Source organism: Quercus lobata, chromosome 8, assembly GCF_001633185.2.
Source record: "Quercus lobata isolate SW786 chromosome 8, ValleyOak3.0 Primary Assembly, whole genome shotgun sequence".
NCBI classification, from domain to species: Eukaryota; Viridiplantae; Streptophyta; class Magnoliopsida; order Fagales; family Fagaceae; genus Quercus; species Quercus lobata.
Window position 1 is genome coordinate 6,737,668 of NC_044911.1, and position 67,206 is coordinate 6,804,873.

Genomic DNA, 67,206 nt, shown 5'->3' on the forward strand with positions numbered 1-67,206 from the left:
TGTTCCTTCCTAACTGCTTCCCAGAAATCCAAACAGCTCTCTCACAGTAATGATAATGGAGAGAATCAGGTTTGGTATAATGCCTCTCAAGGATTTGACAATGGAGAGGAAGAGAGTTGAGGAATTTGAAGAGACTCTAATGTATAGATTGTGGGTGAATCAATCTTGTTTTTCTTTAGGGTTTCTCTCTCAAAATTCTCTCTGGAAACTCTCTTACAATCGTGGGTAAAAGGGGTATTTATACTGGAGTGGGAGAGGAATGTGAAACGTCAGGTTTTACAAAACAGGGGTGGCTCGCGGCTTGACCTCGCGGCTTGACTAAGTCGCGAGATAACCGTATGGCCAGTTGTCATGTTTTGTCCTGTAGTGCTCCAGCTTGCATGACTGTTCACCTTCCAGCATGCTTGGCACGTGTGCTGCGTCTGGCGGCTTGAAGTCGCGAGTCACCCGCGAGGCCAGCCGCGAGTCTCTGTTTTCTTGGACACTCTTGAGCAATCTTCACTCTATCTCACTCACTACCCTTACATCAAACCCACCTAAATACAGGGTTACTAAATGCTGAATTACAAGCAAATTTGGCACGGAATAAAGCCAATTAGATGGTTGAATAAATTCAACCTTACAACTAGGTTTTCAAAACTAACCAATTTGGTCTACAAAATTAATTTTTAGTCCCTAAAACAGTTGAAAAAAATAACTATATGTTTAGAGACTAAGTTGGATTTGAAGACCAAATTGGTTAGTTTTGAAAAATCTTAGACCTGGTTAGCATTAGCCCAAACCTTAGAGATGTGAATGAAATTTACCTTAATAATAATAATAATAAATACAGCAAAAGTTTTTTTTTTTGGTTATGTGAGATGACAAAGATTAAATAGCAACGGCATATCCTAATTCTCAAGTCAGGGCCATACTAATTAAAACTTGAACACCATCACAATGTTTATGTCACGACAATACTTTCTACTTTCAGGTGAAATAGCACCATTCTGCTATAAAATGGCACTATCTTCAGCCTTAAATTCATTATTCTCTAAATAAGATCATAATAGACAATACCGACAAAAGTTTATGCCATTCAGTCCACCATAGGACATGTCGCGTCCGCCTATCTACCCTTTCATTCTCCTTTTTTGCTTCCTCCACCTTCCCTCTGGAATCCAATCCAATGATGTCACGCCCCAAACCCAAAAGGGTCCACGGCATGAGAAATCATCTCAAAGGTACCTGTAGATTCTCCTTTTTATTTTTGACAATTCAAACTGTAAGAGATCTCTCTTTAAGCTCCTTTCTTTTTCCACAGGATAAGAATATACAACCATACTAAAATCTCCACGTTACAAGTCAGAACTCTATAACACATTTACGAACAATAATTAAAAATTTTGTGTCTCCACATGATACATAAATATATTACAAAAACTCCAAATGATTTAAACAGAAAGTCCCAATGTTCTCTAAAATATGCAATCCCAACAAAATTCTTGGGCTAACAAACCTCAAGAGCCCAACTTCTAATAAATTAACTACTACTAGCTCCCTTAAAAACAACTAGATCGAATCACCAACCATTAGTAATGTATGTCTCCCAATTTAGCATAAAATTCCAATCACTATCGACAAGGCAAGCTCCATTCCCATGATATAGCTAATTAATCTATAAGATTGTAAAAGATTGGGATGAGCTAAAGCCCAGTAAGTAGCATAATTAATAGGGACGGGGGAAATGCATGTTTCATTCTCAATAATAATAATATGATAAGAATGATTTAATAATGAAACACAAAGTTTCTCAAAGTAAATACCTTGAAACTATATACTATAATCTGTGAGCACCAACAATATAATTTCCAAAGCCATAATAACTAACATAAGGTAAATTATCACAAATATACCACACTACCACATAAACCGGTCAAGGGATCCACCCATTCACAATTGGCATGATATTGTCCTCTCTGGTATGCAGACTCTTAGCCCCATGGACAGTAGCCTCACCTATACCCTCAAGGTTTTTCTCTCCCCCCCATGGGCAGCAAAGAGAGCACGTCAAATAGGACCTCTCTTGCATGTGGTCTCTTGGCCCCATGGGCAGCAGCCTCACCTACACACAATCAAGGAACCTCTTCCCCCCATAGACAGTAGGGAAGAACGCGTCATCCAAAGTGAAAGGGGGTTGACTTGGATTTGATTCCATTGTCACAAAGACTACGGAGACCAAATCGGGTGATTACCGAGAAATCACACATGGCATGGTGTTAAAACAACTCACAGGTTACATTACTTTGAAACACATAGTTTATATCCAGGTAGTTTCAGAAAAACCTTAAATAATTTAACTTCCACAAAGTTTGTAAGGTTTTCAACTTCATTCTTGTCAAAAGATTTTCTATCAATTTCCCACATAACAAAACAAGATAAGCATCTTTAAATTTTTCAATATACCATAAAATCAATGATTTTCTTATCAAAGATTAAGTAAAAGATGCTCATTTTTCCATATCAACAATTCATACATTTCCCCAAATGCAGTACCAAATATGATGTACTTTTCATATATAATAATATATAATAAGGTTACAACACAATACTTTTAAGAAAACATTATCCACATATAATTTACCCACAATATTTATAAAAGTTATTTTCCAAAAATCCCATTAAAAAGCTACTTACCTTACAACTTGCAAAAAGCCTAACTCCCCAAGCTCCAAGGGAGATTGGCTAGAACCTAAACAATATCAAGCAAACCCACCACAATGAGCACAACGCTTGAAATTTTATCTAACTACAAATTACGAATTGCCGAGTAAGAACTTAATTAGGCAAGTCTAGTATTCAACCTCACATGTAATGTATTCCACTTCCAAAATTTCTCAAAACAATTTAATTTGCAAGGCATAGACTCCCATTTATACTCATAAATCGTTCAAGGTGTCATATCTAACATCAAAACCTCCACACTTTATAAGTACTTCCCACAAGATTTATATAACATCATCAAGTGACACATGACACCAAAATCATAATTTTCTCCAAGACAAACAATTTAAATCTTTATCTAGCTCCAACTAATCAATAAAAATTATATTCACCATCTATCACATGTTATAACTCAAAACCTCTAAATTTTCACCATAACAAGCCTTAGATAGCCATCATTGTAAAAATCATGAACTTACTCATCAAATACATCCACCAAGACCAAAACCCATACATATAAACACATGAATATCATTTCCAAAGCTCTTAAATCACATGAAAATCATTATTAAAGCTTGGGTAAAATAACCTCAAACAAGAACATAATACCCATCAAAAGAGATTAGAACTTTTACCTCAAATAACTTATGTGAAGGTGTGATGTTCTTGAGGATTTTCCAGTGATTTTGCCGGAAAAAATGGTAGAGGTGATGCTGAGGAATGTACCGGTGGGAGAGTGAGGGAAAGGAGTGTGTGTTTGTGTGTTGTGTTGACTGAAAAAGAAAAAGAAAAGGAGAACAAGAATGAGAGTGACCGGCCAAAGAGAGAAAAGATAAGTGAAAATGAGTGGTGGGAATGGGTAGGGTAGGTAGGGTAGTTGGGAGGCATGTGTGGTCCCAAAAAATCTGACTTCTTTTTTTTTTTTTCAAAAAGCTGGGACGTTACATTCTTCCCCTCTTATAAAAATTTCGTCCTCAAAATTTTATGTACCTTGATCCTAAAAAGGTTTGGGTATCTTGACAACATAACATCCTCATGCTCCCAAGATGTCTCTTTCACTGAATGATTCTTCCAAAGCACCTTTACCCAAGATATTGTTCTATTGCATGGCACTTGCTCCTTATGATCCAAAATCTCTACCAGAACTTCTTCATATGACAAATCATCTTAATCTGAAGAGGCTCATAGCTTAATACATGTGAAGGGTCAGCTATGTATTTCCTTAACATAGACTCCTAGAAAACATTATGAATTCTTGATAGGGCCGGTGGTAGGGCAATTCTATATGCAACATCATCCACTCTCTCCAAGACCTCAAAAGGCCCTACAAACCTAGGGTTTAACTTACCCTTCTTGCCAAATCTCATTACTCCTTTCATTGGTGCAACCCGTAGGAAAACTTTATCTCCAATTTCAAGTTCCAAAGCCTTCCTTTTAATGTCAAAATAGCTCTTTTGTCTACTTTGGGCTGCTCATAGTTGATTACAAATCATATTTACCTTTTTACAAGTCCTCTGAATAATCTCTGGCCCCAAGATTTTTCGTTCTCCCACCTCATCCCAACAAATTGGGGATCTACACTTTCTCCCATACAAAGCCTCATAAGGTGCTGCTTTAATACTTGAATGGTAACTATTATTGTAAGCAAACTCCACCAAAGGTAAGTGACTAGCCCAACTCCCTTTAAATCCAAAACACATGCTCTCAATATATCTTCTATATTTTGAATAGTCCTTTCAAACTATCCATTTGTCTAAGGGTGGAAAGTTGTGCTAAAATCAAATCTAGTACCCAAGGCCTTTTGCACACCACCCCAAAAATGAGAAGTAAACCTTGGATCTCTATCTGAAACAATAGAAGCAGGTATTCTATGAAGTCTCACAATCTCATCAACATAGAGCTGAGCTAACTGATCAAGGGGGTAGTTCATCCGAATGGGGAGAAAATGAGCTGATTTTGTCATTCTAACAACAATCACTCAAATAGCATTGTGACCCTTAGGAGATCTCGGCAATCCTAAAAAAAAATCCATAATAATTTATTCCCACTTCCATTGGGGAATAGGAAGTGGTCGCAACAAACTTGAGGGTCGTTGGTACAACACCTTAACTTGCTAACAAGTCAATCATTGCTCTACAAATTGGGCAACCTCTCTTTTCATAGTATTCCACCGAAATTTTTCACGAAGATCATGATACATCTTTGTACTACCCAGAGGTACTGTATATGGTGAATAGTGAGCCTCCTCTAGAATCTCCTTTTTAATCAACGGATCATTTGGCACACTAAGTCTACTCCCAAATCTCAAAGCACCATCCTTAGAAATAGAAAATTCAGGTTTCTTTCCATTACGCATCTCATCCATGATTTTCTTTAAATGTGAGTCATTGGCCTGTGACAATATAATTCTTTCTGCTAAAGTTGGTTGAATACTCCAACTAGCCAAGTAGACCTCATAATGGCCCATAACAACCTCTATCTCCATCCTTTCAAGATCAAAAATAATTTTCTTTTTAGTGGTAAGCAAAGCAGTTGAAAAACTTGAAGGCTTTCTGCTAAGAGCATCAACCACAACATTAGCCTTACTAGGATGATAATTAATAGTGCAATTATAATTCTTAGTCAATTCTAGCCATCTCCGTTGCCTCACATTTAACTCCTTCTGAGTAAAAAGATACTTTAAACTTTTATGATCAGTGAAAATCTCGCATCTTTCCCCCATACAAAAATGTCTCCAAATTTTCAAAGCAAAAACAACTGCAGCCAACTCCAAGTCATGAGTGGGGTAATTTTTCTCCTAATTTTTTCAACTGACGAGAGGCATAAGCCATAACCTTCCCATTTTGCATCAACACACAACCAAGTCCCTTATGAGAAGCATCACTATAAATGACAAAACCTCATGTACCTAAAAGGATAGTTGACACTAGAGTTGTGACCAATCTCAGCTTTAGCTCTTGGAAGCTTTTTTCACATTCTTCCTTCCATTCGAATTTAACGTTCTTCCGAGTTAATTAGGTCAAAGGAGCTACAATGCGGGAAAATCCCTCTACAAATCTTTTATGGTAACGAACAAGGCCCAAGAAACTTCTAACCTCACTTACATTTGTAGTCCTATTCCAAATAACCACCGCTTCTATCTTATTAGGATCCATCGTAATGACATCTTTAGATGTCACATGACCCAAGATTACTACTTGATTCAACCAAAATTCACACTTCTTTAGTTTAGCAAACAACTTCCCTTCTCTTAGAATCTACAAAATAATCCTCAAGTGTTCTTCATGCTACTCTTGACTCTTAGAATAAATCAAAATATCATCAATGAACACAATGATTGGCTAGTAAATAGTGGTGAGATGGTTATTTATGCCTTTCTCAATAAGTTCAAGTCCAACAATCAAAAACATGTGCCTGCAAGATTAAGATCATGTGATCAAACACTATAAACATCTTCCCACACAACATGAACTACAAGGCTCAAACTAGTAAAGTACAATAAATAAGCTCATCCAAGCTAAACAAAGTACATAAACATGTTATGTAAAAATAAATTGGCCAACCTTGATTTTAAATCCAAGAAAAATAATGCAAAACACATTTTGCTTCCTTTTTTTTTTTTTTTTTTTTTTTTTTTTTTTTAAATAACAAAACAACCTAGAATGGAATGCATGAATGTTATGCAATGCAAATCCTAGAGACAAAGAAAACAAAAACCAACAAAAAAAAAACAAAGGTCACAAAGAGTAGAGTAAAGAAGCACAAGGACCATGCCAGAAAGACTCAATTAGATTGAGCCTTTTGCATCCAAAACTTTTTAGATGCACCTCGAGCATTGGAGTTCTTATTCACATTAGAATTCTGAGCAACTCCAGGATTGGAATAAAGGTTTAAAGCCTTTACCAACTCACCAATGAGTACCATAGGATCTTATGCTTGAGGCACAGGTACTTTTGGTTTATTTGCTCGCTTAGCAGCTTGCAACTTGAAACAGTTTGGATGAATGTGCCTAGAGTTTCCACAAAAATGACAAACCCATGCAGGCTTATCATGCAACTTGCCCTTAGGGGGGTTATGAGCCTTAGGTTTAGACTCTTGAAAATCAACTCTAATCTTCCTAGAAGGTGTAACTTCTACATATTTAGCAGCCTCACTCATAGAGGGTTTGACAACCTCATTCACAAGGGGTCGGAAGAAGAAGAAGGAACAAAGTTTATGGAATGGGGTGCAGGCATAGAGATGCTTTCTACAAAACCTAAACCAGTTTTGTTATAGGGAGACTTTTGAACACTCAGCATGTGATCAAGTTTGGAGCTTGCAGACCTATTAGTTTATTCTCTAGCAATAGATAATTCAAGTTCCAAATTCTTAACTTTATCAAGCAAAAGCATGTTCTCAGTCTTTACATTATTCAACAATTCATTAGCATTAAATAGTTTCACAAGCAAATTTTTCTTTTCAAGTTCAAGAGATGCAATTTTCTTTAAGTCTAAATCAACACTCATAGCATCCTTTGCAGCAACTTTGCAAAGTTTATTGTAGACTTCTTGTAAATCTACATCCTCAGAGAGTTTCCCATCAAAAGGGTTCTCCTCAACAGCAACACTTTCATCAACTACAGCAGTAGCAGTGAAAGCAATGAAGTTTCCATCCTTATCACTATCAAACTCATTGTCAAAAACTTCATCATCACTAAGGATTACAGCCATAGCCTTACCCTTAGACCTCAAGAATGTTGGACATTCAGATTTCACATGACTATACCCTTGACACCCAAACCATTGTTGACCCATAGTGTTATTAGAAGGTTGACCTACTTTCTCTTTAGGTTTTTCAGTGTTATTAACCTTAGTGGGATCATTCCTCCTAAAATTTATTTGTTCAATAGTGTTCTTACCTCTTACCCTTCTGTTATTGTTCCTAAGAAAATTTCTAAAGTTCTTAGCAAGGTAAGCAATCTTTGTAGCAGAGAGCTCATCATCAAATCCACTCACATTAACATCATCAACAAACTTGAGAGCCATTGATTTGGATTTGCTAGTCTTAGGTAGGTCTAACTCATAGGACTAAAGAGATCCTACAAGTTCATCAATAAGGATGGAGTCTACATCCCTACTTTTAGTGATGGCTGTCACTTTGGGTCTAAAATCCTCAGTCAAAGATCTAAGAATGTTCCTAAAAGTTTTAGGTTGATCATAGATTTCACCCAAATTATATGCAGAATTAACAGTATCATTAAACTTAGCACAGAATTCATCAAAAGATTCATCATCAGACATCCTAATGCTTTCAAATCTAGTTGTTAATTGCTGCAACTTATTAATTTTAACAGCTTTTGTGCCTTCATGCATAGTCTGGAGGACATTCCAAGCAGTATGAGCAACCTCAACATTAGAGATTCTCCTAAATTCCTCCATAGAAACAGCATTAAAAATGGCATTCATAACTTTGCTATTGAACACAGCTGCTTTTTTTTTTTTTTGAGAAGTTTGCCACTCACTAACAAGAGTAGTGGGCTTCTCCCATCCGTATTCAATGGTGTTCCAGACTCTCTCATCAATAGATTTCAGGAATGCTTTCATCCTTACTTTCCAACAAGCATAGTTATTTCCATCAAAGTGAAGTGGAATAATAAGAGAGTGTCCGTGTTCCATGACAACTGGGGTCAAGGATCAGTTCAGAGATCAAAAGATCAACAACAAGAGAGTTACCTGCTCTAATACCACTTATGCTTTTTTAGACCCCTTAAAATACAACCAGATTAACCTAGTTATTTAGCCAAGTGATTAACTTAGATAAATTATGCAGTCTAGGTTAACACAAATATCATATTATTGTAAAGTACGGAAAATAAAGAACACAACAATATAATAACCCAGGAAAACCAAATCGATAAAAACCTGGGGAGGATTTAACCTAGCTATCCTTAAGGTAAAACTGAATCCATTATGAAAGAATTGAATTACACAATAGCGACTTAGACCACTAACATCTTATTGCTACCTCGAGTAGGAAACTTACTACCATAACCACATGACAGCTCTAAGTCCATGGACTACTTCTTTCTTGAATTCACTGCAAGTACAAGAACCTCCGCTTGTGTATCTTTAAGCTCTTAATGCAGCAACTGAATTGATCACTAAGTTCTTGACATAATCTTGAATCTTGGAAACCTTAAGTATGTGTGAAGGTAAACACCTCTTAATCTCACAAAAGATTCACACACACAGCATAAGGAGCAACCTCAAAACGTGGCTAGGGTTTTCCCTTTTATACTTAAGACAAAGTATAAAACCCTACACATCAAACGGGCTTGGGCTGAGTTGGAAATTTTGCAAAAAAAACAATCTGCATGACTTTCAATCGATCGAGTCTAATTCTCGATCGATCGAGCCAGGCAAATTTACATAATAAATCCTACAGCTACTCGATTCCAACTTTATATACAACCACGTACTTTGAGCAAGTCTAAACAAGACTAAAACGTTTTGATCATGGTTTGCCAACATTACAAATTGAAATTCTAATACATTTAAACCTAAAGTCTTAGAACCCAACAAATTTAAATAATTATTTGTCAAATTAGTGATTGCCTGATTGGACTCTATTTGTGATAACCGGTTCCAAAGGAGAAAAAAAAAGTGACAATTTAGTAATTTTGATACTAGGGTTAGTTAACATTATAAGTTTTTTTTTTTTTTTTAGTTAATATTCTAGGTTAAAAATCCTAAGTGTGCCTAGGAGGGACAGAATCGAGACTTGAAAGTTAGGGGGCAGTTTTGTTATTAGTTATGTACGATGGCTCTAGCTTCCGACTCTGTTACTTAACAATTACTGGCTTTTTCTTTATTTATTTGTATATTTTTATGTGTGCGTCTAAGTATGGACGAAATTATTTTGATTAAAATTTGTTAAAAGGTCAAGTTATTTGTTTTAGGTAAAATTAGTTGATTAAACTTAATTATTTTTAACTTTACTATAAATAAATTTTATTTTTGAGTAATTTTTTGTGGAGAAAGAAGAAAAAAGTTTTGCAAAGACCTGGCTACGAAACTGGATTGAGACGATTTGAATTGCCAGATCTGTAAAAGTGTAGTCAAGTCATTCGATATTTGTTTCTGACGATATACATTATTGCATGACGACGATGCTTTGGGGGCTAATTCTTAGGAGCTGTGAGTCAAGTTATTATTATTATTATTATTATTATTATTGTTATCATCATTATTATTATTATATTTTAGTTCAATAAATTTTTTTTGGGCTTTTATTCTTTTTGCTTGAAATACCCTAATATATTATTAACTGTATCAAATTATGGACCAAAGTTTAATTTCATTGGGTATAAAAAAAAAAAAATTTAGGGTGGTCACAAATTTTTTTTAAGGGTATATATGAAGACAAATATAAAATTTTAAATTATATATATATATATATATATGTATATAATTGAGGTGAGAGTGGTCATGTGACCACCCTGGCCTCAACGTGCCACCGGCCCTAATGTATATGCACTTGTTTTATTTATTTATTTTTAAATTGCTTCTCAAAGTACGCTTGGAATGCAATATCCTTGTTCCTAGTAAAGACACAACATATATCTTATAATTTTATTTTATTTTTCGTCGAGAATCCATATATCTTATACTCAGTAGTGGGGATTTAGCTCTTTTGTAGTTATGAAAGCGTATAAATTCAATGAAACGGAAAAACGTGCCTACTCTAATTCACTGTGTCAGCAAGAGTTTTTATTTTTTATTTTTTTATTACTATCAACGTTAATTTCATGAGTGAATGAGGACCACTTGATTTAGACAAGCATCACTAGTTATGAATTGCCAAAAAACTTGTGTGCCAACTTTCTTCCCAGAAAACACGCAAGTTACACTGTTATTAGTCTTAGAGACTTCAGTTTAGAGTCAAGTCAAGCCTCTGAAATTAAGAGGCCAATTTTCTTTATTTTGGGACCCCTGATTCCGTTGTTAAAAGGAGTCAAGTCATGGTAATAAGTAGCTCATTTTCTCTATGTTGGGACCCCTGAAGAAAAAAAATCCACTAACTTGTCCAAAAGTTAGTTACAGAGTCAAGTCTTCGTAATATTTTTTACGAAAACTCACATCTTCGGCCAATTTCTGGGTTTTCATGTCAATTTGATCATTTTCAATTTTCATTTTAGGTAATGCATGCGCTCTCTTTTCATTTTCTACTAAATAATCCCAAAATGTAATTGATCATTTGAATCAATTCAAGGTTGCCTAAGTTTGTTGAAAATTAGTCTAAAAATGGTGTCTTCAAAATACTTCTCACTTTATGTCTGTCATGCAACTCCTAATAATTATACTTCTTGACAGTTGACAGAACCTACTTAATTTTTCATGGTTCTCTGTTTACTAGTAGTATGAATTCCGTTTCGACCTTTGCTTGAATTTAAATAATTATTTGTCAAATTAGTGATTGCCTGATTGGACTCTATTTGTGATAGCCCGTTCCAAAGGAGAAAAAAAAAAAAAAAGTGACAATTTAGTAATTTTGATAATAGGGTTAGTTAACGTCATAAGTTTTTTTTTTTTTTTTTTTTTTTTTTTTTTTTTTTTTGGGTTAATATTCTAGGTTAAAAATCCTAAGTGTGCCTAGCAGGGACAGAATCAAGACTTGAAAGTTAGGGGGCAGTTTTATTATACTGGTCAAACTTAGAAGCTTGGACATATTCTTTAACAGTGGAAGAACCCTCACTCTTAATGACTCTAGAGAGCCTTTTGTGCTCCCGGTAATTGAGGATTCTGACCTAGACCTGTCTGATCTTGGCCTAGAAGAGGTGTTCATGACAAATAATGAACCAAAAGAGGAAGAGGAAGATAATGTTCTTCGCCCAACCCACTGCCCCCCCCCCCCAACCATTTATCCTAGAATACCAAACAAGGTTGGCTTATTTGCCAACTACAGATTCAAAACATTTGTTTACCCTCGATAATGCTCCTCCTTCCAGATGGCATGATGAGATCTTTAGCATGTATTCCTAGTGTATTGCTGAACTGCAAGCCCTGAATGCCACTGTGCCCCAGATAATTGCTAAATTTGTGGCAAAAATTACAGGAAGGCTAAGAGAGTAGTGGATCAATCTAGGAGAATACAGACAAAGACAAGCAGCCCAGTGCAACGCATTGGAAGATTTTTTCACAATTGTCCGTAATGAATTTCTTGGCTCCGTAACTCATTACACGGAAGTAGCACGAGAAGAATTCCTTTTGATGAAATGTTGCTCATTTGAAAGAAAAGATTTGGAAAAGCATTTTGACAGAATGTCAAGGAGATATTATTCTTTTAATGGTATGGATGATGTTAATGCCAAGCATACTTTTCTCAACTCCCTTCCAGAACCATTGGGAGATGAAACTCTTTGCATGATGAATCTCCAAGAAATAACTTTACAACAAGCTTCCTTGGGAGAAATTTATCAACATGTGCTTATTGCTTTGGAAAAGCTCTGCAATTAGAGGAAATTTCTTTCCAAAATTGATAAGGTCCATAGCAAACTCAAAAACAATTGCAGGAGAAAAGATTTGCAGATAAAGTGCTATGAGAAAAATTGTGCCTGTCCACAGAAAAAAAGAAATCATTTCAAAAAATATTTTGGAAAGAAAAGACATTATGCGGGAAAAAAGAAAAACACTTTCAGAAAGAAGAAATGGAAGTTTCTTAGGAGGAAGCAGTTTAAAGGAAAAACTTCGAAAGCTTGCTTTGTATGCAGGAGACCAGGCCATTTTGCTAAAAATTGCCCGAAAAAGGAAAAGGCAGCAAAGCTCCTTGAACAAGCCCAGATTCATGCAAAAGATATTCCTTTCTCGGACATAGAGTCACTCTTTTCCTTGGATGATGAATACTCTCCTCAAGCCTTGGCAGTTGTGGCTTATTCTACCTCGGAAGAAGTCTCAGAACCAGACAGCGAATATGATTGAGACCCAGAAATCCAAACCATCTACACATCCCAGCCAATAATAGCTCCCTTGACCAACCCAACTCCTATAGCCCAAGTGCACCTTCTCCTTGATACATACTCTAGACCTATTCCGGTGATAGCCTTATTTGATATAGGAGCAGCAGCAACAATCCTTCACCCCAGAATTTTACCTCAGGAATTTTGGCTACCCCATCACTAGATGTTTAGAGTAGCCAATGGAGAAACATTCCTTATAACCCTAAAAAGTAAGCCTATCCTCATCAGAATCTTTCCAACCTTAACTATTAAACACCAAGTCCTTGGATCCCCTCTTACAGGCAGAGACCTTCTCATCGGATTTGATCTCCTTCATCAAATACCAAGACTTAGATGCTCTTCAAAAGGGCTCATGCACAAACAACACCTTCTTACTTGGACCCAAGTACCCCACTTGTTCACCGTGGACCCCTTTGACTCCTTAAAACTCCAGATTATCAGTGACTGTTATGCAAACAGCCATTCTGAATTCCTCCTTAGAAATCCAAATCCTCTATGGAAAAACCCAAAATTTTTCATACACCTTCCATTCAAGAAAAATGAAGATGTCAACCCCACAAGAGCCAGTCACAGAGGGATGAATCCAGAACATTTAGCCCTGGCCACTCAGGAACTATCTACTCTCCTAGCTGAAGGCCTTATTGAACCCACAACTTCTCCTTGGGCATGTGAAGCTTTCTATGTCAATAAGCATGCTGAGCAAGTTCGAGGCAAACTTAGACTGGTAATCAATTACCAAGATCTTAATCACTTTCTGGCAAATGACAAATTCCCTTTGCCAAACAAGAGTGCCCTTTTCCAGCATCTTTCAAATGCAAAAGTATTCTCAAAGTTTGATCTTAAAGCTGGATTTTGGCAGCTGGGCATCCATCCAGGAGAAAGATACAAGACGGGTTTTTGCATCCCAGACCACCATTACCAATGGACTGTTATGCCTTTTGGTCTTAAAAATGCTCCATCCCAATTCCAGAAAGCAATGGTGACGTTGTTCCAGCCACTCTTAGCCAATGCATTAATCTATGTGGATGATATCCTTTTGTTCTCAAAAGATGAAGAATCTCATGCCAAGTTGCTCACTGAATTTTATAATTTGGTGAAATCCCAAGGAATAATGCTTTCAGAAAAGAAAATGTTCATAGGACAGTCTTCTATAGACTTTTTGGGAGTAAATATTTCATATGGAAAGTATACTCTGAAGCCTCACATAGCGTCCTCTTTGGGTGAATTTTCAGACAAGCTCACAAACACTAAGCAAATACAACAATTCCTTGGAATTAGAAATTACATGTCGGACTTCATTCCAAAAGTCTCCAGATACAGGAATTGTTTGGCTCAATTATTGAAGAAATCTCCCCCAAAATGGAACTCTACTCACACAGAAACGGTTCAACAGTTGAAAAAATTATCAGAAAAACTTCCTCCCTTACAGATTCTAGGACCAGGTAAGCGGATCTTGCAGACAGATGCGAGTGATGAATATTGGGCAGCAGCTCTTTTTGAAGAAATTGATGGCAAAAGGAATATTTGCGGTTACAAAAGTGGTGCATTCAAGCCCTCAGAACTTCATCACCATTCTACTTTCAAAGAAATTTTTGCAGTCAAGCATGGAATTGAAAAATTCCAGTTCCATCTTCTTGGACATAATTTCTTAGTAGAAATGGACATGTCTTCCTTTCCCAAGATGCTCCAGTTCAAAAGGAAAATGCTCCCACATCCTCAGTTACTCAGATGGTCAAATTGGTTTTCACAATGGTCTTTTCAAGTCAAGCACATTAAAGGTAAGGATAACCTTATCATTGATTACCTTTCCAGGAAACCTCCAGCCCTTAATACCACAATTATCCCTCTACCTTTGTGTGTATATCCTATTACAGACCCATCCTGATCCTCAAGCCCTTCCTCTGCATACCTAATGATATCCTTAATATGATAGAAAACATTCCCTCAGAAATAAAAGACCAAATCAAAACCTTGACCCTTGAAGCCAGAACTAAAAGAATTGTTAAAACCTTCCATGATTACCTTAAAAAACACCAATGCCATTTCCTTACTATTTTCCCTGATATAGACCAACCATGGAAAACCCCTTTTGCATTTTGGATAACCAATTGGACGGTTGCACATTACCTCTATATGTGGTACGTACTCAATGAATAATACTTGTGTCTTCATTTCGAACCAGAGTTTTACAACTATATTTTCCCTCAGGGAAATAAATATTTTCATAAATTCTGGTATGAAATTTTGAAAAATGATGCTCATAATGGTGAATGGATAAGGTATCCTAAAACAGAACACCCCAAATTTGGCCACAAAGTCACTTTAGCATGTTTGGTTGCCAAACTTCATTCTAAAAATAACATTCGAGCACAAGGAATTTTCCACCCTGCTGAGATGTATTGGGTCACCAATTCAAACGGAAGTCTCCACACACATTTGGATGTCTCTTGGGTATCTTGTTATCATGCTCTTACCATGGCAGAATCCCTTAATAAGGGTATTTTCCATGAAATAATTCCAACTGGCCCGGATGTTTGTAAACAACAATGGCCACATGAAGATCATTGGGAAATGCCAAATCCTCTTATTGGATATGATGACCCACAATATCATAATCATGATCCTGATGAAGATGTTGATGAAGAATGGTTCCAAGGAAGAGATGGATGAGACTAGATACCTTTAACAAAAAAAAAAAAAAAAAAAGACAGTCAAAAGTCCTAGAAACGTCTTCAGACGTAATCCTCCCAACAACTCCCAACAGTACCATATCTCCTCCCTATCAGAGAGATGCTTGAATAAGATCACCAATGCAGATATGCCCCTACCTCACTTGACACCTGTTCGCCAGCCCAGCACTCAAGGTCTCTATTATTGTTCTTATCCCATGGCAAGCTTATCCGGAGGAAGATGAAAATCAAGCCAGGCCACTATGCTTTGGACACTTGTAAATACATAAGGACATCCCCTACTTGTCCTGATATGAATATTGTACATTATCTGCAAGCTCTAAGGTCTATAAATAGGACTCTTGTAATTCTAAAGAGGTAGGAGAGAGTGAAGGAAAAGAAAAGAAAGCTCTTGTTGTAAAATGTATTCCAGTGTTTCTTATGTCTAATGTAAAAAAGTTGTGTACGATGGCTCTAGTTTCCGACTCTATTGCTTAACAATTACTAGCTTTTTCTTTATTTATTTGTATTTTTTTTATGTGTGTTATTTTGTTTAAAATTTGTTAAAAGTTCAAGTTATTTGTTTTTGGTAAAATTAGTTGATTAAGCTTAATTATTTTTAGTTTTACTATAAATAATTTTTATTTTTGAGTAATTTTTTGTGGAGAAAGAAAAAAAAAAGTTTATCAAAAACCTGGTTGCGAAACTGGACTGAGACGATTTGAATTGCCAGATCTGTAGAAGCGCAGTCAAGTCATTCGATATTTGTTTCTGACGATATACATTATTGCATGACGATGCTTTTGGGGCTAATTCTTTGGAGCAGTGAGTCAAGTCATTGGTTTAGTTACAGTTTGAAGTCCTACACTCTTTCTCTTTAATCACAAGGCCCCTTTTCACAATTTTATTTTTGGGGGCCCATTTTGGTATGTCGTGAGTCTCTGGACTCCTAAACTATAAGGGACTTGAGTCCAAAGAGTCAATCATGTAAGTTTTTCAATGGAAATGGTGAAACGGGGCCATGATGTGATTAGGAAGACTTGAATCTATAATAACTTGCTTTTGGACAAGTTGTTAGATTTCTTTTCTTTATAAAAATAGAAAAGGAGAATGTATTTAGAAAGGCTTGGCATGAGTAACTTGCATTTTACTCTTTACTATTCCTATATTAAACTAATTAGGGGTCCCAAAATGAAGAAAATCGGCCATGTGAATTCAGAGACTTGGCTTCCTCTTTTCTAGGAAGAAAGTTGCACAAAAGGTTTTTGATGCTCTTGAGTCTTGCCTAAATCAAGTAGTCCCAATTCACTCATGAAATTCACCTTGATATTAATAATAATAATAATAATCATTAGAGACTTATTATTTTTTTTGTAAAAACTTAAAAATAATCCTGTTGTAGGAATTCGAGAAGGTGTGTTTTTGGCTTAAAAAATATTGTCTACGGTTAATTAATTTAATTACCCAAGTTTATTAATTATGCCAAATTTCATGCAAATCGTGGAGGCACCAACAAATCACCGAATAATTAATATACAACATATTTTATTGTTATAACACATTTCATTTGTAAGGTAAGTTTTCCTCCAATCTAACTTCACTGGCGAGGTTCCAGCATCATTATTAAATCTACATGATATCACTTTTATTGACCTCAATTACAACAGTTTTCAAGGTAAATCTAATTGGCTTCTCTCTTTCCATATCATTGATAAATTTATCAATGGTTAGTGTCAGAAATCATGTGTACAAACAAAGAATAAGTATTGAGGAAACAAAACTGAAAAGGAAAAAAAAAAAAAAAAGGATGATGGATTTCAACTCGAGTCTGGGTAATTGCATGGCCCATTTTTCCAAGGAAAAACACCCATTTTTTTCCCTCAAAAAATAGTTACAGTATCCAACAAAAAAATAAAATATAGGAAACATTAACGGATAAGCGTACAGGTATTTAAAAAAATATCTATTTCACACATTTAAACGATATTTTTATCTATTTTACCATCTTATTTTACAATTTAACCAACATTTCAGTTCTTATTTTTTAAGTGTATTCATTTGTTTGTTCATTTCTCTCTCTTCCTCCCCACTCTTCCTCTTTTCCACTCCTTTTGTATCTCATCCTTTAAAACAAACAAAATAAAATAAAATATTTTTGTTTTACAACCATGCTACAGTAGTTTGTATATATACAAAGTACAAACTCACTGCTTATAATTGCTAGAAAGTTTTAGCAATAACAATTAGATAAAGCATGTTTTGGACCTCTAAGAATGTAAAATAGCATCTGGAGGGTTTTACACCCCCAATGCTAATGCTCTAAGAGAACTTGTATATGTGCTTGTCTTATATATATATATATATATATATATATCATATTTTAGCCAATTAAACTAAAAATTTATCAACATCAAATCATGTGAAATTGGGTAAAAATACATAATTGCTATAGTAATTATATAAACTAGTCGAGAACCCACGCAATGCGCAGACAATCCTGCCATATGAGAAGGTTATGTAGAATGTATAAGATATGTTAAAATAATAACATTAAGTAACACCTTTCTCTCAATTCATAAAAATAAATTCAGTAAAATTTACCAAAATTTCTCATGATCTAGAGTCAGAGTCGAGGTTTTTTTAGACCTAAGGCTATAATGATTTTTTTTTTTTTTGTGATATTTTATTGAGAGTTTTCTTTGTTACATTTTATTTATTACTGGTTTAAAATTTAAACAAACAAGTAATGGCAAATTTGCTTAAAATATAATTCATAGTGGATTTTTTAACATCATTAGCATGTTACACTGTTAGAGTCAAGTCTTTTGTGCATTACTTTCCCAGAAAAGATGCAAGTTACATTGTTGGAGTCAAGTCTCCAAAATCACATGGTGGATTTTCTTATTTTGGGACCCTTAATTGATTCTTTTGTTAAAGGAGTAAGGGTAAAACGCAAGTAACTTGTGTCAAGTCTTGGTAACTCGATTTTCCTTTTCCACTTTTTCAAAGAAAATAAATCTACCAACTTGTCCAAAAGCAGCAAGTTACAAATTCAAGTCTCCATAATCTTTTCTTTTTTCTTAGAATCAAGTCTTCCTAATTACATGGCCCTGTTTACGGTTTTCATTGGAAAACTTATATGTTTGGCCTTGCATTTTTTTTCACCGAAACTCACATTCTCGACAAGTTTTTGCATTTTCGTATGAATTTGATCATTTTCAATTTTCATTTACAGTAATACATGCTCTCTTTTCATTTTCTAGAAAATAATCTAAGCCTATTAGAATCTCAAAATCTAATTGATCATTTGATATCAATTCGATCAGTCACATAAGTTGGTTGAAAATTTTAATATTTGGAATTTATTGCAAATTATATTTTATTTTTTAATTAATCTGAAATAAAATTTTTAAGTAAATGATATTTATCTTATGAATAATTTATTTATTTAACTTGTATATATGCTTGATCATGCTAGTTCAAATTGGTTGTCTGCTTCTTCTCTAAAAAAGAAAAAAAAAAAAAAAAAATTGGTCACTTGCTTAGTTGGGGAGCTCATCCCTTATTTCTCTATTTTAGATTTTGAGTAGTTGGTTTTTCGTTGAGGTGGTTTGGGTAAGGAGAGTATTACGATTTAAATTAATAAATGTTTTTTTTTTTTTTGAGCTTGCATTAATAAATGTCTTCTTTTTTTTTTTTTAAATAATTTTTGTGATACAAGCTAGAAATTCTACTCTAACCTAGACGACCTTAATCTAACCTATTCTAAGTGTATATGTGTGTGGAACTCCCTTTTGCAGACTTGAACTCTGACTCTTGCCCTCCACACCCCACAAGTACTTATACTTGTGGAGTGTGAGTGTCCGCCACACCAAGAGTGCACAGTGGTGCATTAATAAATGTTAGAGAACTAGTGTTTAGTGATTATTGGATTGTTTAAAATTTGAATTTTCTACCCGTTTTGATTTTCTAAGAAATTTACATTTTTTGTTGTTGTGATGTGGATGTGAAAATGCTTTCCTTAATGGAGAGCTCATAGGGAAAGTTTATATGCAGCTGCCACTAAGGTTCTCATTTTCGGGATTGTCTCACAAAGTGTGTCGACTATGCTGGTTACTCAATGGACTTAAGAAAGCACCATGAGCTTGATTTTAACAAATTTTCATATCAGTTGCGGGGGGAAAATTTTCTTTGAAAATCAGCGTAATCAGTGTTAAAAATCAAGCACCGCCTCTCTCTCTTGCTCTTTTTTCTAGAATTCTATAGTTCTCATATTTTCTCTAGAAGCTTCCTTGCACTAGTGAATTTCAGCCACAAGTTTAAGGTGTCTAGAAGCTTAGTAAAATATAGTATTTAAAAAGATAAAGCTAGAAGCTTCAAAGTCAGTTCTCTTTACCGAAATAAGACTAGTATAAATAGGATGTCATGTGCCTAGGTGTGTGGTGTACCCGGCATATATGCAGGTTACAACATATAATTTTCGGTGTGAGACGTGTGGAATAAGGTGAAGGGTCAATGAAGAGAAATACTTGTATGAAGTGAGGTGAAGCCGTGTGAAGTGAGGTGAAGCCATAAAGCTCCGAGTGTTGTAGAGTGGGAAGTAAAGCTATGAAGTAAAAATGCTGTGTGTGGACTGATGTGATAACAGTTGTAAAGTATTGTAATTAAAAGAGTCCAGTTTTCAAATAAAAGCTCTTTGTTCTGTCTTTTGTTCAACCATTAGGACTCTCTTCCATGAAAATCATAACTCCTTTTAATACCTACAAAAAAGAAAAAGAAAAAATAGCTTTAATATATATAGAGTTCGGTTAATAAGTGCTTTGTTAATGAACCATTTTAAGAATTTTTATACTACTTTTAGGGAAAATATTAAAAGTTGACTAAAACCTTTTTTTTCTTTTAAAATAAAAAGTTCTTAAAAATATTTTCTAAACTAATGTTTTTAGAGCATTGGTTAACTTTCCCCTTAAAGGGTCTGGTTAACAAGTGCTTTTCGGGCATTTGTTTAATGTACCACAGCACATATGCTATTTTACATACCCAAAAAGAAATTATCCAACTTGGATGTCCCCATGTCAGTTGCTTTTTGGAGTATATAAAACTGTGTAAAGTAGATTGTGTGTAATTAACACTAATAAAAAATCAAGTAATTGAAAAAAGTAGCCTTTAAAGCATTCTTATCAGGTGAGCCAAATGCCAAATATTTGGCATTTGGCACACCAAACACCAAAAACAGAGCATCATCAGGTGTGCTAAATGTCTCAAAATTTTGAGACATGCTACAGTACGCTCTTAAATATGAGAGCGTACGGACAGAAATGCCATTTTGGTTTAATATTTTTTTATTCTCTTTTCTCTTTTCTCTCTCATTACTTTATTCTTTTCTCTTCTCTCTCTGTCACTCTTTATCTCTTCTCTCTCAGTCCTCCCTGCTCAAGATCTCTCTCATCTTTGCTTAAGATCTCTCGTCGCCTCACCTCGCTGCCGACCTCCATAGCCCTCGCCTTCGACCTTTAGATCTCTTAATCGGGTCGTGGGTGTGAAATTTGGGATGGGTTTCGATGTGTGGGTTTTGGGTCATTGATTGATCGGTTGGGTTGGGATTTTGGGCTGGTGGTGATGTCGTGGTTTTGGTAGTGGTTGGTTGAGTTTTTGGCCGGCGATGTTTGTGGCTGTAGTGGGCAGTGGTGTTTGTGGTTGTAGTGGGTTTCGATGTGTGGGTTTTGGGTCATTGATTGATCAGTTGGGTTGGCATTTTGGGCCGGTGGTTGTGGCGGTGGTTGGTTGAGTTTTGGGCTGGCGATGTTTGTGGCTGTAGTGGGCAGCGGTGTTTGTGGCTGTAGTGGGCCGACAGTGTTTGTTGAAGATTTTGAGTTACTTTTTCTTTTTCTTTTTCTTTTTCTTTTCTCTTTTGTTGAGGTTTTTGGATTTGGAATTTGTTGGAGATCTAGTGATTGTGATTGTAGCTTGTGAAGGTTAATTTGCCGTTGCCGTTGGTGGTTTGTGGAGGTTGATTGTGATTGTAGTTTAATGTGTTGGATATATTATTTTAATGTATAGAATTGAAAAATAGAAGATGTGATAAATGGTGAATTGTAAAATGGTGTGCTAAAATGATAAAGTATGTTTTTGATGTGTTAAAATAACATTTTTTATGAAAGAGCTGATGAGAATGCTCTTATATGCAAGAAAGTAGGGTGTTAGCCGTGATAAAAAGCCAATATGCTTCGGGAAAATTGTTCACAAATGTGCGAGATCTTTTTTGTGCTTGATCTTTTTTGTGCTTATGGCCATATCATAAATGCAGTGAAGATGGAAAAAAAATAATAATAATAAATTCTGTTCACAATTCCTAATGTTTGGGATAAAGTTAAACAGGTCCAAGACATTTTAAAACTAATCAATTTGGTCTCCAGAGCCAATTTAGTCCCTAAAACAGTTGATAAAAAATAACTAAATATTTAAAGACTAAGTTGACTTTAAGGACCAAATTGACTAGTTTTGAAAAATCTTGAACCTAGTTGACATTAGCCCAAATCTCAAGAGTGTGGATGAAATTTACCCTAATCTATATATATATATAAAACCGAAGCTTTTAAAGCTCCCACAATTTTCCACGTCAGCACAATATTTAAATTAAATTAAATTTTCCACCTCATCACTGTTTTCCTTTTCCAATGCAAATTAGACTTCTAGCCAAATAAGGACACTCTCCCACCGCCTCTACTCTCTCCTATTTAAGAATTGCTTGCGTAGAAAACCTAAGCCCCAAAAACTTATTTTTGCTGCAACACAATTTTCTCCTTAAAACTTATTTTTCTTCAAGATTTTTTTTTAGGGCGACTCATGCTTCACAATTTACATATTCCACTTATGTATTGGATTCCTCTCCTTCTTCGGTCAATGCATCAAGGTTAGGGTTATTTAATTTGTTCAATAAAAATTATAGATTTGTTGCTTTTTCTTATAAGTTTGTCAATTGTTGTTTTGTTTATTTAATTGCTGGGCTTGAATCTTTTAATTAAATCTTCAAATTTTTATTGAACAAATCAAATAACCCTAACCTTGATGCATTGACCGAAGAAGGAGAGGAGTCCAATACATAAGTGGAAAAGCTATAATCATGGATTCCCTTCTTTCTATTGTATTTCTCTATTGCGTAATTATATATATATATATATATATATATTGTTTTATTTCAATACTTTTGAAACTTTGAATCTTCTGATTTTTTAAATTTTTTTTTTTTTTTGGCCTTTTGGAAGTTTTAACATCATAACTTTTGGGTTTTATTTTTTCTATTATCAGAAATTATCTAGAAGATTTCAATGAATATCCATGGATTATTCTTTTTATCTTATATTTCTATTCCTAACTTTTTTTCCTATATTTTTTCTTTAATTGTCCGTGTTTACGTCTCTTTTGTTTTTCTTATTTTTTCTTTAATTGTCCGTGTTTATGTCTCTTTTTGTGTGAATATGTGTCATCGTATCTGGGTACTTAGGCAAAATCTATAAAGACTAAAGATGCTTTTTTTTTTTGTAATGAATCCTGTGTTTTTCATGACTTTAGTGAGTCATATTCTTAATGATCGAAATGGTTTTGTTTGACGTGGATTTTGTTCATATTGGTTTCAAAGTTTATTTCTTGGCTTATATTATAGATTGTAATATATTTATTCATCAAACTGTTTAGTTGAGTTTGTTTTCGAAATTGTTTTCAGTGTTGGACATTTTCTTGAAGCATGTTGGTATCATATATTAAAATACTGTTAAGTTGATAATAATAATAATAATAATAATAATATAGTTTAATAAATGTCTGAAACGTATAGCTGTTAACAAATGTTTTAGCTATATGATTTTATTTTACAAATTCAATTTTGGTGTTGTAGTAAAATAAACAAAGATTAAATTATATATTGTACTCAATACATTTCCCGTGCATCGCACGGGTTAGCGACTAGTAATATTAATAAAGATTAAAAAGCAATGGCATATCCCAGTCCTCAAGTCACGGCCATACTAAACTTGAACAGTCACAATGTTTATGTCACTATACATTCTACTTTCAAGTGAAATAGCGTGACTTCCCACCATTCTGCTATAAAATGGCACTATCTTCAGCCTTAAATTCATTATTCTCTAAATAAGATCATAATAGATAATACCGACAAAAGTTTACGCCATTCAGTCCACCATAGGACATGTCGCGTCCGCCTATCTACCCTTTCATTCTCCTTTTTTGCTTCCTCCACTTTCACTCTGGAATCCAATCCAATGACCTTCAAATTCTCATGAAACTAAAATCCGCGCTTCAAACATCAAACACCAATGTCTTCAGTTCTTGGGAATCCGGAAATTCCATATGCAACTTCACTGGAATCTCCTGCACTTCTGACGATTCCATTACAGAAATCGAACTTTCATACCAAAATTTAACCGGGGTTCTTCCTCTTGATTCCATATGCCAGCTCCAATCACTAGAAAAGCTCTCATTCGGGTTCAACCACTTGCACGGTCCAATTATGGACGACTTGAAAAATTGTGTCAAATTGCAATACTTGGATTTGAGCCACAATTTGTTCACAGGATGGTCGGTTCCAGAAATATCCTCTCTAAGCCAATTACGGTATCTACATCTGAATTTAAGCGGATTTTCCGGGACTTTCCCGTGGAAATCACTCCAAAACATGACCGGTCTTGTTTCGCTGAGCCTCGGAGACAATCCTTTTAATCCTTCTCCATTTCCAAACGAGGTGTTGCTGCTTACTAACTTGACTTGGCTTTACCTATCAAACTGCAGCATCCAAGGTACAATTCCAGCAGAGATTGGAAACCTTAAAGAGCTAATCAACTTGGAGCTTGCCGACAATAACATGACGGTGAAAATCCCAGTTGAGATTGGGAACCTAGTCAACCTGTGGCAGCTTGAGCTCTACAACAATTCATTCGCAGGAAAACTTCCTATCGGTCTAAGAAACCTCACAAAGCTTGAAATGTTTGATTTTTCAAATAACTATCTTGAAGGCGATCTATCTGAGTTGAGGTTCTTGAATAACCTGGTTTCTCTGCAACTGTATCAAAACGAGCTATCTGGCCAGGTACCGGCCGAGTTTGGCAATTTCACGAAGCTTGTGAACCTTTCTCTGTATAGAAACAGCTTCACTGGTCCGCTGCCTCATAACCTTCTCTCCTGGGCTAAAACTAATTTTATCGAAGTAGTCTTAGTAATCTTTTCAAGTCTCTGTAATCTTTTCTTTTTTTCTTAGAATCAAGTAGTCTTAGTAATTACATGGCCTTGTTTACAGTTTTCATTAGAAAACTTATATTTTTGGCCCTGCATTTTTTTTCACCAAAACTCACATTCTCAACAAATTTCTGCATTTTCATATGAATTTGATCATTTTCAATTTTCATTTACAGTAATACATGCTCTCTTTTCATTTTCTAGAAAATAATCTAAGCCTATTAGAATCTCAAAATCTAATTGATCATTTGACATCAATTCGATCAGTCACATAAGTTGGCTGAAATTTTTAATATTTGGAATTTATTGCAAATTATATTTTATTTTTCTAATTAATCTGAAATAAAATTTTTAAGTATATGATATTTATCTTATGAATAATTTATTTATTTTACTTGTATATATGCTTGATCATGCTAGTTCAGACTGGTTGACTACTTCTTCTCTAAAAAAGAAAAAAAAAATGGTTACTTGCTTAGTTAGGGAGCTCATCCCTTATTACTCTATTTTAGATTTTGAGGAGTAGTTGGTTTTTCGTTGAGGTGGTTTGGGTAAGAAGACTATTATGATTTGCATTAATAAATTTTTTTTTTTTTTTTTTTTTTTTTTTTTTTTGTGATACAAGTTAGAAATTCTACTCTAGTCTATTCTAAGTGTATATGTGTGTGAAACTCTATTTTGGAGACTTGAACCTTGACCCTTGCTCTTCACACTCTACAAATACTTATAGTTGTGGAGTGACTACCACGCTAAGGGTATGCGGTGATGCATTAATAAATGTTAGAATCTAGTGTTTAGTGATTATTGGATTGTTTAAAATTTGAATTTTTCTAACCGTTTTGCTTTTCTAAGAAATTTACTTTTTTGTTGTTGTTGTGATGTGGATGGGAAAATGCATTCTTTAATGGAGAGCTCACAGGGAAAGTTTATATGCAGCTGCCTCTGAGGTTCTCTATTTCGGGATTGTCTCACAAATTGTGTCGACTGTGCTGGTTACTCAATGGACTTAAGAAAGCACCACAAGCTTGATTTTCACCCAAAAATCTGGCCCATTCGCCCTCCAAATATACCCTACAAAACAATTTTAACAAATTTTCAAATCAGTTGCGGGGGAAAATTTTTCTTTGTAAATCAGCGTAATCAGTGTTAAAAATCAAGCACGCCTCTCTCTCTTTCCGGACATTTCTCTCTTGCTCTCTTTCCAAAATTCTATAGTTCTCATATTTTCTCTACAAACTTCCCTGCACTAGTGAATTTCAGCCACAAGTTTAAGGTGGCTAGAGGCTTGGTAAAATATAGTACTTAAAAAGATAAAGCTAGAAGCTTCAAAGTCAGCTCTCTTAACCGACATAAGACTAGTATTTGTGCGTTTGGATCCACATTTGCATGTTTGCGCTTTTTTATGTGCGCATTTTTTTTTTCAGCTGCAGTTGTTGACCGGATCCAACAGTGCGCATCAGTGGTACTGTTTATATATTATTTGTGCACTGTTTATATACTGTTTATCAGAAAAAAAATATTAAAAATAAATCTCACGGTACTATTCATATATTTAAAAATTATTTTATTATAATATTTTTAATTTTTAATTTTAATTTTAGTAAAAATAAATGGTATAAAACGGACCCTATAAATAAGATGTCCTGTGCGTGTGAGACGTGTGGAATAAGGTGAAGTGTCGGTGAAAAGAAATACTTGTGTGAAGTGAGGTAAAGCCGTGTGAATTGAAGTGTGTGGTGTGCCATAAAGCTCTGAGTGTTGTAGAGTGTGAAGTAAGGCAAAGTCAAAATAAGTGTCCTAGTGTCCGTAAGTGTTCGGTGTGCATATGTGTACGTGCATTTAAGTATATTGTATGTCTTTCTCAAAAAAAAAAAAAAAAAAAAAAGTATATTGTATGTGAATGTAAAAGTGCCGTGTGTGCACTGGTGTAATAACAGTGGTACTTGAGTGTTGTAATTTAAAGAATTTAGTTTTTAAATAAAGGCTTTTTGTTTAGTCTTTTATTTAGCAATAAAGACTCTCTTCCATGAAGATCAGAACTCCTTTTAATATCCACAAAAAAGAAAAAGGAAAAAACAGCTTTAATATATATAGAGTTCGGTTAACAAGTGTTTTGTTAAAGAACCATTTTAAGAATTTTTATACTACTTTTATAAAAAATATAAAAAATTGACAAAAGCCTAGTTATTTTTTTCTTTTAATATAAAAAGTTCTTAAAAATATTTACTAAAGTAATGTTCTTAGAGCATCAGTTAAATATTCTCTTAAAGGGTCTAGTTAACAAGTGCTTTTCAGGCATTTGTTTAATGTACCATAGCACATAAACTATTTTACATACCTAAAAAGAAATTATCCAACTTGGAAGTCACCATGTAAGTTGCTTTTTGGAGTGTGTATAAAACTGTATAAAATAATTAGTGTGTAATTAACTCTATTAAAAAATCAAGTACCTGAAAAAAGTAGCCTTTATATGCAAGAAAGTAGGGTGTTAGCCGCGATAAAAAGCTAGTATGCTTCGGGAAAATTGTTCACAAATGTGCAAGATCTTTTTTGTCCTTACGATGCAGGGAAGATGGGAAAATAATAATAATAAATTTCATTCAATTATAATGTTAACTAGGTTCAAGACTTTTCAAAATTAATCAATTTGGTCTTCAAAGTCAATTTAATCCATAAAATAGTTGAGGAAAAATAACTAAATATTTAGGAACTAAGTTGGTTTTAAGGACTAAATTGGATATTTTTTAAAAATCTTGGACCTGATTAACATTAACCCAATCCTAGAGGGTGTGGATAAAATTTACCCTAATAATAATAATAAAAAATACAGCGAATTTTTTGTTGGTGGTTATGTAAGATGACAAAGATTAAAAAGCTACGGCATATCCCAGTTCTCATGTCACGAATTGACTTTCTACTTTCAGATGAAATAGCATGACTTCCCACCATTCTGCTATAAAATGGCACTATCTTCAGCCTTAAATTCATTATTCTCTAAATAAGATCATAATAGATAATACCGACAAAAGTTTACGCCATTCAGTCCACCATAGGACATGTCGCGTCCGCCTATCTACCCTTTCATCCTCCTTTTTTGCTTCTTCCTCCTTCCCTCTGGAATCCAATCCAATGACCTTCAAATTCTCATGAACCTAAAATCCGCGCTTCAAACATCAAACACCAATGTCTTCAGTTCTTGGGAATCCGGAAATTCCATATGCAACTTCACTGGAATCTCCTGCACTTCTGACGATTCCATTACAGAAATCGAACTTTCATACCAAAATTTAACCGGGGTTCTTCCTCTTGATTCCGTATGCCAGCTCCAATCACTAGAAAAGCTCTCATTCGGGTTCAACTACTTGCACGGTCCAATTATGGACGACTTGAAAAATTTTGTCAAACTGCAATACTTGGATTTGGGCAACAATTTGTTCACAGGATGGTCGGTTCCAGAAATATCCTCTCTAAACCAATTACGGTATCTACATCTGAATGCAAGCGGATTTTCCGGGACTTTCCCATGGAAATCACTCCAAAACATGACCGGTCTTGTTTGGCTGAGCCTTGGAGACAATCCTTTTAATCCTTCTCCATTTCCAAACGAGGTGTTGCTGCTTACTAACTTGACTTGGCTTCACCTATCAAACTGCGGCATCCAAGGCACAATTCCAGCAGAGATTGGAAACCTTAAAGAGCTAATCAACTTGGAGCTTTCCGTCAATAACATGAAATCCCAGTTGAGATCGGGAACCTAGTCAACCTGTGGCAGCTTGAGCTCTACAACAATTCATTCACAGGAAAACTTCCTATCGGTCTAAGAAACCTCACAAAGCTTGAAATGTTTGATTTTTCAAATAACTATCTTGAAGGCGATCTATCTGAGTTGAGGTTCTTGAATAACCTGGTTTCTCTGCAACTATATCAAAACGAGCTATCTGGCCAGGTACCGGCCGAGTTCGGCAACTTCACGAAGCTTGTGGACCTTTCTCTGTATAGAAACAACTTCACTGGTCCGCTGCCTCATAACCTTCTCTCCTGGGCTAAAACTAATTTCATCGACGTCTCTCTGAATTTCTTTACCGGTCCAATTCCACCAGATATGTGCAAGCAAGGTACTTTGAGGGGCCTTTTATTATTGCAAAACAATCTTACCGGTGAAATTCCAGCAAGCTATGCCAATTGTTCCACTTTACTTCGTTTTAGGGTCAACAATAACTCACTCTCGGGTAAAGTTCCTATTGGAATCTGGGGATTGCCGAAGGTGAACATAATTGATATCTCGTTGAATGATATTGAAGGCCCAATTACATCTGATATCAAAAACGCCAAGTCTCTTACATACTTATTTGCAGGAAAAAATCGCTTATCTGCTGAATTACCCGCAGCGATTTGCAACGTAAGTTTTCTTGAAATTTTGGATATCTCTAATAATAGTTTGAAAGGCAAGATTCCACAATGTTTAGGTAACTTTAGCTATTATCTTAGGGTGATGAATTTGCGAATGAATAATTTCCAGGGTACCATACCTGATACATTTGCAAAGGGTAGTAAGTTGAGAACTATTGTCTTCAATGACAATAATTTAAAAGGGCTATTACCAAAATCTTTTATCAACTGTACAAATCTGGAAGTTCTTGACCTCGGAGACAACAAGATTAATGATTTATTTCCTTATTGGTCTGAAGCTCTTACCAATCTGCAGGTTCTTGTCTTGAAATCCAACAAATTCCATGGACCTATAGGAAATCATAAAACTAGTGGGGTGTTTTTCTTTAAGCTAAGAATTCTTGACTTGTCTCACAATGAGTTTACAGGTTTTTTACCAAGAAATTATTTTGAAAATTTCAATGCCATGATGATGATTAATGATGAAGGCAGACTTGAACCGCATTATTTGGGTGAAAGTAGTCGATATCAAGATTCGGTGGTGGTGACAGTGAAAGGGTTGGAAATTAATCTACAGAGAATCCTAACCATCTTCACAACAATTGATTTATCAAGCAACAAATTCGAAGGAGTGATTCCAGAAGAACTTGGAAAGCTTACAGTCCTTCGACTACTCAACCTTTCCCATAATAGCCTAACTGGCCATATCCCATCATCATTGGCAAAATTGTCAGCACTTGAATCCTTAGACCTTTCTTCAAATAGCCTCATTGGAGAAATTCCTTTGCAACTAACAGATCTAACATTTTTGGCCATGTTAAATCTTTCACAAAACCAGCTTATTGGACCCATACCTCAAGGCAAACAATTTGCTACATTTGAAAACAACTCCTATGATAGAAACCTAGGATTGTGTGGATTTCCATTGTCATGTAAATGTGGCACTAATGAGCTGACACAACCAGCACCACCATCAACATTCCAAGAAGACAATGATTCTTTGTTTGCAAGCGGATTTGGTTGGAAGGCTGTGTTAATCGGCTATGGATGTGGCTTGTTGTTTGGATTAGCTATGGGATATGTTGTGTTTAAAATAAGAAAACCTAAATGGCTAGTAAGGTTCATTGAAGGAAAACAAAAGGACAAGAAGAGAAGGCCTAATAATCAAAGACCTGGACAAAGAAGAAATTAATGCATTAAAAAGGGGTGCTCCGTTTGACTAGCCTCTCTTTTGATGGTATTTTGTGTATTTGTTTGTTTATTTTGAGATTGAATGGCATGTTTGGCTTAATTCCGGGGCTAGCTTTGTGCTCACTTGTACTTCTATTTTATGTATTTTATATTTGAGAGTATTTCTGTATGTATGTGTGTATGTGTTTTTTTTTTTTTTTTGAGACAATGTGGCATGTTGGACTTAGTTCAAAGGATGGCCTTGTGTTCAGTTGTACTTTTAATATTTTATTTTCCTCAATAAAAAATGATAGATGAATTATTTATAATGGCAAAAGTTACTGAAGAATTCTGAATTTGAGAAAGAAAACTACACTCCATAGATTCTACTTTCTACTAAGTAATCTTTTTCTTTTCTTTTCTTTTGGTTGCTAAATTACTTTCTACTAAGTAATCGTAAGAAGGGGAATAGGGATTGGATATATAGTGGAAATGGCCAGTAATACACTCCCAACCCCACCTTGAAAGAAACGTTTTTCCTCATCCATTCACTCTCGTTGATTATAGAGGACTTACCCCCGTGTTTTTTTGCGTTCAGAAAAAAAGATTTGATATTTCTTTAATAGTTTCACCAAATAATTTGGGTCCAAATCCATTTTAGATAATGTCGGGAATGCTTCGATTATCAGGATGAAAAAAAATTGGTATGGTTCTGAACATTCTAGAATCTTTCCCGTCAATATAAAATTAATAATCACACTAATGAAGAGAGAGAAGCACAATTAGTGTCGGGCATTTTCCTATATTGTATGAACCAAGCTCACTAAAAGAATTGTAGCCACCCTTTAAATTTGACTGAAATTTATTTCAATTTTCTAACTTTACTTTTATTTAATTGAGTCTTTTAAACTTCAAATTTATTTAATTTAGGACTTCTATCCAATTTTGAATTTTGTTAAAAAAATTTCATTAAAAAAATATTATTTTCACATGAAAAAAAAATCTATAAAATTATTAAAAAATTTTCAAGATTTTTTATGTGATAAATTTTTTTAATTAATTAATAGCATACTTAACGGCAAATTTTTAACAAAATTGGGCAAAATACTTGAATTGAATAAATTTGAGTCTTAGAGGACTCAGTTGCACAAAAGTTAAGTTAGAGGACTAAAATGAATTTCAATCAAAATGTAATTTGCATTTTAGCTTTAGATTATCTTATGAAATTTGATGATGCCGAAAATAATACCACCAGTGAGTCACACGTTCCTCGTACGATCGCAAATGGCACCTGCACAACGAAAAGGAATAACCTAGCAGAGAGTACCGGTGTGGTACCGGCCAAACACCCTCCGAAGGTCAAGTTAGAACTATTCTCACTGCTCTAGAGTGCTAGAGAGGGTAAATTATGCGTACCTTGGGTTGCGAGGGTGCATAGGTTTTTATAGTAGCGAGGGTTACCCTTCTTTTCCTTGGAGTAGAAGTCTTTTCCTTATAGGAGTCCTTTTGAGCGTATTTTTCGGGATCTTTTCCTTATAGGGATCCCTTGAATATTATCTAGCGTGGGAAGCAAGACAATTCCTTATACGTAGCGTGGGTAGCAAGTAAACTTATGCTCGGTCCGTCAACCTCAATTCACTTCCTTCAGCTTTTTGGGCGTCGATCTAGTAATGCCGTCACTCTTGGAGCCAGCTGATCCTATGACCGTCAGCTATAACACCGTCTGCTATGTCCGAAGGATTGCACTAAACCGTCAGTTTTATGTTCCGTGTGGCTAGGCTCTCCTTTTATCCTTATCAGTTGCCCCCTACTCTACATGCTCGACGCTTAAAACCGTCAGCATGTGGAGTTATGACTTGACCATCTTTTTGTTCCAAGAGACGAAAAAGAGAACGAATTATGAATGACTCCTCGAGCCACGAGCTATTAAATGCAAGGTCACGTGGCGCGCAGTCGTTGGCCTCGTTTCTGGGCACGGGCGTCGCCTCGCCTTCCGTGCGTTTTCCCTCTTATATAAATACCACGTCCCTTGTCTCATTTCGCCATTTCAACCCTGCTGACTTTTCAAGAGAGAACCCGTCGCCCTTACTCCCGATTTGTTCCGTCAGCTGTTATTAATACCGTCACTCCCAAGGTTGTTTCATCCATTCAAGATCCGTTTCACCTGTAAGTTCTTCTTCCCTTTTCTTTGCTTTTTTACTTTTGCCTGAAAAATTTCTTTTATTGAGAACGTCAGTCTAGGAACTTAGAGTGTATCCGTCACTTGTAGGTAGTCAGATGTCAAGTGACGCGTCGAGTGATCAGTCGTCAGTCCGCGATGGAGCAGGCTACGACGAATTTTTTGGCTCAGGTCAAGAGTCCGACGGCTTTTCTGAGTCGTCAGGAAAAGAAACGTCAGCCCAATCCCCTAGTATTGACGTAGAAGACCATGTCGAGGGAGTTAGGGAGAAAGTGTTAAGTGAGGTTGAGGTCGAGGGGAGAGACGAGGAAATTGTTGGTGACGGGAACTGGGATGAAGGCGACGAAGAGATTGATAGTGACGGGGATAGGGATGACGGTGACAAGGTTAGTAGTAACGGGAATGGGGATGAAGGTGACGAAGAGTCCTATGAGGGAACTTCAGGGAGTTCTGGAGGTAACCGTCCCTTCATCCTTCTGGAGGAGTGGGCCGTCAATAAATTCCTTCCAAAGATGAGCAACAGAGTTTTTAATGAGTTGCGTACCCGTTTCCAAATCCCAGACCACATTCCTATCCGTCTCCCTAGAAAAAACGAGAGGTGTTATACAGGGAGGACTGCTGATGTGGGGATGTACGATGCCATGTTCGCAGCAGGCCTTAGATTACCACTGATGGCTTTACACCGTCAGCTGGCGGATTTCTTGGGATTATCCGTCAGCCAGATTGCTCCGAATGCCTGGAGGATCTTCATCGGTGCTGAGATCCTTTGGGGTCGCTTGAGTGGGGGGAACCGTCACCTTTCGCTAGACGAGTTCTTTTATTGCTACAGACACCAGCATAAAGTATCCGCCAAGGGGACATACCATTTTGCTCCTCGTGAAAAGAGCTTAAGATTAGTGTCTGATATGCCAAACTCAAATAGGAATTGGAAGAGTAGATTTTTCTTTGTTAAGGGGACGGACTGGGTGTGCCGTCCGGATGAGTGGGATACGCTGCCCGGTGGTTATTTTGATAACACTTGGGCTTATATTAGGGAGTCAGGTTGCCCCCCTCTCTTTCTTTCTACCGTCTCTTTTCACTTACCAGGGAGTTTTCTTAACACTGTCTCTTTTAACACCGTCTATTCCCTTTTGTTTCAGCTAGCGCTCGCCCGGAGATATCTGACGAACAAAGGGAATTCATCTGTCGGATACTTGGCATACCGCTTGAGCAACGTAAGTGTAGGGATTTGATCACCCTAGACACTCTCCATCTATATTGTGGGGGTCCTGAGCCGACGGCTGAAGCTCGGAGGTTGGAAGAATTTTCTCGAAAACGTAAGTGGATGCCTCATTTAATCCGTTGGCTTATTTATTCCGTCTGCTCTTACTGATCCGTCAGTTTATTTTGCGTAGAGATGGAAGCTGCGAAGTAAAGGGTGAGGGTCGCCGCTGCCCGTAAGAAGGAGGAAGAGAAGGCCAAGGGAAAAGAAGGATTGTCAACCCCTCATTCTTCTTTGAATGGTTCAGTTAAGAGGAAGGCTAACGGAAAGGATGATCCTCCTTCTAAGAAGGTGGCCGTCAGTCCTAGGGATGTGCCCTCCAAGAAGTCGCCCCCCAAGTCTAGTCACGGCGTTGGGAAAGGAGTGATGACCTCTTCCGGTCCTGTCATTGAGGGGCCCCATTGCTTGTTGACTCACAAGGATTACGCTGTTGAGGGGGTGGAATCTCTCATAAAACAGACGGATCTGGATCCTTGTGTTCAGCTAGGGACGGAGGACCTGGGAGCGTCAGCTTTCTTTGATATAGCATAGGTATGCTTCCTACTTTGAACAATCTGATCTTTGCCTTGCTTAATGGCTGACGGTTGTACTTCCTTCAGGCCTTGGTTCGTGTTAAAGCACTTCAAGACCTGTGCGTGGCCAAAGAAGGTGTCGTCTCTCGGGTTAGGAGGCATAACTCCAACCTGATGGATCAGCAGGCGCAATATAAGGAGGTCGTCCGTCTCTTAAACTCAGATCTGAAGGATGTGAGGGAGAAGTTAGGAGAGGCTGAGGACCAGCAGAAGAAGCTTGAGGAGGAGCTTTCATCTTTACGTGCGCAAGTAGAGACGGCTGGGACTGACGCGGTCCAAAAATTCAAGACAACCCAGTCATTCATTGATTCCTGCGCTGATTATTATGGCACAGGTTTCGATGATTGTTTGAAGTAAGTAGCATCAGTTTATCCGGAGTTTGATCTATCTGGAATTACCATGGATGCCTCCGTGCCGATGACTCCTGCTGGCGACACTGCTGCTGACAAAGATGACGAACCCCTCAATATGGACTTTTTGCTTAATGATGCCGGAGTTGTTTTAGCCCAGCCTGCCGTCACTACCTCTACCGAGTCTTCAGATAAAGCACAAATTGCCAAGGATAAAGCTGACGGGGTCTCTAAGGACGTTCCTGCCACTTAATCCTGGCTATTTATTTTAATTTTTGAACAATGTTTTTAAGTGCCCTTACGTTTATTGGGCTTTTTACTTGTAACTCTATCTGCCATTTTTATGGCGCTTGGTATCCGTTGCTTTGAACATGTATATTAATGTTTTTATTCCTTTGTTGACTAATTTCTATGGCCCCATTTATTTGATGAGACCGTTATCTTTTTGATTTTTAGCCTTTTTTGATTAGCTCGTCATCTCTACAGGCTTGTTGGTTCGAGAACCTTGTTTGTAAGTAGTCTCATTTTTTGGTCAAACCGTCATTCATTTGACCGTCAACCTTATAGGTCCGTTAGTTCTAGGACCTGGTCCATATGATGATATTTTCATCCATTGGACCGTCAACTTTTCAGCGTTGGCTTTTTCGGACCGTCACTCTCTTGGCCTTAGCCTTGATGTTTGGCTCTTTGTTGGTCTGTCAGTTTTTATGGCGTGGTCCATTTGATGATAGCTCATCTATTGGACCGTCAGCTTTTTAGTTTTGGCTTTTCCGGACCGTCATTCTCTTGGCCTTTAGCCTTGTTGTTTTGTTGGTCCGTTAGTTTTTAAGGCATGGTCCATTTGATGATAGCTCATCTATTGGACCGTCAGCATTTTAGCTTTGGCTTTTCCAAACCGTCATTTTCTTGGCCTTAGCCTTGATGTCTTTGACACATTCGTTAGTCCGTCAGTTTTTAAGGTCTGGTCCATATGATGATAGCTTCATCTATTGGACCGTCAGCTTTTTAGCTTTGGCTTTTCCGGACCGTCATTTTCTTGGCCTTAGCCTTGATGTCTTTGACACCTTCGTTAGTCCGTCAGTTTTTAAGGTCTGGTCCATATGATGATAGCTTCATCTATTGGACCGTCAGCTTTTTAGCTTTAGCCTTTCCGGACCGTTATTTTCTTGGCCTTTAGCCTTGATGTCTTTGACACCTTCGTTGGTCCGTGTGTTATGGACTTAGTCGTTTTGGCCGTGAACTTAGTGGACCGTAGAAAAAATACACTTCAGCAATTTCTGAATAAAACTCCTCTTATTGCCATGCATTTAAATAAAAGTAATTAAAACCAAATACTGAACCTTGGGCTAAAAAGTATTGTTGCAAAAAAAAACTAAAGTAAATGATAAATCTGAGGAGTAAAACTATAATTTGCTGAAATAGAAAAGAGGTTGGTCTTCATGCTGCCGCTCTTATTGGTAGTACTTTCGTAGGTGCTCGGTGTTCCATGGGTGTGGTAGTTTCTGTCCCTCCAATGTTTCCAAGTGGTAAGTACATTTTCTCTGCCACGACGAAACTCGGTAAGGACCTTCCTAATTGGGGTCGAGTTTCCCTTGGGTAGGGTCCCTAGCGGCGCCCATGACCTTTCTAAGAACAAGGTTTCCAATTTGGAAGTCTCTGTGTCGAACCCGAGAATTGTAGTGTTTGGCCATGCGGTCCTGGTACCTAGCGAGCCTTTGTTCTGCTGCTGTTCTGATCTCGTCCATTAGGTCGAGCTGTAGTCGCATAGCCTCGTCGTTTTTGTTCTCATCATGGTTGTGTACCCTGTAGCTTGTGAGTCCGACTTCGGCCGGGATGACTGCTTCGCCTCCGTACGTCAGGCGGAACGGTGTCTCTCCTGTGGGTGTTCTTACCGTCGTCCTGTATGCCCATAGTATACTCGGCAATTCTTCGGGCCATATACCCTTTGCCCCCTCGAGCCGAGTCTTGATGATCTTGAGTAAGGATCGGTTTGTGACTTCGACCTGTCCATTAGCTTGAGGGTGGGCGGGGGAGGAGTAGTGGTTCTTTATTCCTAACTGTGAGCAAAAATCCCAGAAATGGTGGTTGTCGAACTGCCTCCCGTTGTCCGAGACAAAGACTCTAGGAATACCAAACCTGTATATGATGCATCTCCAGACAAAGCTCCAAAAGTTCTTCTCTATAATCGTGGCCAGAGCTTCAGCTTCCACCCATTTCGTGAAATAGTCGATGCCCACTACTAGGAATTGCAGCTATCGTACGGCTGTAGGGAATGGTCTCATAATGTCTAATCCCCATTGTGCGAACGGCCATGGGGCCATCATCGGGGTCAGCTCTTCAGTTAGTTGTCTAATAATGTTGCTGAACCTTTGGCATTTGTCGCAGGCCCTGACGTAGGCTTCGGCGTCCTTCTGTATGGTGGGCCAATAGTACCCTGCTCGCACAAGCTTGTGTACCAACGATCTAGACCCTGAGTGGTTTCTGCAGATTCCTTCATGCACCTCTCGCATGACGTAATTTGCCTCTTCCATACCCAAGCATCTCAAATATGGTCGAGAGAAACCTCTTTTGTAAAGGACGTCTTTTATCAGGACGAACCTTGCCGCCTGGACTTTAAGTTTCCTTGTGGCTTCCTTTTCGTCTGGTAAGACCCCATCTTTCAGGTATGAAACTAACGGCGTTGTCCAGCTACTGTCGGAGCATATTCCTGCATGTTGCTGAGATCTATTAGCGGAGAAAGCTGTACGAAAGAGAGTATATTACCAGGGATGACCATTTGTTCTGCTGAAGCGACCTTCGCGAGGCGGTCGGCTCGTTCGTTTTCTTCTCTGGGAATTTGGACGACTTTGGCTTCTAGGTCATTCACTCTTGCCCTTACTTCATCAAGGTACTTCTTCATCTTTTCGCCCTTGCACTCGTAGTCTCCATTTATTTGGTTAGTGATGACCTGTGAATCGCAGTAGATGACTACCCTCGCGGCTCCAGCTGCTTTGGCAAGGTCAAGCCCTGCTATCAGAGTCTCATACTCTGATTCATTGTTGGTGGCGAGGAAGTCGAGATGAACCATACATTCAATGGTGTCTCCTTCAGGCGATCGTAGCACAATGCCGGCCCCTGCGGCTTGTCTGTTGGACGATCCGTCTGTATATATGCTCCATTGAGGGGACTCTGCTGCCCCCTTGTCTTCGTCATGAGTGAATTCAGCTATAAAGTCGGCGACAATCTGTCCCTTGATGGCAGTCCGTGGGCAGTACTGAATATCAAACTCGCTCAGTTCTATGGCCCATAACGCCAATCGTCCTGCGGCCTCGGGACTGCTCATTGCCCGCCGTAAGGGTTTGTCAGTCAGGACGTTCACCGTATGAGCTTGGAAGTATGGTTTGAGCTTGCGGGCTGCCATAACTAATGCAAAGGCAAGTTTTTCCATGGGCGGGTATCTTTCTTCGGCACCATGAAGCGCTCGGCTTGTGTAGTACATGGGCTTTTGCACTTTCTCTTCTTCTCTGACCAAGGCCGCGCTAACAGCTGTAGGGGAGACGGCTAGATAGAGAAAAAGCTCTTCTCCCGGCTGCGACGGGCTCAGTAATGGTGGGGAGGAGAGGTAAGCCTTCAATTCTTCGAATGCTTGCTGGCATTCGTCGGTCCATTCGAAGGATTTCTTCAATGTTCGGAAGAAGGGAAAACACTTGTCCGTTGCCCTTGACACGAACCTATTTAGTGCCGCTATCTTTCCATTGAGGCTTTGCACCTCCTTCACATTTCTTGGTGGTGCCATATCCATAATAGCCCGGATCTTGTCCGGGTTCGCCTCGATTCCCCTCTGAGACACCATGAATCCTAAGAATTTTCCTGCCGTCACTCCAAAGGCACATTTCCCTGGATTGAGCTTCATGTTGTAGGAGCGAAGTGTGTCGAATGTTTCTTTGAGATCTCCTAGATGATCTTCCTCCCTCCGGCTTTTGACTAGCATGTCGTCCACGTAGACCTGGACATTCCTCCCAATCTGTTGCGTGAACATTTTGTTCATGAGCCTTTGGTACATTGCGCCCGCGTTCTTCAAGCCGAAGGGCATGACCTTGTAACAAAAGAGGCCTTGGCTGGTCACGAACGACGTTTTTTCCTAGTCGGCTTCGTGCATTCGGATTTGGTTGTACCCCGAGAAAGCATCCATGAAGCTCAGCAATTGGTGTCGGGCCGTAGAGTCTACTAGGACATCAACCCTCGGGAGGGGGTAGCTATCCTTGGGGCAGGCCTTGTTAAGGTCGGTGAAGTCCACACACATCCGCCATTTCCCGCTTGCTTTTTTGAGCATTACTACATTTGCTAACCAGTCGGAATAGTATACTTCCCTAATGAAGCTCGCTTCCTGTAGCTTTCTGACTTCCTCTGCTATGGCTCGGTCTCACTCAGGGGCAAACACCCTCTTCTTTTGTCTGATAGGTGGAAAGGCGGGCGATACATTCAACCTGTGCACCATGACTGAAGGATCTATTCCCAGCATATCTTCATGACCCCATGCGAATACATCTCGATTGCATCTGAGGAAGGTTATGAGCTCTTGACGGACCGTGGGGTTAGCGAGCGTTCCAATTTTGGTCGTCTGGCCAGGATCTGAACTGTCAAGGGGTATCTCTTCTAACTTCTCAACCGGCTCCGTTACCGTCCGGTGCTCTTCTATGCTCAAAGCCTGAACCTGATCCTCCATTTCCATCATGGCTATGTAGCATTCACGCGCGGCCATCTGACTCCCGCGCAGCTCCCCTACTCCGTAGTCAGTTGGGAACTTTATCATCAGGTGGTAGGTGGAAGTTACCACCTTCCATGAGTTGAGCGTGGGTCGCCCGAGGATAGCGTTGTAGGCTGACGAGCAATCAACTACCAAGAATGTCACGTCCCTGGCTATCTGTTGAGGGTAATCACCCACAATTACGGATAATGTGACCGCGCCCAGTGGGAATACTCGGCTTCTGCCGAAGCCAACAAGCGGGGCATTTGTTGGGATCAGTCATTCCCTGTCGATCCTCATCTGCTGGAACACTGTGTAGTACAAGATATCTGCTGAACTGCCATTGTTAATCAGCACCCGGTGCATATTGTAGTCTCCTACATGCAAGCTGACGACGAGTGCATCGTCATATGGATGGTGAAGGCGTCGCGCGTCTTCTTCTGAGAATCCGATTACGGGACCTTCTCTCCATGCTATCTTCGGCACGACTCCCGTCAGCTGAACATTTTGTACCATCCGAAGATAGGTCTTGCGGGCTTTCTTGGATGACCCGGCGGTAGCCGTTCCTCCTACGATCATCCTTATATCCCCGATCGGGGGCCTCGGTCGCTCATTGTCCCATCGGGGGTGTTGGTCTTGTGCGGAGGGATCCACTTTCTCCTTACTAACGAATCTCTGTAGCTTTCCTTGTCTGATAAGGGCCTTAATCTGCTGCTTGAGGTCATAGAAATCAGCCGTGTCATGGCTGTGGTCGCGATGGAAACGACAATACTTATCCCGGGAATGTTTGTTAGGGTCATTTTTCAGCTTTCCCGAGAACATCAGAGCCTCTTCGTCCTTGATTTGCATAAGGACTTGATCTATCGGGGCTGTTAGCGGAGTGAAGCTCGTGAACCTTCCCCCCAGGGGCTTAGGGCGCCTTTCGTCCCTTCGGTCTCCTGTTCTTGCCTTCTTTCGGCCTTGGTCCTGCCGACTGTCTTCCTGCCTTTCTCTTTTCCTGGGCCTCTCTTCCCGAGCTAACAGCGCATCTTCAGCGTTCATATACTTTGTGGCGCGATAAAGTACTTCCGACATGGTCTTTGGGTCATTTTTGTATAGGGAAAACAAAAACTTGCCCTTCTTCAAGCCATTCGTGAATGCCGCAACAAGTATCTTATCGTCGGCTTCGTCGATCGAGAGTGCCTCTTTGTTGAAGCGGGAGATGTAGGCTCTTAAAGTTTCATCTTCTCGCTGCTTCATACTCATCAAGCAAGCCGTAGACTTCTTGTATCGATGGCCTTCAATGAAGTGTGCGGTGAACTGAGCGCTGAGCTCTTTGAAGGTGCTGATGGAGTTTGGTGTCAGTCGACTGAACCAAATTCTCGCTGCGCCCTTCAGCGTTGTAGGGAAGGCCCTACACATGATGGCGTCCGCTACTCCTTGAAGGTGCATTAGGGTCTTGAAGGTCTCCAGGTGATCTAGTGGGTCCTTGACCCCGTCATAACTGTCTATCTGTGGCATGCGGTACTTACTTGGTAAAGGGTAGGAGTTGACGGTGGCGGTGAATGGTGAGTCAGTTCGGTTGACAAGGTCATCAAGGTCGCTTGATACTCGTCCCTTGAGAGCATTCATCATAACCTCCATTTGTTCCTTCATAGCCTGCATCTCCGCGATAACAAGTGGCGGAGTGGTTTCTGCGAGGGAGGGCATGCTTGTGTTCTATCGTTCTGGTTTGCTTGGGGCGTTGCTGGCCTGGGGTCCTTCCTGGTTTCTTCTGTCGGCGCTGGTTCCTTCTTGATCTACTCCTTGGTTGTTGGGAGCTGCATTTTTCTGTTTCAGTTGCTCTTCTAGGTCGTGGTTTTGTTTGGTGAGGCGCTCCACAGCAGTGGCGAGTGTCCTCACCTGTCTTTCAAGTGCAGTCGTAGGGGCTTCTTCTTCTTGAACGTCGTTGGTGGTCGCCATTGAGCGAGTGAGTACCATGTAACTCTTTTGTTTAGGAAGCGATAACGTGCTATGTTCCCACAGACGGCGCCAACTGATGATGCCGAAAATAATACCACCAGTGAGTCACACGTTCCTCGTATGATCGCAAATGGCACCTGCACAACAAAAAGGAATAACCTAGCAGAGAGTACCGGTGTGGTACCGGCCAAACACCCTCCGAAGGTCAAGTTAGAACTATTCTCGCTGCTCTAGAGTGCTAGAAAGGGTAAATTATGCGTACCTTGGGTTGCGAGGGTACTTAGGTTTTTATAGTAGCGAGGGTTACCCCTCTTTTCCTTGGAGTAGAAGTCTTTTCCTTATAGGAGTCCTCTTGAGCGTATTTTTCGGGATCTTTTCCTTATAGGGATCCCTTGAATATTATCTAGCGTGGGAAGCAAGACAATTCCTTATACGTAGCGTGGGTAGCAAGTAAACTTATGCTCGGTCCGTCAGCCTCAATTCACTTCCTTCAGCTTTTTGGGCGTCGGTCTAGTAATGCCGTCACTCTTAGAGCCAGTTGATCCTATGACCGTCAGCTATAACACCGTCTACTATGTCCGAAGGATTGCACTAAACCGTCAGTTTTATGTTCCGTGTGGCTAGGCTCTCCTTTTATCCTCATCAAAATTAATCTTGTTTTGCTTATATCCATCAAGTCATTGAGTTATATGTTGAAACTTGAATTTGTCTTTATCAAGGCATGTTGAGAATTTTGGTAATTTTATTGTTTAATGAAGTTGCAGTAGTGTTTAATTGAATCTCAAATAGGATCTCTTAAAAATATATAAAAAAAAAAAAATGCAGCAAAAAATTTTAGATGAAAAATTTACAAGTAAGAAAGAAAATTATAGAAAAGTGTTAGATAATGAAATAAATAACATAAGAGAAAGATAATAATGAAATAAATATAACTAGTCACTGACCCATGCAATACATGGAAAAATTAACTATGAGTTATGAAATATTATTTAATTTTGGTTTATTTACAATAATCATCATATCATAAATGCATAGTATACTTAGAAACATGTAACAATAATAACATACAAATTGTAGCAACTAAACTATATAATAAATTAAGTTCTATCTAGCAAATATTGTAACTCTTTAAGTACTATCCAACAAATATTGTACCTCTTTTGGGAATGAACTTTAAGTGAGCACAATTTTTAGCAAAATTTATTTTTTTAAGATGTAAATGAATGTTTTTCAAAGATAACTTTTATTGATTTTTGTAAGAATACTTAAACAGATAATTGTTTCTTCTTCTTTGATTGCAAATTAGGATTTCAATATGAAAAATCCCTAACCTCAATAAAAAATAAAAAATAAAAAAAATGAATTGCTAAATAAAAATTAGGTTTCTAGTCCTTAGTATCCTCAATTATCCAATAGATATTGCACTGTTAAAATAAAAATTTGTTTTTTCAACAATTATTGTGATTTTGTTGCATGACATACCTAAACATAAGGCATTAATGATGGAAGATATGTAGCATGCAAGCTATAGAGATATAAAAATTTTATTAGAAAGTCTCTTTAGAAGACGTTTATGTTTTTATTTTTGGTTACTTGCCTTCAATAAAGAAAATAATAAAATCAATCACCAAAAAGATTTTTTTTTTAAGTGAATAAGAGAGAAATATATAAATACAAAATTTTAAATATAATTATATATTACAAGTTTATAATATATATATATATATAAGCCAAGAAATAGCTAATGAAATAATCTCTGAAATTAATATGAACAAAACCAACCACCATAATCATTTAACAATATGACGCAGTAAAGTCACGAAAAACAAAGAACCTTCATCAAATGGAGGCAGTTTTACTGAGTTCAATACTAAGAAACATACTCAAATACAAACTACTTAAGAAAGAACATAAACAAACACATGGGCTATAAAAGTAAAAATATAAAAGACAAAAGAAAGAAAAGCTACGAAGAGACATTTACATACTTAGAAGACAAAGAGTTTGTAGAAACAAAAGAAATGGCATAGAGGATTTTTGTGTGGTGCAACTAGGGGTCATACCAATGGTCCGACCAGTGATATTATAAATAATTTAATTAATAATTAAATAATTTAAAAAATAAAACAAAAATAAAATAACTCATAATATTTATTAAAAATTTATCCAAGGCACATAAATAATTTTAAGTGACTATACAAACCTCATAATACTAAAAAGATTATAAATAATCATATTAACGTTACGGAAAAAATTATTTTTATGCCAACTTTTGTTTTTATATGTTTTACAACGTAATCAAAAGGAAGTAATTGGACTCTAAGACTGAATTAAAGCTTTATTATTTTAATAAGAAATTCAAGCTGTTTTAAAGTTTAGATACAAATTGTTCTATCTTTAGAGTAAATATATATCTAATATATTTATTTTTTTGAGAATCTTTGATAACACTATATTTAATATAATTGATTGTTTTTTTACTAACATCATACAAATTACAAAGTTTTACAAAAACAATATTCGAGAGAGAGGAAAAGATAAAAAGAAAAACACCAAAACCAGAGTGTGGCAGACAATGTACGTATGGTAAAAAAATTATTATTTTATAATATTTTTGACCTTTTCCCATAATATTTTATAGTTTTCAAATAAGTTATAGCATATTAAAATAATATATATATATATATATATATATATATATGTGGGTTCCATTTAGTTTAACTGGTAAAGTCTCTAATGATTGAATAAGAGATCTGGGTTTAATTCCTGCTTACACTAAAAACCGATTGGTGTCTTGATAGCCAAACCCAATATAGCTTTCTCCTTCCTCCAAAACGCAGATCTACAGCCAAACCCAATATAGCTCTATACCACAAGCCCAATACAAACCAAACCACCCACATCTTCTAAGAGGGAAACAAAAATCTGAAATTTCAGCATTTTGGCCGAAATACTCTTTCCGGGCCAAATTGAATTTGAAGAGTTTAGTGATGAATGGTCTTTCAAAACTTAGACAATCTCCCAAAAGATTTGCACAATCAAGGAAAATCATATCACTGAGGTAATAGATGTCGGCTGAAACTTCTTTGATACGTCAGTGAACTTTCTTATTTGTGTATAATGATAAGGTTGTAAATATTCTCTCATTCTTGGGAGAAAATGGGCAATTACCCTTTTTTCGGAAATTAAACATACGTTTGCCCTCTTTCTGAAACTAAACAGGGAACTGCCCCTGTTTTGTAACTCGACAATAAAGAATTCGAGTTTTAATGAATAACTCGATATTTGTATAGTCGAGTTAGTCTGACACTTCGAATTTTTCCCAATAAAAAAATGTTTGTGTAGACGGTCATAACTCGGGAAACTGGAAATCGAGTTATTTTCAGAGGTTTGAATCAATAGGACCCTAACGTCTCACAACGCTATTCAGTCACTCGCTCTCCCTGTACACTCTCTTTCCCTCTCTCTCTGCCATCACTCTCTCTCCACACTCTGTCTCTCTCGCTCTGCGATCAGGCTTCCCCACTCTTCCTCGAGTCTCCATCAGTCGTCGTTGGTTCCCGCCGCCGCTGATTACAGGTACGGTCCTCTCCCTCTGAAATATTTTTCTGATGTTGGTTAATGTTAGGTTGCGTTTTGTGTGGGATTTTGATTATTTTGTTGAAACTTAAGGAAGTAGTAAATTTACTAATGAAGATGAGAATTTCGTTGATTTTCTCATTAATGAGTTTAAATGTGCTTGGGGTTTTGATGAGGGGTTTTGGCAAATCGAGTGGTGTTATAACTTATATTTTCATAAATAGTTAATTAATAAATCCTAAGCTTTAAGAAGTGATTTAAATAGTTCTGAAATAATTTTTTTTATGGCAAGTTCTTATTTATTTAAGAAGTGATGTTGAAAATCTTGTGCTCAAAATATAATGTCTTACTGAATCTATGCTTTTATTTTATATTAAATGTGGTTTACTTGTTAGAAAATTGCTAACAATGTATTTGCTGCCATGTCAGATATGCAGGCACTAGATAGAGTGCGGCCTGGACCCGATGTGGATACCCAGTTGTCCCAGCAGCCGAATCATCGGTCAAGTCCGCTTTGGAGGTGCGCCGCTGACGAGGTATGTAGTAGTATTATTAATACATGTTTGTTTTATAATTACCTCGTGTTTAATCTCCTAACACAATACTCGTCCGTGTGCAGGAGGCGCCTGGCATGATAAAGGTTCGACGCCGTAAATGTGTATTGCCACAGGGTGGGTTAGATCCACGTATCATGCAACACATAGATGCAGCAGGGTTGACTGGTTTATTCAAGGTTCCTGATATGGAGGTCGACCACGCCTTGATCACGGCGTTGGTTGAGCGGTGGCGTCCGGAGACGCACACGTTCCACTTACCCCATGGAGAAATGGGTATCACCTTGCAAGATATGGAGGTGATGCTGGGGCTTCCGGTGGATGGGTTGCCTGTCACTGGGAAGACAGACTACATATGGAATGAGCTGTGCGAACAGTTGTTGGGCCATAAACCTCCACCCCCGATACCAAACTCAAACAAGTCTATCCTTGCTGGGGCGAGGATAAGATACACCTGGCTTGATGCACAGTTTGCCGATCCCTTAGTTGCGGACGCTGCTGACGAAGTCGTGCAGCAACATGCCCGCTACCACCTACTTGTACGGATGGGGGCCCTCTTGTTCATGGACAGGTCTGCGGACCGGGTCTCACTGCTGCCTCTGCAGTTGCTCAACCCAGTCAGCAATGCGAGACGGTATAGCTGGGGTAGTGCAGCATTGGCCTGGCTGTATAGGCAACTTTGTGGTGCATCGAAGAAGGATGCGATGCAGATTGGAGGAGCACTCTTGTTGGTGCAGCTATGGGCCTATTCAAGGTTCCCACAATTATGCCCTGTTGTGAGGCCGCCTCTACCGCCAGTGCACTCAGGGCCCCTTGCCATTAGGTACATTCATTGAGTTCTCGTTATTTGTCTCTTTCATATAATTAAAAATATGCCAAACTAACAAACGAAAGAAACTTATCAATGCTTAGTATATGGATGTGAAATATAAAAGCAAAGTTTGTTAAATGTAAGGTTCAGTAATGAGCATTTGTCGACACCTCATGTTTGGTAGGTGGAGCGGGCCAAAATGCACCGCAGAGCATGCCACACACGTCCTTGCTGCGTACCGCACGTCACTGGCTACAGTACGGGCCGAGCAGGTATTCGGTTAATTTAGTTTGAATTCTTATGACCACGTTTCCCTCAATTCTTATGACTACGGGCCGAGCACGTTTCCCTCAAATGCACCGCACATGCTTTTATTTTCGTTTCCCTCAATTTTTATTTTATTTTGAATTCTTGGATTGTTGTAGGAATGAGTTGATTTCATAATACCATCCAATCATTTTGTTTGATACTTGGATTTCCATCCCATCATTTAACTCAATTGGAATGTCCATCGTGAAGTACTTCACATTAGAACTTCCATTTGTAGCACCTGCATGAATACTTGCTCGTCCTTACATAAAGTAAAACAAAAGAAAAAAATTCTTGAATGTTAAATCAAAGGGTTTTTTCCAAATTGGGTTGGATTGAAGGGTTTTTTCCAATGCAACCCAACTCACATGACTCAGGTTAAGTTGGGTTAAATCAATGGGTTATATATAAATTTAGTCATATATATATAAAGTAGAATTTGGCTATATTCTTCATTATGTACGGAAACGTTTGTGATTTACACCGAAAAAAAAAAAAAAAAACACAGAATAAATTGTCCCTTTTCCAAGATGTTTGAAGCATGTGCAACATGCGCAAAAGATTGAGCATGAAGTCTTGGTTTAGTGCAAGACAGTGAGTTCAAACTTGTGTTGCAACCAAAAAACAAAAACTCCACCAATTGTTACAAATGTCATTAAGCTGATGCAATGAAGAGAAGACGCACATATTGGATTATGTAATTGGTTATAATTCTTTTAGAGAGAGTTTGAATCTTTGATAGTTGTTATACTTCAATATTAAAGCTTTAAAATAGAAATTTTTTTTAGAACTGTTGAAGCTTATTAATATTTCACACCTTCTGGATTCGCTATAGTTTTGGTGGTTGACTTAGATATTACCACAATTATATTCCAGATTTTCGTTGAATTAAATTTGTTGAGTTAGAGCTTCTCTTCACTGTTGTAATGTAGTTGGCTGTTAAATCTCATAAAATGATAAAATTCTTTAAATTTAGAACGTTGGGAAAGCTGGAAATGTTAAACTACGAAAATTTTATCTAATTATTGTGTAATCATGACATGAGAGCAAAAATATAATCCCAATTTGCATTTTTGGCCTAAGTACAGAAACCTGAAAGAATGATGACATTATTGATCATTGGCCTGTAAAACACATGATCACTTCTCTGGCTTTCATTGAAATTTGAAATTAAGTAAACTGAAGGATGGAGTTACTCTGCCTTGAATGTCATAGAGTGACCATAGGCTAAGCCATTGCCATAGCTTGTCCTTGTCCAATGCTGGATGGTTGTCATTGCTTGGGTCCACACTGTGAAATTTCGAAAATACAAAGCCATTAGTGCCCCCCCACTAGGAACTCGAGAGTCCAGGGTATAGGTTAAACCCTTTGTGAGATTTGGGGTTGTTTAGGATGCTAGAGTGAGCATCGAAGATAGTCTCAATTGTTGCTTTGCCTTCAAAAACTTACTAATGTTTGGAGTTTATGCATTTCACTGCCCCTGTGACAGAACATAGCAATATTTAGTATTAAGTGACCATCTAAGGTTAATATAAACTTTTATGTTATCTAAACATCCGTTTGGGATGTTCTAGTTGATGGTGTTTTCATAGGTAGTCAATGTGAATCTAAGCTCTTTACAATTCATTGGTGCCACTGGTGCTGCAGGTGGTTTTAGTGTGTGAGCTCCATTTGGGCATAGATATAAGTTTCATAGGTACGATCGAACTCTCTTGGCTAGAAGTTTCATATGTACAATTGCACCAGATTACTATCACGCTCTACTTTAAGCTTGTACGGTTTGTAATTAAGCTTGTGAAATCACTTGTAATTAATTAATAAAATGTTATGAGCTTAAAACCATAGTTATTGCTCTGCCTAATAAGTAGACAATTTAGTATTTCTTCTTCTAACATAGGGGTATCCAGGATTACAAACATTGTTATTGTGATGCAAAAAACATTGTTACATTGTAAGTTATAAATTACCTTTGCTGAATTGAAGGTTATATTTTTACAGTCTAGTAGAATACTGTTTGACTTCGATTTACGTATTCAAGTGGTATATTTTGAATATGCACAGCCTCGATTGTCTTCTTGGAAAACAATGGCCTAAGTTTAAAGAAACAAATAATTGTTAATCAGTGATATATGAGAAAACATAAAGACGCTTGACACATTACCTCTTGTTGTTGACGTAAATGAAAAGTTAGTTCGTGCTCCTTGCATCAAAGTTGGAGAGCACAATTTAATTGCAGCATGCAACTCCTTAAGTTGTCCCCACTTTAGCTGCCTTAATAGTCCTAAAATTATTAAAAGCTATGGATTATTAACGAGTACTTTATTCATATAATTTTAGAAACGTGCAAAGTATGCTGCTCACCATATTCTTCAAGAGGAATGTAATTTTAGACATTGACATGATTAGTTTGAGATAAGTAAAAGGCTTACGTAATTTCCAACACTAAAATTTATAAGAAATATATATTTACATAGAAATATATTAACAGTATTTGATGAGGATTATACCATGTAATAATTTACATAGCTTCCATTTCTTGCAATATAAAGTGCTACTTGAAATGCAATGTCTTCAGTAGACCTTATAATAGTCATTTTGTTCTCATTCATTGAAACATTGTTAATGACTAATGCAATTAATGTAGCACAATATTTCTATTACGATAAAAAGATTTTGCGAAATCATCAACTTGGATTCATCTTACAGCCATAAGGATGCTCTAGTACCCTCCTCTAAGTTTGGTTTAGATTGAAAACCCTAGTATTTGATGGTGTCAGTTAGCTTTGAACCCTGTCCCGCATATGAACATGGGGCTGAAAATGGTGGACATGAACAACCTAGATCTTTTAATATTTTTTGCAGGTCAATTTTGTTGTTCTTTTACTTTTTGCCCAATAATCCCTGAAGATTTTGTGTACGACTAGAAGCAGACAGAAGATTTCATGCTTTGCATATTACATATCATAAACATAATGTTAAATTAGTATGATGTCTCACTATCACAAACATAATCTACTCATGCAGATTGTATGGGAGTCGTACACGCATACGCTAGGCTCCCTACCTGCGTATTGCACTGCTGGGCAGCATATTTGGAGGGCCGAGGTGCCGTTGATATTCTTTTGGATAGTGGAGTGGCATCATCCTGAGCAAGTCCTCCGTCAGTTTGGGATGAAGCAACCAGTTCCAAGTGTCGTGGATACGTCGACTACCCTTCACAAGATATCCCTTCAGGGTAAATGGGAGAAGAACTGGGAGGTAGAACATGATCCCTTTATTCGGCAATGGGCCAACCGAGTGAATGTAGTTCGCGGGTCCGATCTCCTAGACGATGATGATACGTATCTCGTTAAGTACATGATGTGGTACAATCGCCACACAAGGCGGTACATAACACCAGAGTCTGCGTATTGGGAACTCATGGTGAGGCAACAATTCCTATTTTATGGATGAAACCATTGTTGGATTAAATATCCTCAGCAGCTTTCTCTGTCATTTTGTTTTAAAGTCAAAAAATACTGCATGACATGTCATTATGTTTTAAAGTCAAAATACTGCATGATTTAAGTTGTAGCTGTACAAACTTAATTTGTCTTGATCCAATTTGTTTGCATGAGGAATGGTTAATGGGTAATGACTAATGATGACCACACCTTTGTTCATATAATTACATTCAACTTTTAAAAAGGGTGGGTTGGGTTGGGTTTTATTGTATTTTATTTTATTTTTTGTTTATTTTTTTTTTGTTTTTGGTTGGCTTGTACTTTAAAATGGACGGTGCAACTCTGTGTAGTAGTGATAAATTCACATTTCATGATAGTTTAGATAGCCTTTCCTCCAGGACTGATTAATGTATTACATATTCCTTGATAGATATTACCTCTAGGATTGGGAAGTCCCTTACTAAACTGTTGGTAGAATGCAATTCCCAACAGCTTAAAGGTCATTTAAAATCTTGCAAGTATGCAGCAAGGAGATGTGCATTTATACTAGATTTAAGTATGATATATGTTCTAAGTTTTTGGTACTTCCCTTAAGTGAAACTTGAAGCTTGCGTTTGATATTTTCAATTCATTTGATTTGGGCGTGTACGTTAGGAAATAATAACTTCAAAATATGTGTCCTGATTGCAATGTGATATTAATGGAGTTGTAAATCTGGTGAAGCCTAGATACAGAAGTGAAATTCTGATATTTTCACTTATGCTAAGATTGAACTTATGTACAACCAACTATACGTGTTTTTTAGGAGTATTATCTCAATGTTTAGATTGCATAGCGATATACATAACAGGAAACTGAAAATTCCTGAGTGTTGGGTTGGAACTATAAAATTTTGCACAGGGGGGGCCAACCCCTATTTTTATACACTGTCTTTTTAAAGATGCTTCATAATTATAAGTAATATAAGGATTTCATTAGCTATGTTTGCTACTTTTTCTTTTGATTTTGGAACAGATTTATCCAAGTTTTGCATCATACTTGCGTTCTTGCTTTTATGACGCCCTTGTTTTGTAGGTTCGGACGATGATTAGGTCTATACCGAGGTGCGATGAAGGTTCTGACATGCACACTGACCTTACATTTACACTAGAGCTTGTGGAGGAGCTAGGCCGACTTAAATTGGCGAATGCGCTTGCAGAAGCAGTTGACATTGATACACAGGCCCCAGTTCGTGGCGGGCAACGTGGTGGGTCTCGTGGGGGTGGACATCGTGGAGGTGGTCAAGCTGGTCGCAGCCGTACGACCGAGTCGGCTCCCATCTACGAGGAAGGGAATGAGGAGGGTGTAGAAGAGGCATGGCTTGGCACTGATTGGGTACTGTCTGATGACGACGGCAGGACTCCGCGATGCACGCCTGGCGATGGTGCTGGGCCATCCCATACCGTCGATCATCAGGGCACTGTTCCAGCCCACACTACATCCCATGGTGCTAGCACGGACTTTGAGGGCCCTCCTCGTATGTCGCCCCCAGTTTTCAGTGGATCTGCCCATGATGGTGGATGCATATTTGTCCCCACACCAGGCATGCCCACCCCACCTCTAGTGCATGTGGACCCCACCATGTCAGCTCCATCTCAAACCCCCCACGGAGAGGCTGTACAGATTGAGCAGATACCGGCTGAGGACATTGAGCCGGTGGAGGCTTTGCGGAGATCGCGACGCCCGCGTGCGCATGCTCCCGATTGCGGGACCGGTGATGGTATGTACTTCGTCTACACTTCCCATCTTCTTGAGCTACTTGTACTGTGCATTTGATTGATTATGTTAATTTAATTATGCTGTTGTGTCTGATGAAACAGGTAAGATTAGACCTGTCAGGGCATATGGGCGGAAACGAAAACATCATTAAATGCCTTAGTGTATGCTTATACTTCCTGCCTATAGGTGACTGCATAGTTACGTTTCACTTTTCTTCGAAAGTCGTATTTTTTTTTTAGACCTAACTGCAATGGTGGACACGAAAAGGCCATTGAGCTGGATTGTCCTTGTGTGCTTATTCTTCATGTGTATAGGTGACTGGAATAAGCATGCAAAATGTTCTACTAATTGGGGAGAATCTTGGTGGCTGTGCATCTATTTCTGGATCATTGCTTGGGGAGAATACTGGCTGTCAATGTGTTTGTTGTCAAGAAATTGATATTTTGGAGAAAACCCATAAGGCGTATTGTATTTATTGATGTATTAGGAAGTTTTTCTGCACTTGGAGTTTTGATTGCAATTTGACAAATGTCTGGATTGGTATTCATTTGAAGCCAAACTTTCTTGTGTTTTTGTATGTTGTTAGCTACAGTAAAGTGGGTTGTAAGAGAGTAATTTGTTTTTTTATTTTTGTTATTTTTGTGAGAAACAAATGTGTGGTATTGTTGATAAGCAAGAAGAAGTAATTTGATACTTTCTGTAAAAGAGTTTGATGACGAAGTTTATGCGGATCAATGGTAGAACCAACTCCTTTGTAGCAAATCATTTATCCGAGTCTCTACAATGCTTGGCTAGGTATGTGTCTCTCTCCTAATTTTCTGATTCGCCTTCCCTACAATTCCTAGATTGGTACATCCTCCTTCCCATTTTCTTATTTTTAATCTCCTTTAAATCCCCTCCTCTCTAGAATGATTAGATCTGTGTACATTTGATTACAAGTTCATTAGTAGGAACAAATAAAAATAGAATTTATATTTCTTTTTTCTGAGTTCTAGAGCAGCTCACAATATAACTTACCCAAAGCTGAAAACGGCAAAAATCTTAGTTATGTCTGCATGTTTTGTTCCTTTCGCTTCTTGGGGTTTGTAATTGTTATTTATCATTGTATATATTACCTTTTCATTTTGGTACCAAATTGGGAACCCAATGAGAAACATTTAATTGATTATTGATTTTTTCATCGATTAGCCTTCTTATTTTATGATTTTCAGTATATATATATATATATATATATGTTGTGTGTGTCATTGGCCAATGAATCAAATCTTGTCCATCATTTGCTTTAATGAAATGATGGAGGCGTTAATGAAAAATTTGCATACTGTTTGAATGTTACTTTTATTGTTTGTGTATTGCCATTTTTTGGGTTTGAATTATTATCTATGCTTACAAAGGTATATGCATTTTTTCTCAATAATTTTCGGTTACTATCTAATGTCTCCTTCACCACAGCACATTAAGACGTTGGAGAAGTGGCCAACCTTCAGAATCCTGGGAGGCTCATAAGGCAGCAATCCAAGCACTCATAAAGCTGCCTTCAGGCGAGCTTGTTACAGGTATAATATGATTCAGTAGATGACTGTTCTGCTAGATATTGTTTTAGATTTTGTTGGTAGTTGGAACTGGTTACATCAGATTGGAATGCATAGATCCAACTATGTCTTTCACTATGAACTTATGGGGTTCATTTTTATGCTACCACGATTTTAGGTTCAACTGATACAACTTTAAAACTTTGGAGAGGAAGCAAATGTACACATACTTTTGTTGGGCATACAGGTATTTTTTCCATTTATTTGCCTTCATTGTGCTTTATATATATATATACATATATATATCCTTATCTGCAATGTGTTGAAATCATGTGGGAATGAAAATAATTGTAGATTTTGCAAACTAACGATGCTGTAAAATTTTCTTCTTACATGTCTGTTTGGTGATCATCAAACATATTTTCTTTGAGCTTCCTGTAAGTTAGAAGTGGAAGAAGCATTTAATAAGACTTCTGATCTATAAGTTGGCATTAATTGACCAAACTGTTGACATGGGTAATCCTCATATGTTTAGTGCTTTACATGGTTTGATTGCTAAAAAATTTAGACATGATGATCCCTCTTTGTCTCCTGTGGAGTATTTGATGGGAAAGGAGTGCTTGCACTTTTGACGGAAGTGAGATTGATTCTTGATTTGAAGTTGCTCTTCCGGACATTGTGATAGTGACATTTTATACATATTGTTCCTAAATATGTCGAGTTTTATATAGTAATGTATATAATAATTATTTTTGAGAATTCTTTTGGGAAATATGTATATAATCATTCTAAATAAGCGGACTAATGCTTTGGCATTCATTACCAATCTGACTGGTTTTGTATTTATCTTCACATGATTGAGAGTTGTGTTATTTGCTTCAAACTTGGCTTTATAATATGGCTTTATATATCATTGTTTCCTGAACAGATCAAATATAGGCTGATGCACTTGTTCTGAGGGGGATCAGTTGCACATTTGAGGAAGGGCACAAAATACGTATTGTTGGCAGAATTGGCAGTGGCAAGACCACTCTCATAGAGATGAACCTGTTTTGTCCAATGGAGCTAGCTAGAGGGAAGATATAGTAATGTATTTATTGAAACCTGTAGTATTCCATGTAATGCGAGTCTTTTTACGTAACTTTTAAATTTTAAGTGTTCATTTTTTTTCTAATTCAGAATAATATTACAAGGTACATCATAATTTTAGGGTTTTATTTACTGTGTTTGGGATTCAAGAACCTTTATATAGCTGTGTTATTTGTTTTTTTAGTTGGTTGGTGTCAATTTTTATTCATGGTCATTTTGTTCTGGACTTCCTATATTGTGGCTATTAAAATTTTCAGAATTGACTTGAAGAATTTAGATAATTTTCTAATGTTGGACGATTTATCATGTATGAATAATTCCAATCCTATCTTTTTTAAACTTTGAATTTTCTTTGATTGGTATGGATTGCAGTGAATCCTCCAACGAGGAGGATTTCCAAATCGTTCATGTAGAGGTTATGCAATTCATTGTTGTTTTTTACGTCATGTACATTCGTTAATCGTGGCTCATTGTGTATAGGCTGATCTAGTATTTTGTAACTACACAATAATGGACTGCAGTGAATCAAATAGACGGGGTACGACCAAAGTTGACTGAATAGGATCAAATAGAGTAAATAGAATGTAGTACACCGATTTTCCTAGAAACCACAGTGGACCGAATAAGACCAAAGTAGATATAATGGACCGAATAAGACCAAAGTAGTCCAAAAACAAAAATAATAAGGTTATTTTTCTATATATACATATCTGCTAGTGAAACAATTGGAAAACGATGACACTTCTACTTAAAGCACACATGACAACAGATGGTACTTGGAAGTATACACATATCTTACTAAATACCACAACAAGAAGTCGTACTTTTGCATTCATGCATCCGTACGTTGTCTCGTGGGTGCATCAACTTCATCATCCCCCACAACATGAGCCACCACTTCATTCAACATGTTTGCACTCAACGTTGCGATCCTCCTTGCGTGGTCACGCTCCTCAATGGCAACTTCCAACTGATACCTTAACAAAGTGTGCCTAATGTCTCCATTGCCATAGTTGGTTCCTTCGCTTTGAGAAGTGCTATGTGGAGTTGAGGTTGATATGTTTGGAGTTTCCGACGATGTAGACGCACCACCATGCACGCCCATACCATTACCATGCAAATACTCCATGTATGCAGCTTCGGCTTCCCTTCGATCTTTATATGATTTATGATTGGCATTTGGGAATTTATGAACTTGTCTACTCGCATCTACCCAACTGTCGTATATGCCTGGAACACGACCGTTAAACACAACATAGGTTCGTCCCATCCTGCTCTACAAAAACGCAATGGTGGGAATTCTTTGCACTAGAATGTGGTTGCACCTTCTAACGTGTGAAGTGGGCTTTTGTAGAGGAAATGGGGCTAAAACTCGATTCTATATAAATCGAGTTATAGCATGCGGAGTTACATATAACTCGACTTCTTATTAACCGAGTTTCTGAAACTCCGTCATTTCAATAGTCTTGTCAACGGTAACCCGATTTATGTGGTATCGAGTTTTATATAAAATCGATTTCCTTAATATCGAGTCTTGTTGTCCCCCTCCCCACATTTCAGAATCCATGCACGTGTCTGGCTCTATCTGTGTTGAAAACCTTCACTGTCTGGTCTCTGAAAAAGAAAGCCTATGAGGTGAACAAAGTTTGCTAACTCTTCTGCCATTTTCCTTGTCATTATTGCATCCTCACCAGGCGTGCTGTTGCTGTGGTCCCCTTCTTCTTTGTTCTGGCATATCTTCCCTGACAGGTATATATTCACTTACATAACTACTTATAAATGGATTGACTTACATTACAACTTATAATTTGGATTGCTTTCTACAACCATTCTGACATTATGTGTGTGTATATATATACATAAATGTATGTATGTATAGATATATGTATATATAGACAAACGTACTTACCCATATCATAAGATGTATATGTGGCATTCCCAAATATATGTATATATATATACACACACATACACACACACACACACACACACACACACACACACACATATATATATATATATACATGTATGTCCCTATGTATATGCAAATATATGTAAATATAAACAAAGCTACCTACCCATATATGATCACATGTATATATATATATATATATATACACACACACACATGTATAGGTATGTTTACATATAATGTATGTGCTTAGGGCACCAATTTTTTGAAACATTTTGTTAGGAATTGCAAAAACTGTTAATACATTGAAAATCCTGGAAAAAATTGTCCAAGAAACGATTAATTAGATAACAGTACTATTATGACTTATGTGAGAATAATCTTATGTGTGTGTGTGTGTGTGTGATAGTGACATTGTATACATATTGTTCCTAAATATGTCGAGTTTTATATAGTAATGTATATAATAATTATTTTTGAGAATTCTTTTGGGAAATATGTATATAATCATTCTAAATAAACATATATATAAACAAACATTGTACGGTGAATTAATATGATGACATATGCATTCATTCATACATATTAACAATGCTGTGTAATGTATACTGAGGTTTAAATTGTATGGCTCTTTCAGTTCTGAAAGTCTTTACTGTGTGGGTTCTGAAAAAGAAAGCCTGCGAGGTGAACAAGTTTTACTGACCATGTTTGCATTTTCCTACTCCATATTGCATCCTTACCAAGCGATATTACAAACACCCTGATTCTTTGTTGTGGCATGTCTCCCCTAAAAGGCCAATGTTTGTGTCCAAACGAATCAAGTGTGTACACCTATAATTAGGATAGCATCATAGTGCATCTGTAAAAGATTAATTACTGTTGCATTAACATAACCCCCTATCTTCTGCATGATAACCACAATTAATTGTCCTTATCCAGGTCTGGCATGGGTCGTCACTGCTTCTACGTTTACTATGATGGGGAACAATATTTCCATGACTTGCATGGGCTGTCCTATAAAGGCGAGTCAGTGAAGCAGAAGTTCATTGAGTTGAAATGGGGAACACACTTGAGAAAAATGCACCGGAAGATAATGGAAGCTCTACGGTTGGACAAGGAGTCACATAAGATATCCATTGTGTACCGTGCCCCCCAGATACTTGTGAGTACTCAGGTTGTCTACAACTCAAATCCGTTGGGTTGCAATGCTGACGTGGACATGATGTGGGCAGTGATTAAGCGGACCCCCCAGTTCATAGCGTCTGACTTGTATGTAACTGTTGAGGCTGTTGGGTTCCATGGTAGTGCAAGTTCACAACATGCCAGTGGGGTGGAAGAGCCACACTCATTGTCGGTTGACGTGCATCCTCCCTTTGCCTATGCCACGCCTTTCCCCTACAATAATGAACCATGTAGTGCGGTTGATCATTTGGACAACACCGAAGTGGTGGGCGCCACCAATACACATGATGTGGGAGGGTCTACTCACACATATGAGCATGTCCAAGCTGATATGGACGGCGGAATTGATATTGATGGCAGCCGAGATGTGTATGAAGAGTTCATTGATATTGATGGACCAGTGGACAACGCGGAGGTCTTAGATGTACCACTGATCGAAAATAACGAGGAGGATTGCCTTACAACAGTTCCTATCCCAGAATGGTTCACATCAAACACATGGGACAATATTAATGACCCATCACCTGCATTGGGTACAGGACATCTTACAAATTGGCATAAAGATGACCACCCAGCAAGGGGGATGCTATTCAAGAATAAAGCCTCTGTTCAATATGTGTTGACCCTCTACTCTGTGGAGCATAATAAGCAATACAAGGTCATCAAGTCTGACACCAATAGGCTGGTAGTGCGGTGTAAGAATGAGGCATGTCTGTGGTCAATTCGGGCCAATTGCAGCAAGAAGCACGGGATGTGGGTTATTAGTACATGTAAGGGTCCTCATAGTTGCTCATCCCTCCAGCTACCAACTGATGGGCGGATGATGGATTCAAAGTTCATCTCCATTGCACTTGAGAAGTATGTACGGGAAGACCTAACCCGAAAGGTAAGGGACTTGCGTAGTATGTTGCATGCAAGGCATGGGCATGATGTAACTATGTACAAGGTTTGGGAAGCCAAACAGAAGGTAGTTGTACGTATTTACGGGGATTTTGACGAGTCGTACGCAGAATTGCCACGATTTCTAGCTGCATTGTCTGATGCAGATCCGGATACTGTGACCACATTAAAGTGTGACCCCCATGTCCCGGGGACTTGTATATTCAACTCCGCGTTTTGGGCTTTCAGTCCGTGTATTAGAGGGTTTAGGCATTGCAGGCCGGTGATAAGCATAGATGCAACGCACCTTTATGGCAAGTACAAAGGAAAGCTGTTGATAGCAATGGCAACAGATGGTAACAATGAGGTTTATCCACTCGCATTTGCCGTTGTCGAAAGCGAGAGCACGGAGACATGGGGATGGTTCTTGGCATGCCTGTTGACCTATGTTACAGACCGCACCAATTTGTGTATAATATCCGACAGGCATCGTGGGATACAATCATGCTTCGATGACACCACTAGGGGCTACTTGCAACCACCGTTAACCCATCACCGGTATTGCCTCCGCCATTTAGTAAGCAATGTTAACACTAACTTCAATAGTGTGCCGTTGAAGAACTTGGTATGGAACGCAGCAACTGCGAATCAAGTTAGGAAGTTTGAGAACACCATGGATTGCATCAAGAATGTCAACCCGGCTGCGTACGACTATCTTAAGGAGGTAAATCAAGAAAAGTGGACACTTGTACATGACCATGGGCACCGATATGGGGCAATGACAACCAACCTATCAGAGTGCTTCAATGGGGTACTTAAGGGCGCACGTAGCTTGCCCATAACTGCAATGGTGAAGTTTACATTTTACAAGGTGAACTCATACTTTGACGAACGTCGAAACAAAACCCTTGAGAAGTTGGAAGAGGGGCAAGTGTGGTGCAAATATGCCTATGACAATTTCGAGGAAAATCAAGAGAAGGCGAAGCTCCATATTGTTAGAAGGATGAGTGCGCAACAACGATTATATACAGTGGAGACACAGTCTTCAGTGTTGAACACTGGCGGGGGAGATCACACCCATAGGGTTTCCCTCATAGACATGACATGCACGTGCGGCAAATGGGAAGCAAACAAGATCCCTTGTTCCCACTTGATAGCAGTTTGTGCCAAACACAACCATGATGCCACTGAGTATATGGATCATTTCTACCGCCTTGAAGAACGGTATCACAGCTATGAGCCTATATTCCAACCACTAAAAGATAGGTTAGAATGGCCGGAGCCAGCAGAAAAGAGAACCGTGATGCCAAACCAGCGGTTGATCCGTGAGAAAGGTCGGCCCAAGTCCACGAGAATCCGCAATGAGATGGATGACGAGGATAGGGAGTTGCCAACCTCATTGTGGATTGAGAATGGACCAAAGTTGAAGTGTGGGTTGTGTCGCCAAGAGGGTCATAACCGTCGTACATGTCCAACTCGAAATGTGGCTTCAACAAGCCATGGTGCTATGTAGCAGGTAACAATTACAAATCATACTAACAACATGGATTACATAAGTTATTCTTCTTTACATGTTTAGATATTACATTATATGAGTTATAATTAAGATGTGGGCAGTAATTTGTAGATCGGAACCATGATAGTAATACCATTGTATCAAATGTAGCTCCACTTTGGGCAATCTTGTGATTACTTCTTCAAGTAGTTGCAGTTAGTCTTAACTCCTACATATTACCATTCCAAGTCTTTTGTCCTAGTTTTGGTGTTCTTTCAATCTTATTGTTTGTCGTGTACATATTCTAGTATTCATGAGGTCTCTATTCCCCTAACTGTATATGTTTTGCTGCAGATTTGTAATTGTTGCCAAGGTGTAACTGTAGATGCTCCTCATTTAAGCAGGCAAGCCTGAATGCTCTTCTATATTTGTCAATTCAATTTATTAATTACCATGGGTTGTATACTAATTTCTGTGTTGGCTACTCCTCAGAAAGGAGGCAACTTCTGAAAAGAACAAAAAGAAGGTGTCACTCAAATGCTATGACTCTATGTTTGCCTAAAACCATTGTTGGCGGATGCTGTCCAAGTTTCAACTTACAATTGTGAAGAATGTTTAAAATGCAGAAATGGAACTTTTTATTTTTGTACATCAACTGATTTAAATGCATAGTATGTCTTTACTTACAAATAAGCTTGTATATATGGATGATTTTTTTATTCGCGTAATGCAAATGGGGGAATGTTACTGATGGATGTGGTTGGTTATGATTTGTATGGATGACTTGTTGTTCACAGCATGGTTGTCAGCAGGTCCACTTTTACTATGAATAAGCACAATACTGAATGGGTGTGAACAGTGCAAGTCGAAAGCAAAACTACAAGAAGAAAGGTTATACTAAATGAAACTCGATTTTCTAGATAACGAGTTACGTAGTAGTCCATTTTCCATCCCCTACGACTGTATCCATATTCAATTGTCAAGTATCTGGGTTACTCGATTTCTCTAGATCCGAGTTACGTTCAACATAACTCGATTTATAGGGTACCGAGTTACGTTGAAGACCATTGTGCACCCTTAGATTCCTCTTGGACTGCCTCTGGACCAGTCCAAATAACTGGGCTGGGTCGGGAAGGCAGTCCAGGTATTACTCGATTAAGTTATTACCGAGTTATGTTGAAAATAACTCGATATCTACAGAATCGAGATACGTTGAAGACCGTGCACACTTAGATTCCTCTTGGACTGCCTCTGGACCAGTCCAAATACCTGGGCTGGTTCGGGAAGCCAGTCAACGTAACTCGATTAAGGCATTACCGAGTTATGTTCAAAATAACTCGATATTTTAGCATCGAGATACGTTGCAAATAACATCTCTACACTTAGATTCCTCTTGGACTGCCTCTGGGCCAGTCCAATTATCTGGGCTGGGTGGGGAAGCCTGGTCACCGTAACTCGGGTTACGTATTACCGAGTTATGTGGAGAAAACTCGAGATCTGTAACATCGAGATACGTTGAGGACACATCTACAGTTAGATTCCTCTTGGACTGCCTCGGGACCAGTCCAATTAAACTCGATTTCTGTAGTATCGAGTAATTATACTTTAACCTGATGTTCAGGATATCGAGTTACTTGAAATGGAGTTCCTTACAAACCACCACGCACAACATGGATTCCTCTGAGATACTGTGCACAGCATGGACTCCTTTTAGTCCCAGTACACATAACTCGATTTATTAATAATCGGGTTATGTGTATGACCACCCCACTATTTAGTGGTCAAACGTACGAAGCAGCAACTGTTCAACTTCTTCTCAGCGAAAGTTTGGAGAACCAGAAAAATGGCATCTCAATGGCGGAGAGACAACGACGATGGTCCTGCTGATCGGTCCCCACACTTTTTCAAGATTATTCTGCCGAATGCTGTTCAAGAAGGAAAGCTTGTAAGTATGCTCAAATTTATAAACTAGATTCCTCTGAAAATCATATGCTAATTATACACTTCGTACACTTCATCTTCTTTATTTGTGATTCTTGAAAAAATGTACATTTGTTACATGTAGTCAGAAAAACTTTCATTTTGCAATACATAGGTTACACTTTAAGAAGAACACAGTCACATAACAGAGTACTTTTGCATCGTACACTTTTATATGAACAAAAAATGAAACAGGGATAAGCGCATGGTAGAGACTGAGGAAAAATAAATACAGAGCACATGCTGATGGCATTTTCTTGAAAATGTGATTGGGCTTATAGGGTCACCACAGATGTATAACTCCATTTAAACTGTGAAACTGTGTCCTGGGATCAAACTAGGATATAGAAATCGTTCACTCTTTTTATCATTTGTTTTTTAGAGTTCACAAACTTATGAAGTGGCTAAGTGGCAAAAATTAGTACGTCTAAATCCAAATCCTGCCCATAAACAAAAGTGGGTCATCTTCAATGTTTCCCCAACACCCCAAAACCAAATCACAGACACATTATCAAAATACAACATTTCCCCAAAATTTTTTACATTTCAACAACAACAGAGAAATGTAAAATGTTGACAGCTGTTGATGGTTATTTTGGTTATAAGATTAGGTTGTATAATTTGGTTTCAAAATTCATAAGATTTGTTACTGTTATAGCTATTAAATATAACTGGGCTGGATTACATTTTATTTTGTTTGATTTTCTTTTCTTTTTTGTGTGGGGGTGGGGGGCTGTAACTAAGAAGTATTCTGCCATCATTCAAACTTTTATTTTCTAGCATTGTGTATAAGGATTGATTGCATGTGTTTATTTCCCTAGCCTGCATTTATGTTATGGAGATTCTTTTTACAGCGGATTCTAGATAAGTTCGTGCAGAAATTTGGAGTGGACCTGTCAGATATGGCCTTTCTCACTATTCCAAATGGTAGAAAATGGAAAGTCAAGTTGACACAACATGCTGGGGGGGTTTGGTTTCAAAATGGTTGGTCCGAATTTGCAAGCTCTCATGGTGTAGCCGTGGGCCACTTGCTGGTTTTCAAATATGAAGGAAATTCACAGTTTCATGTACTCATATTTGATGCCACTGCAACAGAAATAGACTATACTTTAGACGACGAACTCCAAGTTCATAGGATCGAAGATGATGAGAGTGATGACAGCTCTGTTGAAATCATCAAACACTTTTATAGGGGAGAGGGTTCAGGTTTGAATGTTACACTTTTGTAAGCAAGTGGTTGATTTGTTTAGCTTCTGCTCTATTAATTTTATGTGCATGACTTCGTATTTTCAACTTCTTTCAGGATCAGCCCATCCTAAGAAAGACGGTGGTGTAGCTAAAAATCTTGTTATAGCCAATGCTTTTACATCAGAAAATCCCCTTTTCACTGTTATCATGCGTCCATCCTACGTTAATGGCAAGGATCGTGCGGTAAGCTTTTAGCTTCACTAAAATGGAATATTTTTGTAATTTAGAAATGCAACTCCCATTAACTATCATTTTTCATAGATCAATTAGAAAGATTGTCACACTAGATACTTGTGGCTGGACATTTTGTTTGGAATTATTTTTTCTTATTTGTGTTTTTAGGTGAAAAGATGTAGATCAAATAGATACTTGTTGCTGGAATATATTTGTTAAATATATATTATTGTTCCTTGTACAGAGTTTACCCCAAGACATTATCAACTACTTACCAAGAGACGGGTTTACCAAGGACTACACCAAAGCAAGTATACTCCCTGTCAAGCTCCAGATTGTGGACCGATTATGGCCTGTGAAGCTATACATTTATGAACGACGTGGGGGTTCATCATGTGTCGTATCAGCTGGTTGGACTGCATTTGTGAGGGAAAATAGTTTGCAAGTAGGAGATGTTTGCGTATTTGAGCTGATTATGAGGGACGGTGTTCTGTTCAACGTCCACATTTTCAAGTGCCAAGACTAAGTGGTTAGGGTGGATGCAAAGTGATGATAATATTATGTGATGTTCAGAGTGTGTTTACTTTGCAACTTTACTATTCATCCCTATTTTGTTCATCCCAGTTTGCAACTTTATTGATTGGGTACTTTTGTGATGTTTAGAGTTTCACTCTTGGAAAAGTTTTAATTACTATGATGAACTTTCATATGTATTTTAAAATGAATGTGATGCTGTATTTTTTTTCTGCGCTTTTGTTTGGATTTTGGCCTTTTTGCATGTCATTCAATTATATTACATTGAATGGCGACTCTTGGATTTTATTTTAGGGGGGTCAACATTGTTATTGCTATAGGATTTTGTTCTTTTTAGATGACATTGTTGTATGTTTTGTATATATTGTAACACTTTAATACAATAACACCATGTGCAACATAGGTTAGTCATTATTTTTGATGTTTGCAAATTTAGATGTTTAAAAAATAAGTGAGAAGTTAATCCATCAATTGTGTCAATCAATATAATGTGGCAAATTGAAAAGCTTGATAGCTAAATTTTCAAAATTTCACTTGGTAGCAATTTTTCAAATGTTATAGATGAAGTTGGAACTTCTTGTAAACTGCAAGGACTAAAATAGGTACTGTTTTCTTCAATGAACTTGATGAATCGTTGCTCAAAGAAAAATATCATTGTTTCCTGAAAAATCTTTGTATCTTACAAATGAATAACACAAAATACTGGTGAAATATGTACCAATACGCTATTTGCAGCCAAATTTTCCACGGCTCCTTTGCCAGCTAAAAAACCACGAACAAGAGGACTGTATGGAACTATTCCAATGCCAAGCTCCCTGCATGTACAAAAACATTAAAATTCGAGAGAGCATACTCATGCTTCTGGATAAGATAATTAAATTATATTGAAATCAAATCTACACAAAATGGATGATATTTTTTTTTTTTTTTGTTGCAGTAGTCCTTCAAAAGAACAATAGTGTTGCAAAAGCAAGGATGAATATAAGGGGAAAATAAATAACAATAGTGTTGCAAAAGCATCTGGACCAGTCCAAATATATGGGCTGGGTGGGTGCATGTATACAACGTAACTCGATTTTCCAAATCTCGAGGAATTTGAATTCTTGTGAGTGTCCACTGCACAGAACTCGATTTAAGTGGAATCGAGTATTGTGGCAGGCCTACCTTTAAACTTCGATTCGTCTTGGACTGCATCTGGACCAGTCCAAATATCTGGGGGCCCAGAAAAATAACTCGAGTTATGTATAATCGAGTTATTTGAAATTAACTCGTTTTCTGTAACATCGAGTTATGAGAAAGCCGTTCCAACATTAATTGGATTCTTGTTATTTGTGCTACACATAACTCGATTTACGGAGAGTCGGTTTATGTGTAAGCCCTTGTGCTGAAAATTTGATTGCATGTAACTCGATTTACTGAAAATCGAGTTATATGGACATTACATTCTATTACCCATTTTTATTAAGTCTTCCCCAGTTCTGCAGAACTTGCAGCTGTCCGAAATTACATCTTCGATTGCTCTCGCTTCATCCGGCTAAAACCCACAATTTCCCGCGCAAATTCGTCGAGGATTTTACATAGTAAGACTCTTTTAACGGTTGCTGTCTTTGAAATTACACATTGTTGGTGCATTATTCTCAAATTTTGCATTTTGATGCTTCACACTTCTATGTCTATGTCTATGAAGATTGTGATGAAATTGGGTGTTTGCCTAGTCAAATGCATTGTTGTTAGTAAGGTTGCCTATGTCATAGGTTGTCTTCCTTCCACAAAATGAACTTGCCAGTGGCTCCATATGTGTGTGGTATAGATATATGCTGGTTGTATGTCTGAACTGTACATTGTGCAATTTATTTTCTGTTTTTTGTAGAAGCTGGTGAAAATTACTACATGTAGCTACAATGGTATGATATATGTCAGTTCCTAAATCCACTTGTATGTTTCCTATATGATAAGACTTCTGTTATATACTCTAGGTCTCTAACTTCAAATTATTGACTCGGACCAAAATGCATTACAATTATTGCACCAACTAAACAACCCGTGAATAAGAATATTGTTTTTTCATTGTGTTGTTGTAAACTGCTGTAGACAGTATATTGTGTGCATGATTTTCTACACATGGTAGCTGGTTACTCTTCAATTTTTGTTCTCTGCTTCAAACTTCATTTTGGTTCTGTTTTTGTGTGAGCTGATCGTGTTTGCACTACTGACCATCGATTAGTTATGGGTCCGAAGAGGACTAAGAGGGGAAAATGCAAAGCTGCATCCGAACCTGAAGTGGTGTTTGATCAATTAAGGTTCCTCACGCCAGAAAATGAGCAAACCTTTGAAACCTTGATTAAGTGTAGGCGTATTTGGGGAGAAAGGCAAATCAATTTACAGGAACTGCATCCTTTTGTTCGTGAGAATCTACAGTCTAGGCATTGGCTGTCCCTATGTACATACATACAACCCCCTCCAGCTGACTTGATTAGAGAATTCTATTTGAATCTATCGGTGCATGAGGATCTTGGTGGTCACAAGGTGACATCGTCCATACGTGGTGTACCGTTTACAATAACTAGGGAGCACGTATCTAAAGCCCTTGATGTACCTATAATTTGTACACCTACTTATCCAAACTCTATGTCTCCTCGTATTGATGATGTTATGGATGTTCTTTGTGGACAATCAAACAATCGGGATTCTGGCCGAAGTATTAGCTCAAGTGAGTTGACTGAGCTTAATTATATCTTCTTTAGGATAGCTTGTCACAACATTTTCCCTATCTCTCATATCCATACAATCCCTGTAGACAGGTGTATCTTGCTTTACGCCCTTGTCACCAATAGTTCCATTTGTTTTCCTTCCCTTTTCATCGAAACCATTGTCAAGGTGCGTAGGAGCAAGTATAAGAGGCATGCTTTGTTTTTCCCAGTTCTCATCCATAGGGTCCTCAAATATTTAGGATTAAAGAACTTTCCTTCCCACGAGTTGGTTCACATCCAAGCCCCTATAGGAGCCAAATTTCTGAAACAGCGAACTGCCCAAAAGAAGGTTGTCGACCTCAGTGTTGGTCCATCCAACAGACCACGAGTACGGTCTACTACTGGAGATGTTCAAGATGAGGACATGCATGGGGATCCCACATCTGTTGTTGCCGAGGATGGTGATGATGAGATAGATGTTGACACTGTTGATGCAGCACATACATGCCCTCTTCCTCCCTCTCTTCATGCTATGATGGAGACCATTATGACGACTCAGGCAGCCCATGGTCAGCTTCTACATGGTCTTCTTGCCGAGGTTGGAGCTATGCGAGCGGACTTAGCTCACTATAGACGTCCTGTTCCACCTTCTACACCATCTGACTCTTGATGATTCCCATTGGGTATTGTACCCAAGGGGGGGACAATTTTCAGTTCGTGGTTACTATAACATATTTGGAGAATTGTATGACAGTTCTAAATTTTTTTATTTTAGTGGCAATTTGAAGAACATGGTATCCGTTGAAAGTAATTTCATATATTAATATGATGGTT

The 67,206-nt window shown here is 37.8% G+C and overlaps 5 protein-coding genes and 1 pseudogene across 7 annotated transcripts; all 6 read left to right on the forward strand.

The window, feature by feature from the left end:
- Nucleotides 1-23,572: 23,572 nt before the first annotated feature.
- On the forward strand, nt 23,573-24,637 carry LOC115956235 (receptor-like protein kinase 7). The gene has a single exon (XM_031074670.1). It carries the CDS (start codon nt 23,573-23,575, stop codon nt 24,635-24,637), a length of 1,065 nt encoding a protein of 354 aa, XP_030930530.1.
- A 2,990-nt stretch (nt 24,638-27,627) lies between these two features.
- Nucleotides 27,628-30,196, forward strand: LOC115958044 (annotated as a pseudogene).
- Nucleotides 30,197-44,665: 14,469 nt separating this feature from the next.
- On the forward strand, nt 44,666-49,784 carry LOC115956236 (serine/threonine-protein phosphatase 7 long form homolog). The gene is made up of 6 exons (XM_031074671.1): nt 44,666-44,782; nt 45,212-45,318; nt 45,402-46,159; nt 46,332-46,419; nt 49,481-49,714; nt 49,764-49,784. The coding sequence occupies exons 2-6, from the start codon at nt 45,214-45,216 to the stop codon at nt 49,782-49,784; spliced, it is 1,206 nt and encodes a 401-aa protein (XP_030930531.1). The 5' UTR covers nt 44,666-44,782; nt 45,212-45,213.
- A 30-nt stretch (nt 49,785-49,814) lies between these two features.
- Nucleotides 49,815-52,287, forward strand: LOC115955123. 3 transcript variants are annotated; one of them, XM_031073173.1, is made up of 4 exons: nt 49,815-49,879; nt 50,974-51,658; nt 51,759-51,854; nt 51,972-52,287. In XM_031073173.1, the coding sequence occupies exons 1-3, from the start codon at nt 49,817-49,819 to the stop codon at nt 51,806-51,808; spliced, it is 798 nt and encodes a 265-aa protein (XP_030929033.1). In that variant the 5' UTR covers nt 49,815-49,816; the 3' UTR covers nt 51,809-51,854; nt 51,972-52,287. The 3 variants fall into 3 exon arrangements, with proteins under 3 accessions (XP_030929033.1, XP_030929032.1, XP_030929034.1); XM_031073172.1 differs by having other exon boundaries at nt 51,759-51,843; nt 51,925-52,287; XM_031073174.1 differs by having other exon boundaries at nt 51,759-51,843.
- A 77-nt stretch (nt 52,288-52,364) lies between these two features.
- Nucleotides 52,365-54,422, forward strand: LOC115955125 (phospholipase A-2-activating protein-like). The gene is made up of 4 exons (XM_031073175.1): nt 52,365-52,452; nt 53,110-53,213; nt 53,368-53,436; nt 54,118-54,422. Exons 1-4 carry the CDS (start codon nt 52,370-52,372, stop codon nt 54,126-54,128), a joined length of 267 nt encoding a protein of 88 aa, XP_030929035.1. The 5' UTR covers nt 52,365-52,369; the 3' UTR covers nt 54,129-54,422.
- A 7,167-nt stretch (nt 54,423-61,589) lies between these two features.
- LOC115956238 (B3 domain-containing protein At4g01580-like) lies at nt 61,590-63,674 on the forward strand. Its single transcript, XM_031074672.1, has 4 exons — nt 61,590-61,691; nt 62,581-62,932; nt 63,030-63,157; nt 63,393-63,674. The coding sequence occupies exons 1-4, from the start codon at nt 61,590-61,592 to the stop codon at nt 63,672-63,674; spliced, it is 864 nt and encodes a 287-aa protein (XP_030930532.1).
- Nucleotides 63,675-67,206: the final 3,532 nt, after the last annotated feature.

What these genes read in the sequence shown, in the direction of transcription:
- LOC115956235 (XM_031074670.1), top strand. Translation starts at nt 23,573, where the DNA reads ATGTCGCGTCCGCCTATCTACCCTTTCATTCTCCTTTTTTGCTTCCTC.
- LOC115955123 (XM_031073173.1), top strand. Translation starts at nt 49,817, where the DNA reads ATGTGGTACAATCGCCACACAAGGCGGTACATAACACCAGAGTCTGCG. An exon ending in CTGCGTATTGGGAACTCATG is followed by an intron (nt 49,880 to 50,973) that starts GTGAGGCAACAA and finishes CTTGTTTTGTAG; the next exon opens with GTTCGGACGATGATTAGGTC. An exon ending in CGATTGCGGGACCGGTGATG is followed by an intron (nt 51,659 to 51,758) that starts GTATGTACTTCG and finishes CTGATGAAACAG; the next exon opens with GTAAGATTAGACCTGTCAGG.
- LOC115956238 (XM_031074672.1), top strand. Translation starts at nt 61,590, where the DNA reads ATGGCATCTCAATGGCGGAGAGACAACGACGATGGTCCTGCTGATCGG. An exon ending in CTGTTCAAGAAGGAAAGCTT is followed by an intron (nt 61,692 to 62,580) that starts GTAAGTATGCTC and finishes TTCTTTTTACAG; the next exon opens with CGGATTCTAGATAAGTTCGT. An exon ending in TTAATGGCAAGGATCGTGCG is followed by an intron (nt 63,158 to 63,392) that starts GTAAGCTTTTAG and finishes TTCCTTGTACAG; the next exon opens with AGTTTACCCCAAGACATTAT.
- LOC115956236 (XM_031074671.1), top strand. Translation starts at nt 45,214, where the DNA reads ATGCAGGCACTAGATAGAGTGCGGCCTGGACCCGATGTGGATACCCAG. An exon ending in GGAGGTGCGCCGCTGACGAG is followed by an intron (nt 45,319 to 45,401) that starts GTATGTAGTAGT and finishes GTCCGTGTGCAG; the next exon opens with GAGGCGCCTGGCATGATAAA. An exon ending in CTACAGTACGGGCCGAGCAG is followed by an intron (nt 46,420 to 49,480) that starts GTATTCGGTTAA and finishes CTACTCATGCAG; the next exon opens with ATTGTATGGGAGTCGTACAC.
- LOC115955125 (XM_031073175.1), top strand. Translation starts at nt 52,370, where the DNA reads ATGACGAAGTTTATGCGGATCAATGGTAGAACCAACTCCTTTGTAGCA. An exon ending in TCTCTACAATGCTTGGCTAG is followed by an intron (nt 52,453 to 53,109) that starts GTATGTGTCTCT and finishes CCTTCACCACAG; the next exon opens with CACATTAAGACGTTGGAGAA. An exon ending in TTCAGGCGAGCTTGTTACAG is followed by an intron (nt 53,214 to 53,367) that starts GTATAATATGAT and finishes CCACGATTTTAG; the next exon opens with GTTCAACTGATACAACTTTA.